Consider the following 72,089-nt stretch of genomic DNA (forward strand, 5'->3'; position numbering starts at 1 on the left):
CAGGCAGGGTGAATCTCCAGAAAGGATGCACATCACGACACTGTGATCTCTATATCCTTGTCTGACCATAACTAACAAAGTTGAACTGATGCGCTGCATTATTATATTACACTCTCACCGTTTCAAAATACGTGTGCTTGAGCTTTGTACTAGAGCTGATATAAAGTTGAGACACTTATTTTAGGACGGAGAGAATACTTACTAAATATACGTATGTGTAAATCAATTTGTGATTGAATAGTTAAAAGGATACTAGTATCCGATGCCCATCAGGGTTCAAGTCATGATGCTCATATTTATTTTGGATTTATTTTAAAATTTTTGAAGATGCGCGGTCAGTCAAAGAAGACGTATAAAAATATGTGCATGTAACACGACGCGTAACACGAATGATGCATGCGACTGAAGATAGAAGCGATTGGTCGATCAGTGCGTGTCATTAGATGAGCAGCCGGTGTGTGTTGGGATTTCAGTCTTGTGTCTAAGCGAAGAATCATGCTATACGGACGACAAACAATGCACGATTCCTGGAACGTCGATAACTGCCATACGTGTGGCAGGAAGGGAGACGCATCACACGTTCCTAATATAAATAGATTATCATGTCATCGCATGCATGCATGTGAGAATTTTTTTGAATTTTCAATTTTTAAAATGTTTTATCTCTTAAACGAAAAATCCGATTGAAGATCCGTTTTCACCATTAAATCCCTCGCGACGAGATCTTCGAAACTAGATCTCATATCAATATATTTCGACGAATTTTTTTTGGTTAAAAGTTGTCATGTCTATTGCACATGAATTGTCATGGTGTTTACACTGAAGTTGACATGATATGTTTCAGTTATTTTCTTTTACATTTAAAAGAAAATTTTTGACATATTATAAACGAGGAATTAAGAAACTAGACTTGCCATGCACCATAAACTAAAATTGCCATGATATATGCACTTAAAATTGTCACGGTTCATACAAAAAAATATTTTCATGATTAAAATACTGGAATTGCCATCATCAAAAAACTAAAATTGCCATGATCTACAAACTAAAATTGCCACATGGCAACTTTAGTTTAAACACTATGACAACTACAGTGTAAACATCATGGCAACTTCTGGGCAAAAAAAAATTTCGTCGAAACATATCAACATGGGGTCTAGTTTTGAAGATCTCGTCATGACGGATTTAATGATGAAAACGGATTTTTAATTCGCTTTTTTAATTAAGAGATAAAACATTTTTAAGCCAAAAACCAAAAAAAATTCCGCTGATGTCATCTATTCATACGTGGCAAAATGAGTGGTGATGGAGGCGTGTGGGCGATGTGCAAACGCCCACACGTGTGGGCGTTAGTTTTTCTGAAAACTTGGGCATACTATGGAGTAGAAAAATGCGTGGTCAACCAAAAAGTAAGTGAAATGGGTACTCTAACGCTTATCTAGATAAGACCGTGTTGTATCTATAGAAGTGCATGCTCTAACTAATGCAACCAAAGGATCGATCTATGAGAGAGGGTTGGACATTATACTTCAACAGTGTCCATTATTCATTTCCTCCATCTTATCCTTATCAGCTTGTTTTTATTTCTTGTACTTTTTCTGAATTGATTCAGTCTTTTGTCTGTGGGTTGGGTTGGGCTTTTACATTTCTTTTTACTGTCATGTTTGCAGTTACGTTGAGGGTGGGCAGTTTCAGTCGAGAGCAACATTTGCAGTTGCATGTGTAATGGCGGATATGCAACTACCCATCCCTCGACAAAATGCCACTCCGCAAACTTCTGCACCCAAACAACCCTTGTTGCACTCACATTGAGAACCTACAATTGCAGTCGAGGCAAACACATGCAGTTGTATGTCTAGTGGCAAACACGCAATTGTGTCATCCCACCTCCCCAACCCATATCGAAGACATGCAGTTGTAGACATGTTAAAGACATGTAGTTGCAGTTGCAGTCATGTTAAAGACATGTACTTGCAGTTGCACTACTATTATCCTGGACAATCTTGAGAGTGTAGACCGAGACTACATATATTTCCACTAGATGGATTTAACAGGACGACGATTGTAGTCTTAGGGAAACTCCATGGCGGATCAGCTATTGCTATTCACTTGTAAATGTGGTCCGGGCACTTTTAGTTATTCAACGATGATCACCAAAAATGCCTAAACCAGTCCGGACAACCGAACTCGCACAAACCTGCACTAAATTGGGGGTGGTCTAGGGCAGTCCGCACGTCTGCCACGTTGAACTCCGACACCAGAGACCAACCAAAAAACCCTCTCTGGCCTCCTAAAACCCTCCGGCGCATTCAAAGCGAATGTGACCGATGCCTACCCACATTAAAATCGTCCGACGACTCGTCCGCCTACCTGGCATTCACAACGGACAGAGCCGAGAAGCCTAATCTAGCTGCCCACATTCAACCATCGCCGCTCCAGGTACCTCGACTATTTCAAGTTGTTCGTACACGCCCCAAAACCCTACCCCTCCGAACGATCACCCCTTCTCCCATCATCTGAGCTGTCGCCCAACCACCTTGTAGTTCGCATCCTTGTCTGTCGGCTGTCGCCACGATGGCTGGCACCACTCGTTCATGATGGAGGAGCTGTCGCAGGTGTGCTACGCCAAAATCGCGGTGGAGCTCCATACCAAAGAGGCATCCGTTATCAGGTCCGCCACATCCGCGCCGGCCGTCAACGATGAGGAGGCCAGACCATTTGGTATGGGTTCCTCGACCTCACCTCCGATAAGATCGATTAGGGTAGTTGTTTCTTAGTTGCTTGAGGGATTTTTTTGCCATGTAAAAAGTGATCCGAGAACTAAGCGTTCTAGTCTTCTAGTAGACGACGATCAACAAGACCATATTACAAGGAAGGAAGGAAGGGGGGGGGGGGGGGGGGGGGTAGGAAGGCAACATGCATCCACTATGAAGCCTGAAGACGTCTCTTTCGTCAGCCTGGCCAAATTCGATGCGAATCTAGCTGTGGACGTCGCGTGTTCCCGGTCGCTGGCAGCTCAGGTCAGGTGAATCTCCGTGAAAGATGCCTATGGCGACACTGGGATCCCCTTCCTTCCTTGCTTGTCTAGCCACAAGTAACCACGTTGAATTGACTCGCTGCACATTGTATGTGTGCACCACGTCCACGTAACACATGCGTGCATGCGCCCTAACCCCTAAGACAAGATGGCCACGGCGACCCGTTCCGTCGATCGGTCGTCTGCGATATCCCGTGAGGATCCCGGGAGATCTGTGGCAGATCACGCAGGATCTCTCCCTCACTCGTGTTCCTCTTCTTCGATAGACTCGTCGGTCGCCATCTCCAGTGATCCGTTCATAGATGAGCAGTGCAGTGCAGGCATGCTGGGATTTCAGTCTTGTCCGAGCGAAAGGTGGGAAAATTGGAGTACTTCTGATGCGGACATCTGGCGCAGAATAATGCGTGGTCGTCTACAAAGTACCCCCTCGGTGTAAAAAAACGTCTTACATCATAAGACAGAAAGAATACTAAGTAAAATATGCTATTTCCTTCGATCCATATTAATTGTCACTTAAACGGATGTATCTAGCACTAAGATATGTCTAATTGCATTCTAATATGGATTGAAGGGAGTAGTACGTTGCTAACATTTATTACAGATATGAAACACTTGCCTCACGCTCTCAATACAATCAAATTGCTTCTTTTTTTTCAAACCGCACTTTGAAATTGCTTTTTTCAAAGTATTTTCCCAACCTTTTTGTACAACAGCACTGGCATGATTTTGTAAACTACAAACACCAAGTAAAAAAATAGAGCAATCGTCCATAAAAACAAAATTCTAGAGCAACCGAAACAAGCAACACCAGATTGCAGCGTGACATTGTATCTGGCTACACTGCATTGCATTAACGTTAAGGTTCTGAGAAGATTACACAGAGGATACGCAACGAACAGGGAGATGACATGCCATCTCTGAATACAAGTGGGATTCTTGGTGGCAATACAACGCGCACTTCGAGCGCACACACACACACCACAAGCTTGAGGCAGGTACGAATAAATACAGCCTGCAGTCAACCCATCGGTTTGAAACGTCCACACCTGTTATTACGAGCCACAACAGACGCCTACTTTATACAACACGGAGTCGATCAAAGTCACAGCAGCCCGTCTCGTCGCTGCTACCTACGGCGCTTCTTCGTGAGGTTCCGAGCGACCGTCAACGGGACCAGCACCTTGTCGCCCTCGGCCTCGAGAGCGTAGAAACGGCACAGCGCACCGCCCGCCACGTTCCACACGAAACCGCATCTCCCAGCCTTCTTGAACCTCGCTGCTTTCTCGTAGACGATCTGGTAGATCGTGCAGGCCTCGTCGAACACTTCGTCGAGGTTCCTCTGGGTTTGCTCGAATTCAGCGGCATCGTAGAGCATCTGCAAGGCAAAACGAGCCGTTTCAGAGTGCTTTTGTAGGAGCCTCGGTTATATGCTGCTGTCGTTCAGGGGAAGACTGGGGGAACTTACGTATTTGTACTTTTGGTAGAGTTCTTTGAACTTCAGGTCTGTTTCTTCCTTGTCCTGATTGTCAATCAGTGGCCCACTCTCGCTCAAGTACTCCTGATAACGGCCTGCCCAGAGGTTCAGGTACTTGTATCCTGAAGATGCTGCTCTCTCCGTGAAACACGGGTCCAACAATATCTCTGATTATAACAAGACCAAAACACAAACAAGAGATTATACCTAAAATGTCATCTGACCGAACAGCTAACAACAAAATCAGGAGCTGCATGCCATCGGAACAAAAAGGATAGACGCTGGTCTTGCCATATTGCAGTCACTATATTTCTTCTTGAGAAAACATCCATTTTACTGCCCTGAACAGGATGGATGGTTCACATAACCCCCTGTGACCATTCTTTCTGCTCTCTTAACCCCCTGATCTATCCAATACCGTTCAGAAATCGTGTTAGGTGGGTTTGCTCAGGTGTTTGCTGATGTGAACAAGGTCAAAGTGGTATTTGACCAGTGGGGCCCTCTCGTCAGCGGCAGCCCCTCTCTCCTCCTGTATGCCGAGAGCGCAGCCGGAGCTCAGTTCATGCCAACAGCGCTGCAATTCTTCGACCGTGCGTCCAACACCTCCTCCTCGCCTTGAAAGCCTTGTCCTGGAGCTTCCCCTCGCTCGGCTATACGTTCCTGCCTCTATGTCTTCTTCCTCATAGGAGCTCGTGTGTGTCGAGTTCGACGGCAGCAGCGCGCGGCGGAGCTTGGCCACGCTATCTGGCCTCCTCCGTGCTGCTCCAGCTACAGCGCTGTTTTCACATCGCAGCCACCCGCTCTCCCCATCTGACAGCATCTGGGATGCCACCTCGGTAATGAAGATCTCATATCATGACCCCCCCCCCCCCCCCCCCCCCCCCCCCACACACACACACAAAAAAAAAAAGCTCTAGCGATTGAAGTTACATACTGTAGTAATGTAAAAAAAACTGGCTAAATAAAAATAGAAGTGAAAACGCAACAAGAAAGAGCTAAATGAAGTAGCAACTTACCGACTGGTTCAACTTTCTCAGATTGCTTTTTTTCTGCTTCGTCATAAATTTTTCCTAGTATGGATGTTGAATGGTAGCTTTCCTTTCGATCCATGTAGTGCGGATACTTTTTTGGTGTCAGCTCAGCAGGGACATTGATCTGTTGAGGGAAGGAGGATGATTAGAAAAAGGCTTAAAACTGTTTAGTATAAATGCTTTGCATGTGGTCAACTTTTGCCTTACAAGTACACCTTCTATTCTTAAATGTAAGACGTTTTGGCAGTTTAAATTAAACTGCCAAAATGTCTTATCTTTAGGAACGGAGCTAGTATCAAACAAGTAACCAACACAAGGTACTGATCAACCTCTTTCTTTTTAGCGAAAACTGTAGGGGAGGGCCTGACAGTAAATATATTAATAGGAAAATATGTACATGAGAGGGAAATATATACAGGAGAGAGCAGGGGAGGAGAGAGAAAACTAAGAGAGAGCAGGGAGGGGAAATATATACAGGTTATGCAGCTGTGTTTAATTTAAGAACCAAATTAACATGTAACTATTCTGACAAAACATTCTAGCAATTTACTCTAACTATGTAAAATTTCAAAATCATTCTGTGTCAGCACTAACAAAAATGTGAAAAATCTGACAGATGGTAAAGCAAAATGAAAGAAGAAAATAAAAGGATAACTGCCACCATTCATCAGACAACCTATTCCTTTTCTTACTTCTAGTGCATATTGAATTTGAAGTCCGATTTAAGAAAATACTCCCTCCGTCCCATAATATAAGAGCCTTTTTACACTAGTGTAGTGTCAAAAACACTCTTATATTATGAGACGGAGGGAGTACTTAACCATGCTGGATACTACAATACACCTAATTAATTAGGCAAGGTGGTCTATCTTTTATAAGAGAACAGTTCATTCAGTTCGCTTCTATTAGATGTTAGCCAAACGGATGATATCTGGACATCTAGCAGTTAAATTCTAAATATGATAATAAACAATAATATGGAAAGGTGATGCACATGGAGCTATATAGTATAGTGCATAAAAGCATTTGAAACTACAGAATGCGTAAACTCAAGAATGGAATTAACCTTGGTCCCGGCCTTTGGAGCGTCCAGGGCCAAATAATAAAGATCAACCAACTTCTTTATCTTTTTTTCTAGTACATTACTTTCATCTTCATCAACACCATCTGTTAACAGTCGGTCCATATATACTAACCAACTATCAGCTGCTGTGCCAAGCGCATTACTGAAAGTAGGAAAATTCCAAACAAGAGTTAGATCATACAATATTACAAAAGGTTGTATATTGATAGTTTAGCAGATAGCCGCTGACAGCAGGAATCCAAGAACTACATGGATCCATGCTTTATTTTTCTAGTTGAAAACATTAACAGGTAAAAGCCGGAAACAAATAAAACCATGTGAAAACTCAACAAGCAGTAATAAATAGGGCATACAACACGGTCTGGTGAGCTCAAGTGAACAGTAAAACCAGGAAAAAAACAAAAAAAAAAACTGAAATTGTTTTGCGGCAAACATTGACAAAAGTTTTCAGTGCTCACCAAATTTCATCATGGAATGACATTCGTGGAAGTCATGGCAAAAAAAACCAATGCTCCAAAAGTGTTATTTTCAAAAGCATTTTGGGGCACTGTTTTTTTTGCCACAACTCCTACGAATGTCATTTCATGATGAAATTTTGCAGGCGCAGAAAACATTATCAAAGTTTGCCACAAAAAAATTAGAACTTTTCCAATATTTTTGGATTTTGCTATTTATCGCGAGCTCAAATGACGCGCCACATCGGAACCCGGGTTGGTGGAAAATGGCAAGGGCCGGGCCGTCACCCCCCAGGTGGCGCGCCGTATCTTGATCCGGATACGGTGGCATGTGAGCGAGGATCAGGCCGTCGCATCCTTAGAGGCGTGCTACATCGGTGCCCAGATGTAGTGGAAAATGAGCAAGGGTCTTCACATTTGACTCGATGAGTGCGAAGGGTAAGGAAGCTAGCCGAGCCTAGGAGGATCACTTAGGTAGCTGGAACGTAGGGTCTCTGACAGGGAAGCTTCGGGAGCTAGTTGATGCAGCGGGGAGGAGAGGGGTTGATATCCTTTGCGTCCAAGAAACCAAATGGAGAGGACAGAAGGCGAAGGAGGTGGAGGATACCGGCTTCAAGTTGTGGTACACGGGGACGGCTGCAAACAGAAATGATGTAGGCATCTTGATCAACAAGAGCCTCAAGTATGGAGTGGTAGACGTCAAGAGACGTGGGGACCGGATTATCCTGGTCAAGCTGGTAGTTGAGGACTTGGTTCTCAATGTTATCAGCGCGTATGCCCCGCAAGTAGGCCACAATGAGAACACCAAGAGGGAGTTCTGGGAAGGCCTGGAAGACATGGTTAGGAGTGTACCGATTGGTGAGAAGCTCTTCATAGGAGGAGACCTCAATGGCCACGTGGGTACATCTAACACAGGTTTTGAAGGGGCGCATGGGGGCTTTGGTTATGGCATCAGGAATCAAGAAGGAGAAGATGTCTTAAGCTTTGCTCTAGCCTACAACATGATTGTAGCTAACACCCTCTTTAGAAAGAGAGAATCACATCTGGTGAGTTTTAGTAGTGCCAACACTCTAGCCAGATTGATTTCATCCTCTCGAGAAGAGAAGATAGGCGTGCGTGCCTAGACAGTAAGGTGATACCTGGAGAGAGTGTTGTACCCCGGCGTAAGCTAGTGGTTGCTGACTTCCACTTTCGGCTTTGTGTCCAGCGGGATAAGCGTGCCAAAGTCACTAGAACGAAGTGCTGGAAGCTCAAGGGGGAGGTAGCACAGGCGTTCAAGGAGAGGGTCATTAAGGAGGGCCCTTGGGAGGAAGGAGGGGATGCGGACAATCTGTGGATGAAGATGGCGACTTGCACTCGTAAGGTGGCCTCGGAGGAGTTTGGAGTGTCCAGGGGAAGGAGAAGCGAAGATAAGGATACCTGGTGGTGGAATGATGATGTCCAGAAGGCGATTAAAGAGAAGAAAGATTGCTTCAGACGCCTATACCTGGATAGGAGTGCAGACAACATAGAGAAGTACAAGATGGCGAAGAAGGCCGCAAAGCGAGCTGTTGGTGAAGCAAGGGGTCGGGCATATGAGGACCTCTACCAACGGTTAGGCACGAAGGAAGGCGAAAGGGACATCTATAAGATGGCCAAGATCCGAGAGAGGAAGACGAGGGATATTGGCCAAGTCAAATGCATCAAGGACGGAGCAGGCCAACTCTTGGTGAAGGACGAGGAGATTAAGCATAGATGGCAGGAGTACTTCGACAAGCTGTTCAATGGGAAGAATGAGAGTTCTACCATTGAACTGGACGACTCCTTTGATGAGACCAGCATGCATTTTGTGCGGCGAATCCAGGAGTCTGAGGTCAAGGAGGCTTTAAAAAGGATGAAAGGAGGCAAGGTGTGGAAAGGTCTCGGGGACATAGCGATAGTATGGCTAACCAAGCTTTTCAACCTCATTTTTGGGGCAAACAAAATGCCAGAAGAATGGAGACGGAGTATATTAGTACCAATCTTCAAGAACAAGGGGGATGTTCAGAGTTGTACTAATTACCATGGAATTAAGCTGATGAGCCATACAATGAAGCTATGGGAGAGTCATTGAGCACCGCTTAAGAAGAATGACAAGCGTGACCAAAAATCAGTTTGGTTTCATGCCTGGGAGGTCGACCATGGAAGCCATTTTCTTGGTACGACAACTTATGGAGAGATATAGGGAGCAAAAGAAGGACTTGCATATGGTGTTCATTGACTTGGAGAAGGCCTATGATAAGATACCGCGGAATGTCATGTGGTGGGCCTTGGAGAAACACAAAGTCCCAGCAAAGTACATTACCCTCATCAAGGACATGTACGATAACGTTGTGACAAGTGTTCAAACAAGTGATGTCGACACTGATGACTTCCCGATTAAGATAGGGCTACATCAGGGGTCAGCTTTGAGCCCTTATCTTTTTGCATTGGTGATGGATGAGGTCACAAGGGATATACAAGGAGATATCCCATGGTGTATGCTCTTTGCGGATGATGTGGTGCTAGTTGACGATAGTCGGACGGGGGTAAATACGAAGTTAGAGTTATGGAGACAAACCTTGGAATTGAAAGGGTTTAGGCTTAGTAGAACTAAAATCGAGTACATGATGTGCGGTTTCAGTACTACTAGGTGTGAGGAGGAGGAGGTTAGCCTTGATGGCCAGGTGGTACCTCAGAAGGACACCTTTCGGTATTTGAGGTCAATACTGCAGGAGGATGGGGGTATTGATGAAGATGTGAACCATCAAATCAAAGCCGGATGGATGAAGTGGCGCCAAGCTTCTGGCATTCTCTGTGACAAGAGAGTGCCACAAAAGCTAAAAGGCAAGTTCTACAGGATGGCGGTTCGACCCGCAATGTTGTATGGCGCTGAGTGTTGGCCGACTAAAAGACGACATATTCAACAGTTACGTGTGGCGGAGATGTGTATGTTGAGATGGATGTGTGGCCAGACGAGGAAGGATCGAGCCCGGAATGATGATATACGAGATAGAGTTGGGGTAGCACGAATTTAAGAGAAGCTTGTCCAACATCGTCTGAGATGGTTTGGGCATATTCAGCGCAGGCCTCCAGAAGCTCCAGTGCATAGCGGACGGCTAAAGCGTGCTGAGAATGTCAAGAGAGGGCGGGGTAGACCGAATTTGACATGGGAGGAGTCCGTTAAGAGAGACCTGAAGGATTGGAGTATCACCAAAGAGCTAGCTATGGACAGGGGTTCGTGGAAGCTTGCTATCCATGTGCCAGAGCCATGAGTTAGTTGCGAGATCTTATGGGTTTCACCTCTAGCCTACCCCAACTTGTTTGGGACTAAAGGCTTTGTTGTTGTTGTTGTATCGCGATCTCAAATGAGCAATAGAAGATGACTTTCGATGCAACACTGAATATCCCATTTTAATAAAATGCAAATCCTATTTATCTTCTACAATGGAGTATTGTGAAACAGTAACATGAGAGATAAGGGAATTTTCACTCAAGATTTACGCTAACCAAATGAGTAAAAGGAAACAATAAACCCAACAGATAGGGTCTGCTCCAGTTGAGACTGATAACATGTATGAAGCATTTCCCGGGTGGAATGAAGAAAGACAGCTACATGTGAATTAATTCGTTTGAATGATGGCTATATTACATTTTTTACCTATCAAAATGCACAAGCCACGCGTAACACATATGCCAATCCCCGGTCTCATGCACAAGCAGCGTAACAAGAAATTTGTCCTCTAAATAAGATTCTTGCTGCAAAACTCATCATCAGAAGAAAATTGTATCCTAGTGACACATACATTCTGAAGTGCTGTTTTAAAGACGGACACTTGTGAATTTGTAATGATTATCAGCATAAATCAGAAAAATAATAAATCAACTTGATATGAATACCTGCGTGCAAATCTTGCTTTTAAGAATTCATGAAACAAACTCCTCTCGAGTAGGGGTTCGTCTAAATCCAGAAGACACTTTTTCTCGGCCTGTACTGGTTTATTTACTTGGCCCCATTCCCATGGTTTAGAAGGCTTGAACTGCTTTAATAACTGAAAATGGCATATTTACAATCAAAGCAGGACAATACATTGAGAGGTTAAAAGGCATAATGTGTTATTGCTACAATACCAAAACCATTTTCTAATGCTTCATCACTACTGCAATGATACACATGACTTGATGAATCTATAGTAGCCAGTGTGGTAATAAAGCATGTATTAGAAAACCTATATATAGTTCAGAAACTGCCAAAGGCTCAACTAGGATAAGCGATTAGTAGTAATGCTAGGACATGAATGACTGAAGTCAAAAATGAAGAAGCTAACATAGTTAATATTTTAAGGGTAATGAGCAATGTGGCATTTTTCCTTGCAAAAAGAAGGGCCACTTTGGTTATTGAGGTCTGAAACGGGCCATGGAAGATAATGTTTTCCAATGAAGATTCAAAATAAAATGTCAATTAGCAATGAACTGACCTGTTCATTTATTGAGACCCAATACATGTCCCCATCAAAATCACTATTGGCCATCTCATCGGCCAAAGATCGTGGGCCAGAGGTAGGGAAAAGTATAGCATATCTTGAATATCCTACTGCGTCTTGTATATCCTTGATATATCTTGATGTCAAGACATGTATATCACCAAAGTGTAACCCAGGATGTTTATAGACAAGCACATTTCCACAATATGGTCCATTCTCACTGTTTAATAAAAGCATATAAAGTAAGTAAAAACCAGAAAAAGGAGAGAGGAAAAGAACTGTTTTTTATTTGAGAGAACACAAAATTCTTGAATCTTGATGCAGAAAAAAAGGAACTGCTTTCACACATCAGCAGTACTCCAATAAATAATGGCTGCACAACGATCGATGTTTTAAGGACCCTAAGGCCACCTACAGAATGGAAGTTTGTAATGTTTTCCACGATATCAAAACCTTTTAGGAATCCAAAATATCTACAGACTTTTCTAATTACAAATAGTCATACAAATTAAATCTCAATCCCCCTTTAGACTATATATAACATCAGGTCAGTCTATATCTGACCAACCGAAAGGAATAATGACATTAAAATACTCCCTCAAAACAACAGGTTGAAGCCCCAAATACCCACATATGGTTATGATCTTATAATCAGTTCTATCAAAGAATTAAGTCATAATGAAAGCATATTATGATTATTATCAGTGGTTAACAGCTCTTCTTTTCAACCAGAAGCACAGTTAGGTCAACTAACACACACACTTCTAGAACTGTAATTAAAAATACTTTATAGTCCGCACACAAGAATACGCATATCCTTGTGACTTGTGAGTACAATATACACGCTAACAAACTAGCAGAGGTGTGAGAGCCTCACGTCGTGTGGGCACACTTCTACTAAAAAAAGGCATGTGCAGTCCCAAGAGTTTCCCTATCCGAGGTTTCTTCATAAACATTAAATATCAATAAAATAGCTGTGTCTTCAGAAACTCATGGTGTGACCAGTAAAATCATGGATCAAGGGAATATACACATAACAGAATTCAAAAGGCATGCAGATCCAAAAGAGTATGTCTGCCACTTACAGGATCACACAAACTTCATTGGCTTTGAGTTTCCCTGTAGGATCTGTTGTACCCATCAAATAAAAGCAATCACTGATTGGTAGCTTTCCTTGCTTGATTCCCTTTCTTTCTTGTTGAGCCATGATAGCCAGCCTGGATTGCAAATATGCATCTTCTAGTGGAATTCCAGACAGAATCATTCGTGCTGATATCGAATCCTCCATGTCCGCATAGACAAATGCAACTGCAAGGACCAGATCAAAAAGAGGTTTGTATCAAATGCAAGCAGGTGAATGTAAATGGCAGACTATCATAGTCTAACAGTAAGATAAGAGCAGAAAGAAGCACATATGTGGCAATTCATAAAACGTAGTGCATGGAAAATATGCCACTAACTGTTTAGTGCGTCTTCATAATCACAATGAGCGGTCTTAGCCCCTTCAATTGCATTTTCTAGAAGCTCCATAAAGAACTCTTCTTTAACTCCTCCATAGCGAAGTAGTGCAATCAAGAGCTTCGATGTTAATGTCCTTTTCGGTTTAGCGCTGAGGAAACAAAAAAAATATATTACACCTCTTGTGAACCAAGCACAATCAACATGTCCTAATTCACATGGCTTAATCTGTTGCAGAAAGGTAGGCACTCCTGCTCACACTTTAATATGCTCTTACCTCCCCACTTAACCAATACCCACCGAAGTCTTACACCATGAGTTGCCAAATGCTACCACATCAAATTTCATGCACAAATGAACTCATCAAAAAGTTTAAACTATCGAGCAAAAGCAAGTAATCTTAGTCATAGCTAAAAGAACTAAACAGCATGTTTAACCGTCAAAGGAAAAACCGGTTGCTTTCTTTTTCCTGATATTAACATGTACTCCCTCCATTCCAGATTGTAGTGCGCATAGTTTCTAGACCAGGTACCAATGTATGTGCTGGCGCTAAATTTTGGACGAGAAAGTCCCCAGCCCACGTGCAAGAAGTAGTAGTATGCTGTACTCCGGCCTTCTCTGTTTCACATGACGCAAGCGTCCACGACCAGCAAGCAAATCCGGCCAGGGAAGCGGAGGTGCAGCCAAGAACGCGGCAGCGCCACCATGGACGTGCTGGACGTGGAGACGCCGGCCATGGCTGATGCGGAGCCATCGGCCATGGGCGTGGAAGGCGCCTCTGCCACCTGTGAGCCGCTGCCGCTACTGCATATGAAGTTGGCGCCGGCGTGCTGCCGCTACTGCATATGAAGTTGGCGCCGGCGTGCTGCCGCTCCATGTCCAAGGATCGCCCAGCCTCGTTGGCATCGACCTTGAACCCAGCGGGGAGCTGCTCACCGGTGTTGGAGGAGAAGACCGAGAAAGAGGCAGCCGGTGCTTGAGGAAGTCGATTGGCACCCATGCAAGGTGGATGGGCGAATGGCGGAGTGCTCGGAGTGGCTCACTCACAGGCGGGCGATGGTGCGCTCTGACCGACGTCCATGGGTCATGGGTGTCCATACATCACGCTTTTGACCACCTCGTCATCGCTATCTCCTGGATCTCGTCGGCACAGAGGAGAGGAGGTTGATCCAGAGCTCACTGGAGCACCGCTGTCCGCCCAGAGGTTGTGGGGAGGAAGAGGGCGGCGAGGGAGATGCGTCGTTCCAGCCGCGGTGGTCCTCAATCATCGTGGTACTGCTGCGGGAGGAAGGGGATAAGGCAAGGCTATTTTCGTCCAAAATCGGTTGCGGCTGCTATTACGCACTACAGTATGGAATATGCCAAAAACTTATGTGCACTATACTCTGGAACAGAGGGAGTATATTTTTTATTTGTATAGGTGTGAAAAATGAAGAACAAGTGTGGTGGTTTGAAAGGTTTGTGGGACAGAGCTTCTAAGGAACCAAAACTAAGTTCGATATCAACACCCCACTCCGGGTAAACTCAATCTGCTGTTTACCGGACTTGCCAGTGGGTTTCATGAACGTTCCAAACCAAGCAAAAAAGGAAGGATTTTAGTAGTGAAATTATAAAATAAATTCAGAATAACAAGTCAACCAAGAACATTCTATTTTTGGAATATGTGCTTTCCTTTGAAAAGGATCGAGTACAGTGCAAACTCTTAGAATGTTTTCTTTTTTGCCGAAAATGAGAAACTCCGGAGGTTCAGATTTTTTTATTCCTCTAAAAATTAAAAAGACTTTTCCCTGTTGCCACCACATACAATTTTTGGCAGTTATTTTGTAGGACTGATACAAAGGAGAAACTAAACCTAGGAGGGATTTGTTTCAACTGGAATTTGAGAAATGACTTGGGACAAGAGAAATGAAGCATAGCCACACAAAATCACAGTGAACTGCAACAAAATAAGTTCACATGAGACATGACTATTGTGCATAATCTGTAATGCCACCGATAAGGATTGAAGGTATACAGGGCCATAGCTGGGCACGAGACATTCATGGGACCGTTGGCATTAACGAAATTGGCCAATACGTGCAAGTCTGGCAGGCGATCGAACACTTCTTGCTCCCGGATGCCCCTGACCAGCTTGTTTGGAAGTGGACGGCCTCTGGCACCCGCCACATTCCAGGGATCCACAACTTGCTTCTTTTGGAAGAGTTGGGCGCCGCCACGTGTGGAACTTTTCCACTGGCTGGCCAACCTTGATAGGTGCTGGACTGCTGATCGCTATGCCTGCTGTGCGACCAGGCTCCTGAGATAATGCGTCACTTACTCCTGGCGTGCCCTTTCGCCAAACAGACTTGGCATGAGGTCCTAGCTTGGCTCAGGATGACCAACGCAGGCCCAAACCAGGAAGATACCCTCATGGACTGGTGGCTCCACGCCTACACAGATGCGCAAGGGTTTCGCCTCCATTGCCCTCCTGGCGTCATGGATGATCTGGAAGCAGCAGCAGCACAACAAGTGCATATTCGACGGTGCCCAGCCTCTCGTCCATGCCCTGGTCTCTAAGATCAAGGATGAAGTAGGGCAATGGGCACAAGCTGGTGTCCGTGGCCTGCGGGTCATCTTGCCAACCACCTGGGATGTACGCTAATTTTTCCTGTTCTTACCTGAACTTGGAGGGTTGTAACAAAATTCTATCTTTTCAATGCAACGAAACGCAAAGGTCTTTTGCGTTTTCTCGAGAAAAAGGATTAAATAAATACTTCTAGGAGGCTTTAAAGTTCCAACAACATGCACAGACATAGCAATCCATAGTATTCAGACGTGTAACTAAGTATGTACTTAATACCTAAATATAACAGTGCAGCTCGAAAATTAAAAAAAAAACAGTGCAGCTCAAAGGTTCGTGGCATACCTCGTTGTCACTATTTCCAAAGAGTTGACGGACTGGACACAATATGATTTTGGATCAGCTTTCATTTTTATCAGTTCCCAAGAGTTAATGGACTGTACACCACACAATTTTGGATCAGATTTTATTTTTATCATTGATGGCCGTATAAGAATAGTTCCAGGAGGAAGCTGCAACAGAAAATAAAGTTTTTCTTTAGAAAGTGTCCAAAGTTTGGACAAGATAAGATAATAAGAGCACGTGCTATGTAAACTTCAAAAGTGTATAGCAAATGAGTATATTGGAGAAAGACAAATTAAGAATGACCAACACGTGCTATGTAACTTATGTAACTACGCCACTGAGAAAATCAACATGAACCAAAGAAATTGTGCTGATATCAGTAAACTGATATAAAAGGTGGTAATAGCTTCTCCAATCTGTCTATCCTACATGAAGAAAACAGCTAACTGCTGCATTTCTTGAAATTATACTCAGAGCTCACAAAAGTGTACAACTAAACTGTGTTAGATGTGCATAGTCCCCTTTTCTGTATATCCCCATCGTATAAGGGGCTTCCTGCACTTTACCATGCATGTACATGTATTGGCCTTTGGCCCCCTGTGAAAGTTAGTTGCTCATTCTCCAACATGGTATCAGTGGCCAAGTTAGCCTCTCTCCCGCACGATGCAACTCCGTGCGTGCTCCACCCCAGCCGCCGCCGCCACCGCTAGGCCCCGTCCCTAGTCTGCATTGTCTCCGGCCGCCCCCTGCCCGGATCTGCCCGCCGCCGGCCGTCTCTTGTTCGGCCTCACCCTGATCCGCCGCCCGGCCGCCACCCATGCTCTGCCTGGATCCGCCCCCGACGCCCTCCTCTCTACTTCGGCCGTCGCCGCCCCTGTTCGGCTGCCCCCACCCCTCATCCGGCTGCCCCCTCCTCGTCCGGCCGCCGCCGTCCCTGTCTGGCCGCCGCCACCCCTGTCCGGCCGGATCCACGGCTCCCCGCTCGCGTTTTGGCCTCGGGCATGCCTCTGCCCGATCCAGATGCAGCCTCCTGTGACAATTGACTTCAAAAAATATAAAAACAGAGAGCTCATCACGTCTTCTTCGGGCTATGTGGTTGTTCCTCGGTGCTCGGTGATCTTCGATGGCACCAACTATGTTGAGTTTGTGGGTTTCATGCGTATGCATATGCGCGGTCTTTCCCTGTGGGGCGTTCTCTCTGGCGAGGTCCCCTGTCCGCCATGCCCTATTGCCCCCGTGGCTCCTACCCCGCCGGTGCCGCCTGTTCTTGCTGCTGATGCTTCTCAGGCTGATCGGGATGCAGCCAAGGCTCTCGATGATGCTGCGGTTGATGCTTATCATCAGCAGGTATCAGCTTATTCAGATGCTCTTTTTGTCTACCAAGATGATCTGTCTGCTTATACTCAGTGGTGCAATGATGATGCTCGAGTTGCTGCTGATCGCACTGCGAGTGTCCTCCCTCAGTTTGCTTTGGAGTTTATGGGCCTCGGCACCGTTGCAGCGATGTGGTCTTATCTCTGTCAGCGCTATCAGCCCTCTTGTGATGCTCTCTACTTATCTGTGGTGCGTCAGGAGCATGCTCTTCAGCAGGGTGACTCTTTTGTTGATGAGTTCTACACACAGAGCTCTGACATCTGGCGCCAGCTTGACTCTCTCCGGACAGTTGTTTGTGGTGCTTGCCGTTGCTGCCAAACTATGCGGTCCGACTTGGAGTTTCAGCGCGTTCATGAGTCCTTATCTCGCCTCCGTTCCGAGTTTGAGCCTCGACGTGCTCACTTGCTTGCTCATGGTCGTGTTCCTATCTTGGAGGTGCTTGCTGAGCTTCGTGCTGAGGAGACCCATCTTCGTTTTGCTGGGTTGCTTGTGGTTCCCTCTGTGCTGGCTGCTCGAGCTCCTTTGTCGTCTGCTCGCCTCACTGCTCCACCGCTCCTGCCCATACCTTCAGGGGGGTGCCCTCCTTATGCAGAGAAGGACCGGTCATGCCGTGACACCTTCTGTGGCTACTGCTCCAGGCCAGGTCACCCAAAGTCTGATTGTCGCCAAAAGCAGCGAGACCAGAGGCGCTCTTCTTCCAGTGGGACTCATGCGTCTTCCTCGACTCCGTCACTCACTGACTAGGACATTGTGCGGCTCAAGCACATACTGGCTTCCTCCGGTTCTTCATCGACGGGTTCCACTGCCGCTGTGACAGCTTCCACCGCTCCATCACCGCCGGCACCTACACAGTCAGGTACATCTTCGTGGGTTCTGGATTCTACAGCTTCTTTTCATATGTCTTTTGATTCTTCCGCGGTGTCTTCTCTTCGACCTCTTGATTCTCCTATTAATGTTCTCACTGCCAATGGCACACCCCTTCCTGTTGCTAGTCGTGGCACTCTTTCTACTCCGTCTTTTTTTGTTCCTAGTGTTTCTCATGTTCCCCGTCTTACCATGAATCTCTTTTCCGCTGCCCAACTTATTGATTCTAGTTGTCGTGTCATTCTTGATGTCGACTCTTGCTCTGTTCAGGATCGTCGCACCAACGCTCTGGTTGGTGCTAGCCCTCGGCGCCGTGAGTCAGAGGGCCTTTGGGAGGTTGACTGGCTTCGTGTTCCTTCCGCTACCACCACTTCTGCCAATTCTCATGCTCTTGCTGCCTCCTCTTCCGCGTCCTTCCAGCAGTGGCATCATCGACTTGGTCACATTTGTGGCTCCCGCTTGTCATCGTTAGTGCGTTAGGGCGTCTTAGGGTCTATCTCTGGAGATGTTTCTTTACATTGTGATGGTTGTAGACTTGGCAAACAGGCCCAGTTACCTTAGTCTACCAGTGAGTTGGTATCTCGGCGTCCTTTTGACTTAGTTCATTTTGATGTTTGGGGTCATGCTCCCTTTGATTCGAAAGGTGGTCATCGCTACTATGTTCTGTTTATTGATGATTTCTCTCGCTACACTTGGCTCTACTTTATGAAACCTCGTAGCAAGGTTCTCTCTATATACAAGCGATTTTCTGCCATGGTTCAAACCCAGTTTTCCACGCCTATTCGTACTTTTCATGTTGACTCCACTGGAGAGTATATCTCCTAGATGTTGCGTGGTTTTCTTGCGAAACCAGGTACTCTTGCCCAGTTCTCATGTTCTGGTGCCCATGCTCAGAATGGCGTTGCGGAACGTAAGCATCATCATCTGCTTGAGACGGCTCGTGTGCTGACGATCGCCGCCTCTCTTCCACCCCACTTTTGGGCTGAGGCCGTTTTCGCATCCACCTATCTCATCAACATTCAGCCATCGGCTGCCTTGCAGGGTGGTATTCCTATGGAGCGTCTCACTGGTCATTCTCCTGACTACTCAGCTCTCCGTATGTTTGGATGTGTGTGTGCTATGTTCTTCTTGCCCCACGAGAACTCACCAAATTGACTGCTCGGTCGATTGAGTGTGTTTTTCTTGGCTACAGTGATGAGCACAAGGGCTATAGATGTTGGGATCCTGTTGGTCGTCGGCTGCGCATTTCGCGTGATGTGACTTTCGATGAGTCTCGTTCTTACTACCCATGTCCTTTCTCCTCGAGCTTTTCTGTGGACGATATTTCTTTCCTTCTCCTTCCCGATACACCTTCCTATGTGCCTCATGTCTCCCCCCTTCCTCTAGCATGTCTCTCTTCCTCATACACCATCGACACCACCTTCCCCTCCATCCTCCTCCCCACCCTCATCATCCACCTCCACCATCCTCTCCAGTATGTCGGCCTCTCTCTCCTTTTCCTCTCCACTACCCTCGCGCCTTCGTATCGAGGATGATTCTACTGACTCACCTTCCACTTCCAGAGCGCCTCCTTTCACGCCTCCACCGGTTCATAACCTTTGTGCTCGGCCTCGCCCCCCACCTGATCGCTATTCTCCTGACCGGTACGGTCTCTCTGCTGTTGCTGAGCCCCCTTCCTATCGGGTTGCCATGACTCGGCCTGAATGCCAGCTTGCGATGGCCGAGGAGATTGCTGCCCTTGAGCGCACTGGCACGTGGGATCTGGTTTCCCTTCCGATGTTCGTCCCATCACGTGCAAGTGGGTCTATACGATTAAGACTCGCTCCGATGGTTCTCTTGAGTGTCACAAAGCTCGTCTTGTGGCACGTGGCTTTCAGCAGGAGCAGAGACGCGATTATGATGAGACATTCGCTCATGTGGCCCACATGACCACTGTCCGCACTCTCCTTGTTGTGGCTTCTGTTCGTCATTGGTCTGTGTCTCAGCTTGACGTTCAGAACGCCTTTCTAATGGTGAGTTGTGTGAGGAGGTTTATATGCAGCCACCACCAGGGTACTCTGTTCCTGATGGTATGGTCTGTCGACTTCGGCGCTCTCTCTGTGGTCTTAAACAGGCCCCTCGCACCTGGTTCGAGCGGTTCGCCTCTGTCGTGACTGCTGCTGGCTTCTCGCCCAGTGATCATGATCCCGCCTTGTTTGTTCACACATTTCCTCGTGGTCGGACTCTTCTCCTTCTATATGTAGATGACATGATCATCACCGGCGACGACTCTGACTACATTGCCTTTGTTAAGGCCTGCCTTCACGACCAGTCCTAATGTCTGATCTTGGTCCACTTCACTATTTACTTGGGATTGAGGTTTCTTCGACCTTTGATGGCTTCTTCATCTCCCAGGAAAAATATATACAGGGTCTTCTTGCTCGAGCCGCTCTTGGCGATGAGCGCACTGTTGTGACTCCTATGGAGCTCAACATTCAGCTTCGTGCTTCTGATGGTGATCCTCTTCCTGATCCCACTCGCTATCGCCACCTTGTTAGGAGCCTTGTCTATCTAGTTGTCACTCATCCTGACATATCCTATCCTGTCCACATTCCCAGTCAGTTCGTTTCAGCCCCCACCTCTGTCCACTAGTCACCTCCTCCATGTTCTACGATATCTTCGTGGCACGATCTCTCACCGCCTTTTCTTTCCCCACTCCAGCTCCAGGCCTACTCTAATGCTACGTGGGCTGGTGATCCTTCTGATCGACGCTCGTTGTCTGCTTATTGTGTCTTTCTTGGCAGCTCTCTCACTGCCTGGAAGACAAAGAAACAGACTGCAGTTTCTCGCTCGAGCACAGAGGCTGAGTTGCGAGCGATGGCTATGTTGATGGCTGAGGTACCTAGTTGCGATGGTTACTTGAGGACTTTGGTGTGTCTGCTACTACACCGACTCCCTTATTGTCAGACAGTACAGGTGCTATCAGTATTGCGCGTGACCCGGTGAAGCATGAGCTCACCAAGCACATCGGTGTGGATGCCTCCTTTGTGCGTGCTGCTGTGCAGGATCAGATTCTCGCTCTTCACTATGTGCCCTCTGAGTTACAGTTGGCGGACTTCTTCACAAAGGCACAAACTCGAGGGCAGCATGGGTTCTTTCTCTCCAAACTCAGTGTTGTTGATCCACCATGAGTTTGGGGGGGGGGGGGTAGATGTGTATACCATACATGTACATGTATTGGCCTTTGGCCCCCTGTGAAAGTTAGTTGCTCATTCTCCAACAAACTGAATTTCAGACCCATAACAAAACTAAGACCATCCTGCTATAACGATCAAAAGAAGATGCACACTTGCCCCCGCCCAAATTTGCTAAAAAGAAGGCAACCAATAATAAGACTAGTAGTTTGAATTTGAAGTGGTACAATGTCTGAAACTCTTAGTCCATACCCTTCTGTCAATTAATGCAGTTCCCTTAACAGCTGATCCTTTATAGAACATCCGGAACTGAATAAGAAGAGGCTAGAGAAGAACAGACAAGAAACAACAAATATATTAGTTAAATCATAACACATTCATAATGCAGTATATCAGAACATGGTTAACACAATACAGGTTTACTGGCAATAGGCCGTTGTTTCTTCGCATGGGGAGACGTCATAAGTGTATCATCACAAGCCTGAACATCCTGAACAAGGCATAATGAAGCAATAAGAGGTTTGCTAGAAGTGTTAGAATAAAATACTGCCAATAGCAATCCTTGCTGAAGTCTGAAGAGCGTGAATTCCACGAGGGGGGACATTTATAGAGGAAATGCAGCAGTAATTGTTTTGTACATGAATGACAGATATAGAAATTACTAGTAGCAGTTGATCTAATGGAATTCTTTGAAAAATAAGGAATGATCAGTGAAATTACTAGTAGCAATTGATCTAATGGAATTCTTGGAAAAAAAATTAAGTGAATATGGTAACAGTAACCATATGCATAAACCTTTACAATATTCGTGTTTTCAAATGCAATCTAATTTCAAAGGAACCCAAAAGGAATAGTGCAGTGATATGAGCAATCTGAAAGCAGAAAAGTTGCATGCTGAAATGTCCCTTCTATTTAACCCCCTGAATCTTGGGGAGATTAATGGTTTAATACCCCAGACTGCAATCTAACCAATGCCCTGAAGATAAAAAAATGTCTATTTATTATTTAACCACCTGAGCCAGTTTAAATGTAGTTCTGCCATCATGGTGTATTATTTAGCAACAGTAAGGAATCTTGTTTATCCAAGTTTTTTGGTATGCATACACCACACAGTGATCTAGTAAACCATAATTCAAGTTTGCTTCATCATTCACAAAACAATAAACATCAGAGGAGCCAAAAATATTCTACATAAGAAAAATATATTATAACTAAGGTTCATAAATTCTACTCCCTCCAATCCATATTAGTAGTCGCTCAAATGGATGTATCTAGCACTGAAATATGTCTAGATACATCCATTTGAGCGACAAGTAATATGGATCAAAGGGAGTACTATAAAGGTGTAAGGCATAAAGGGAAAGTGCACAAACTTGTGACTTCAAAAGTTTTCCCTTGTACATAATTGTTGGGCATTTCTCAGCCAAATCTTCAGATATTAGGCCAGTTCCATCAGTATGGATCAGGAGTTCCCCATCTCGTTGAACAATTCCCCCATTTTCATCCTGAAATATCACATTGAGATAAGTTTACATTTCAGAAGCAAGATCAAATACAGTGGAACGAGAGACTTACGCTGCAAGGTTTATCATCAAGCTGTATAACATGAACCGCTGATAAATTAACCTCCATTGTGATAGTTTTCGATAGTATCAAAGCAAACCTGCAACATCCAATGGAAGAACGCAAGTTTTAAACAGAGAGACTACAGCAACAGCCATGGGGACAGCAAATTATCATAAAAAATCAGGGTTTTGTCTGTTTAGAGGGTTTTAAATAGTTCAACAGCAGCAGCATGGGGACAAGGGAACAGAAAACCTAGGTACTGGGATTTCCCATATACAAGCTTATCTTCCAATTAAATGGAACTTTAGCCTTCTGAAATATGCCTCTTTTTGCTTGTTTCTAAGAATACTCCCACATGGTAGCAACAATGTATCATTCATTTAACAACAAAACAACATCAATAGACTGCTACTACTCAATAACGTTAGAAGAACAAACCTGGCCATGTATTTTGCCAAGGTGGGAGCGGTATGTATGTGCATGAATAGTTTGCGAGCCTGATTGATTGTCTTGCCAGAGAGTATGTAAGGTTCATCCATATTCCATCCAGACTCTGTGCGAACAAAGTAGCATTTCACGCCTGAAGCGCAGTTCTTGTTTTCCCAATTTATTTTCTCTTCTTTCTTTTTCTCATCTTTTCCTCCATCCTTGTAAACTAAATAAACAGACATCAGTCAAGAAAGATCATGCAACCAACCTCAAGTTAGCTGCTAGAAACCTAAGGGAAGCACTTTACAATACCAAAAGATTTTGCTAACAAAAAAAATAGCACTGGTGTCTCATTTGGCAGGTGAAAACAAGTCTTACTTTTCAACCATATATTGCGCTGTGTTTTCCAGTATGCACGTGCTCACAACATAAGTGAGCCAATTTTCCAAACATGGAAGATACCATATTCCCAGTGCAAGTAACAGAGGCAACGAGCAAAAGTAGAAATCATAAGAATATACTCCCTCCGTTCCAAAATAGATGACTCAACTTTATACTAATTTTGGAACGGAGGGAGTACTTGACTGTCCCGCACATTAAACACGTAGATGAGTGTATTTGCAAGTCTAAGTTGTCTTTTCATGAGAAAGGTACGTACTTACCCTTCCATTTCCATGCCACTGCCCGATAAATTAGGGTTATATGTGTCACCAATAAATTAGGGTAACAATTGTCACCAATATACCCCTTGCCCCAAATATGGTGTACTTTGATTCATTAAGATAAGGCTTCGAACAACAATTACTCCATAAACATAGAATTTATGGTATAAAATTGATCTCATTAGAATTCGCATGCAGAAGTACTTATGATTGTGACTTTGCATCACACATATCACGTACGAATGGAGTAATTATTGGTCAAGACCTTGTCTTAACAAATCATGATAGGCCTTATATTTTGGGACTGGGGGATTAACTATTTTGGATCAAGGTATCAGTTGCAAATTTCCAATTGTATACTAGTTATTGCCCTCAATTCTTAACATGTGTTAAGAGAGAGGTCCTAAAACCTAACCCTATGTCACCAATATACTACCTCCATGACACACATCTCACAAGAGAAATACCAAGGACTCTTCACTACTATTGTTTGCCAATCTAATAGCATGTGTTCCCACCTAGCACATCATTGTCAGACACTACTTTCAACTCACGGAAATGACATCCCCTTTCCACTGGACCTCTGATTTAACCTCCCATGCTTCTCTTGTCCATTCACAGCATAACATAGGGCAGTTATAACAAGATCAGCATGTCATTCTCCAGCTCTATGCCATACATATTAAGTTCCATGCACCAACCAGTAGAATCATAAGTTCGAATGGATGGAGAAGGTTAGGTAATTTACATATACTTCGACACCCCCTCTTAGGTGTGGCGTGATAAGGCCTAAAAAAGGACAGAAAGAGGGCAAGCAATATTTTTTTATTTAGATGTGAAAGTCGAGACTTGAACCCAAGACTTTTGGCTCTAATAGCATATTAAGTTTCAAGCACCAGCCAGTTGAACCAAAAGTCCAAACTGATGGAGAAGGTTGGGTAATTCACATATACTTCAACCATACAATCCTAGATCTGATGGTTCGCCAACCTCCTCTAACCATCATGAGGCCACAACTGTACCAACCTTTCCTCAAAAGGTAAAAAAGAAAAGCAAGGCCACCATTGTCCATGATTTACTGTTGCTGCCATCATCGCAATATTTGAACCAACATTGACAATACTTATGGTAGGCATGGTCTCCACTTTGCTGCATAGAGCCATGCCAATCTCAACATTAGACTCCTATGCTCTAGACACCTTCTTCTATGTTTGGCTTCTTTGGCCGCTGCTTCTTGTGACACCATTGTTTAGGGGCAAAGGTAAGGGACTGTCCCCCATGATCCAAGAAGTGAACATATGGACAATCTAGCAGTTTAAATTCCAAGACAAGTTGTTTGTATTGCTACAGTTTGGCACCTCTTACTATACCTGGCCAAACATCGGGCCGGGCCGGGCCTAGCCAAGCCCGAGGCAAAAAACCCAGGCCCAGGCCCGGCCCGGCCATCGGGCCTGGTTTTTAGGCCCGAGCTTGGCCCGAACACGTAAAAGCCCGGCAGGCCTCGGGCCTCAGGCCGGGCCCTTCAGGAAATCACAAAAATGACAAGCCCAGGCCCGGCCCGGCCATCAGGCTCAAAATCTAGGCCCGAGCCCGGCCCAGGAGCAGCGTCGGGCCGGGCCGGCCGGGCCAGGCTTCCCATGGCCAGGTATACCTCTTACCAACATTCCACGAGGCTAAGTTTACCCCCCCCCCTCCCCCAACACCCACCCAAGTGACCGGGAACACCACTGTGAACAGAATCACCCAAGTGACTGCGGGTGGGGCATTGGCGCATCATGGTAAAAAATATCCATTATTAATGATTATAGCTGAATTTATTGTGACTACACTCTCTTGGTGGTGGATTACAGTACTACCACAATACCCGTGCATAGCTACAAAACTATAGGATATGAGGAGTTAGGTCACTGGCTTAGGAAGCCGGGCCAGGCTTCCCATGGCCAGGTATACCTCTTACCAACATTCCACGAGGCTAAGTTTACCCCCCCCCCCTCCCCCAACACCCACCCAAGTGACCGGGAACACCACTGTGAACAGAATCACCCAAGTGACTGCGGGTGGGGCATTGGCGCATCATGGTAACAAATATCCATTATTAATGATTATAGCTGAATTTATTGTGACTACACTCTCTTGGTGGTGGATTACAGTACTACCACAATACCCGTGCATAGCTACAAAACTATAGGATATGAGGAGTTAGGTCACTGGCTTAGGAAATCATCCAAATACGTTCGTGTCATGCGCCCTTTGCATGCGGTTCACTATTAAAAAGAACAAACATACAAACAACAAAAGATCATGAGGCATTGGAGAGTCTTAAGTGACCATAGTCCTTTACAGACACAACATTCCGAATGTTTAAACATATGAGAATTGACCAGGGCCGTACCCCGGAAATTGAGGCCCCGGAGCGAAATCACAATTTAGGCCCCATGTATAAGAAAGTCAAGTAGGTAATTAAAACATTATTTTTGTTAGTCACTGCGGTAGTACAGATTTCTGAAGGAACTATACATACTTAAAAAGGAAAATCTTACAATTTTGAGCTACAAGTCCATCTTTTACTCTTTTAGCCAAGGCGTGCCATCCTATGAGCATTTTTTGATACAAAATCTTGGATTAGTATTCTCAACCTAATGTTGTCAACATTATCATGAACATCAGCCTCTATATTCTGATTTTTCGGAGGCGCTCTGATTGCTCACCTCCAGGGACTGCCGCGACCAAGCAGCAAGATTCCAACCTCTTGATTTCCTAAGGGGACGATGGATGGATTGATGGATCAATGGAACAAGCAGTAGAAAACACCCCAATTTATAGGTTGCTGCAGACACGAGCCTGCAGTTCATTGTCTACTTGCCATAATCTCAGGATTTAGTATTTGCACAAAAATTGGGGGCCCTAGATTTTGAGGGGCCCTGTGCAGCGGCTCCACTTGCACCTGTGCATGTACGGGCATGGAATTGACATTGGTAAGTTGACTGCACAAGGTCGTGGATCGGGTAGGACAGGAGGACAAGGTCTATGGTCGTTTTGGAATTATAATTTGTTCACTCTCTTGTTCTATGATCTAAAACTGAAATAACTTGGTTGAGAAGAAAAAAAATGACAAACAAGAGCATTATATTGAGTTGGAGTCGCATTTCTGCATTTGTTATTTGTGCCTTCTATAAGTGTTGGTCTCGCATGAAAGTAGTAGTGTATTTGTTTATTTGCGTTAGGTCCCACATATGAGTACATTTGTTTATTTATATTCTTGGAAGGTTGCTGTTCCCAATGTGGGTAGAGGAGCATTTGTTTATTGGTGAAGGTTGTTGGTCGCACATGTGAACTCACCAACTCCAACCTTTATAAGTAGGAAAGATTAGGCAGTGGTAATACTGGAAAACCATATTACTTAATACTCTCGTAGTGTAAAAAAACGCCTTATATTTTGATACAGAGGGAGTAGTAATTAAGGGTGGGTTGGGTGCTTGTGGTTCTATAAATCAAGTTTGGCATTAATTGGACAAATCAAAATGGAATACAATGATATGCATATTATTCAATTCTAATCAGCCAAACACAAACACATCTTTTCCTGGATCTACTCATCTAAATGTCATATAACTAAATGAAATCCTGCTCTATCTCATTCTCATACACCTCCAAATAATCCGTATGTACCAGCCTATGTAGGGATCAGCTTATTAACACCTAGTGGCACACCACAGAAGGCAGAAATTGTATGTACAGTATGCACACTCCTCGGTATGGCAATCTTGTTAACAAAGAAAAACTGAGAATATTATAAGAGGAGAACTTACCAAAAAACCGGTAGCGGCGTAAACCCAGAATAATACCATCTTCAGCAACCTTATGGTAAGGTAGAAAATCAGTCACAGATTCTGAAGATTGCCCCATAAACTTTACCAAGAGGACGTTATCATCACCAACAATTTTTTGCAAATGAGTCCGCGTATTTTGTATATATGGTCCCTATCTCCAGTCAAATGAAGTTAAAATATAAGATTGGTCTGAGCTTTAAATAGAAATTCCTTGTTGTACGCAACATTTGTCGATTTTGGTCCCTAAACGAATTACTTTTGTTGACATTTTCCTAAATATTTGTAGTTCTACTACCATAGTATGCATGACTTACCAACTTATGCAATCACAATCACATGATTATCATAAACTGCATATTTACACTTTGTTAGAGCTTGCACAGTATGCGTGTCTGGAATACACCTATATGTGAATCTAGAGGAACAAACACACCCAAAATGAATCAACAGAAACAATAAAAGAAACATGGCTGGTAGGTGTGCATACATCGAATAGCAGGTCATCAACATAATATCACAGTGAAACAATAAATATAAGAAGATGATGCAGAAATATTAGAAGTGTTACAAACCTTGAAAAGTTTCACTACAGAATCCCCTGTTATCTCTACAATACAATGGTAGACTCTTGGTGCACCTGGGTCGGAATCAAGGTTCTACAAGCATCAAGTTGAGAAAAGGGGAACAATTCTATCAGCCTCAAGGTATCATTTATTATAGAGGGAAAATCAAATATATATGCCAGCACATTATTCTCATTGAGAGAGATTATTCTTGCTGCTTAATGTGTCTATAATAATTCTTATAAGGAGTGTGAGAACTGCGAGTGGAGACATGGAATTGATAGCACACAAGGTTCAAAATAACAAAATTATGAACAAATTAATTCATCTAGTTGTATCGCTAAAGGATTTCAGAACTATGATGGATCAGTACGACTGTACAAAATTAGCAGCCAAAAAAAAATAAAGGGGAAATGACATGTGATGTCCCATCTAGCCAGCAAACCAGCTGCAGCAATTTCAAGCTCTTTTTTTGCATGTAATTAATTCTACTTGTTTTCCTAGTTTGAAATCAATTAATTAAAGCGTTAGTTAGGCACAAGTTGTGATATACATGTTCGGCACAATAGGCATGACATTACGATATACGTTCATGTGCAAACTAAAAGCCAAAACACTTGAAACTTTCTGCACATCTGCAAATTATATATAGCTCTGGTTCCATTGGATGAATATATCATGTGCTACTATGATAGAAGAGCATCATACTTGACCATTGTTAAGAGACCTATCATGAAATAAGATAAAACAAGAGATTGATAAAAAAAACCTTCACTCTATCTGAAAATTTTATATACTTGCAACCAAATGCTCTCCAGATTTCTGGCTCAAACTGAACCATGGAAAGGTACTTCAAGGATCTAATATAGTCCACAGATAGTTCATCTTCTATCCTCTTCCTGTAAATCAAATAGAAGATATAACAGGAACTTCATCACATGTACAAGACAGTTTTGCCTTAAAGGTTAAATTTACTGGGAACAAGAGGCACATGTACTTTAGGAAATAGTGATGTCTGGATAAGCCATCCATGGAAGTGAACAAATTAAACGTTTTGATTCTATTTACTAACAAGTATAACAAAACCATGTACTCCAAAAACTGTAACTCAAAGAGGAACTCACTGACGAAGGTATGCACAAATCATAAATCTCTTCATGAACTCCAATTCCTCCAGTGCTTGCATTTGAGGACTTGCTTTCTCCCTCAATGCATTTTCTGTGGCATGATAGGTTGCACAACTTGGCGCCATTGCCCATGCTGGGCTATGTGGGCTTCCTGACGGAAGAACCATTCGCTGAACAGGTCTTGAAAGATCCCGCACAGGGCTTGGTGTGGAAACACTCCTTGGAGGTGTATGAATGGCATTTGGTATGGGGCTTTCAATCCTCATATCATTATGCAGCCCAATGGACACACAATGGCCAGGGCTACCTCCCTGCATCATAACATCAGGAGTAGGAACATAGTCCAGGTTCAGGAGCGGGATCCAAGCGCGCGGGTTCTCGCCTGCCATCCATGGCAGGGTTGGAACCGGCATCATAGCAGGTGTCATTGAGGATGGGTTCTCGGCTGCCATCCTGGGCTGGGTTGTTGCCGGCATCATAGCAGGAGTCATTGCTCGGATACGATCATTAATCTGAATGTCATCCTGGATTTGCAAGGAGGCCCGGCCAGATGGAGTATTAGCTGCCATCGCGGTCACGTTTTGTTCTATACAAACAATTTCTCTGACAGGACCCATGTTATCTTGCAAATTGATAGGCCGCGGTTGACTGGGACTCCCAGCACGGTTTGAGAGACGAAAAGCTATCTCTTCAGTGTAAGGGCTTTGAACCTCAACTTGATCATCGCTATGGTACTGTGGCCCAGATACAGAGTCATCTGTTTAACCAAAGATTTCATGGTTAGTTCAAGGAACATTACAGTATATACAACATAAAAGCAAAGAATCATCAATCTAGCAAGGAGAACGAGAAGCAGACACAATTGAATGAATGCAGAAAAATATTCCACATGAACAATATGCATAGCAAATCAGGCATGGTTGCAAAGGCAGGAAGTGTGGAAACAAGAAAATACTGATACTTATCCGTATTGGATACCGTATCAGATACCGATTCTTTCCAGATACGTCCCTGATACCTTTCAGGCTCTAGTGGTGCTGGTGGTGGGCTCCTTTCCCCGGTGCTCCTGCTCCCCTTTCCCCGCTCCCCTTTCTCTCTAAGTGAACTCTAAGCGAACTTTTATGTTTGGTAAATTGCTGCTACCCTGTGGTTGCTGGTTCTTGCTTTTGTTGAAATCATGGATAAGAAGATAGAAATGGACTGCACTTACGAAATACTCCCTCCGTCCCAAAATAAGTGTCGCTGATTTAGTACAAAGTTTGTACAAAAGGTCCACCAACTTACAAAAAGAAAGGGCAGTGACTCTACTGTGCTGCGGTGTTGAGGTGTAGTTTCCTCAAGAATACAATCAGCGACAGAATCCGGTAACCCCAGAAAACAGCATTGAGGAAGAAGCAATTTTGTTGCTGCTCGTACTTATAAGAAAGCTAGCCCTCAGAGAAATAAAGTGGGATCCTGACTTTGTGAATCATTTGATTTGATGTATGCACTGTCAGTATCTGGGTAGTTGAAGTCTTGGCCAACCATCTAGAAACATTGTTGCCTGGAACCTATAGCAGATCAGAAATGTGGTATATTCTCGCACTTTGCTCCAGTGCAACTGGCATGGACAATAGTGCCTTGAATATTATAAGGAATAGCTTTCATGTATTAGAAAGGAAGGGAAAACATCATGTTCCATCTCTTCTTTTAGTGGCCAAAGAAACTATGCTGTAAGAATGCATGCTTCTGAAGGAATAAAATTGGCAAATAAAGCCATGAAGTCTTTCAGAAGTCATGAGAAACATTTTATCAGCGTGTAAACCATTTTATTGGTGGACCTTTTGCTAGGCCCTCCACTTCTCACACAGAGAAGTTGAGATTACAGGAGGAAGCACTGAGGCTTTTGCAGGAGGCTGCTGCGATGGCCAAGTGTGGACCTGACAAACTGTATAGCCTTGCTTCGGAAAATGCAATGCAGCTGTTGAAAATGCAACAGAATGTCTTGAAAAATGGTGACTGGAAGTTCAGTTAGCACCTGGAAGTTGTTAATTCTGGTGTTATCTGCACAACAAAATTTACAAGAAGCTGAAGCAGTAGCAGATATCAAAGCAGAAGTAGAGAGGTTTCTGGTGCTTCTTGCTCTGCTCTGTCTGGTAATTTCTCCTCTGTGGAATGCCCTTTAGCTCTGTGCTGCTATATTGCTCTTTGCGCTCTGCTATGCTAGTTCACCGTTGTATACAACCAAGGAGAATTGGTTTGCACCAGAGACTAGTAGGAAATCCTTGCAAAACAGAGCTTTCTTAATTGATTAATTGGCCATGTCATGTCGCTGCACCTGACTGGGATCAGCATACTTGGCCATGTCATGTCGCTGATTTAGTACAAAGTTTGTACACTTATTTTGGACGGAGGGGGTTCAAAAATAGTCAAACATATTCCCATATTGATACCATATTCTACGTATATTGCCCCGATACTGAATTACTGATACACGTATCCGTATCAGTGCAATTTATTGTGGAAACATCATTATACTGAACACGTGCCAAGAATGCTCTGCTCTGTCTTTCAAACGATAGCATGCCTAATAAGAAAAATCCAAAAGCACTGCTTGGCGAATGGCAAAGAAGAATATGATGACGAAATCTGAAGCAGAGCTCCACGAAATCAACAAAAGAAAAGAACATGGCCATTTGTGATCCCTACTGCCGAGCATGAAAGCAGATCCACCCGAGCAACAGAAAGAAAGCACCACTTAACTCCACTTATTTTACATTGAAACGTGGGAGGGTTTCCAAAAATAGAGCAGGAACCGAGGATCCAGCCGTTGAATTTGAATAAAAAGGGTCACTTTCGCCACAAAATGCAGTATTGCGGCAGCCGCATTCCCGCACGATGCACACCCATCCCCTAACTGCACTCCACATCCAACCAAGCAGACCATAACAAATAAAAGAGGGGGAAGGTGGCTCACCTCCCTGCGAAGGGCCGGAGCTGCAGCAGGCGGCGCTCTTGGCGGGAGGGATGCCCCGCGCGTTGCGCTGCATCGCCTCGAAGTCCTTGTCGGCCCTGTCCGCCAGGTACCTGATGAAGCCGGAGAGCGTCTTGACGGGCGTCCGGGACTCGGCGATCGCGCGCAGCACCCGCGCCGCCGCCGCCTCGCCGAGCCCCGCGAGCCGCTGCCGCGCGTCCGGGTCGGCGCACTGCCCCAGGCGCGCCTCGAGCCGCGCGAGCTCCGCGCCCGCGGCCGCCGGGAGCGGCGGGGCCGCGCACGTCCGCTGGGCCGTCGGGCTCTGGTAGCTCAGCATCTCGGCTAGGGTTCAGGATGCAGGGTCTCCGGCCGCGGCCCGCGACGGCGGCGGCGGCGCCGTTCCTTCGCGGCTAAGCAAATGCTGGCCCGCGACGGCGGTGGAGAGGCCGAGAGGGACGAAGAGGGGAATCAAACTGTGCCAAGGGAGGGGAAAGCTGCCGCCTGGGCTGATCACGGGCGCTGGAGCGACGCTGCAGGGGAGGGGGAGGCGGCGGGTGCGGGGCCCGCGTGACGTTGGTGTGGTGTGGTGTGGACTTGAATGGCGACCTGTGTTGTGGGACGAGGGAACCGCGCCGGCCCTGGGGTTGCTCGGAAGGACTGGCACGTGGCGGGATAGGGAGAATCTTCGGAGAGGATGGACGGTGGGGCCGGGTGTCAGGGAGCCGCGGGGCATGCGGGGTTCGTCGTGTTGTACACGTTACCTTCCAATCCCATAGTCTTGCTGACGAAAAGATTCCGAGGGAAACCCTGAAGGAATCGATCCTGTCCTCCCTACTGACAAGTGGCAAGTCCATTCACGTCGTCGTCAGGCTCGCTTATTTGAAATTCAAATGTTCACAAATGTTTCCCTCCCGGCCTAGAGGCGCCCAACCAATTACTACTGCTCCAGTCGTAGCTTATTTTCCCAAAGCCATCTTCCGCTCGTGAGCTCAAATTAGCTCCCCCCGCAAAAAAAAAGGAAGCTCAAATTAGCTTGTGATGAACAATAAAATCCAACAAAATTAAAATATACTCCCTTAGTGTGTGTGTGTGTGTGTGTGTGTGTGTGTGTGTGTAGTAAGCTTTGAGAAATGTTTTGAGTACTTGCAAAGTTTCATTATGGAATGACATTCATGGAAGTCATGGCAAAAAAAACATCACTCCTAAATGCTTGCAAAAATACCGCTTTTGAAGCATTGATTTTTTTTGCCACGACTTCCGCAAATGTCATTCCATAATGAAATTTTGTGAGCACTCAATACATTTTTCAAGTTATCCACAATTTTTTTATATTTTTTTTAATTTATTTTCATTTTTTCCAGATTTTATCACTCACACAAACTCATTTGAGCCCCAGCTCAGAAACATTGTGTCCCTTGTTTTTAGATTACTGGGTTCTGATCGGGAAGTGCATTTGGTGGCCGAGCTCCATGGAATGCTTTAATTTTTTTCATCAAAAATACATTTTTATCCAAAAATATACTACCTCCTTTTTGATTTATAGGGCTCAATTCAAAAATCTCACCAACCAAGGTAGATGGTGAGTGGTGAAACAATTTTGTAATTTGCAAACTACTCGATTAATGCGCTTATTTTCTTCAAAAAATTGTGTTTACCAATGCATTAATTGCAATACATAAAGTACATGCATTTGTCAATTTTCTCTTAATACTTGCATGCAGTGATTTATTGCACCTTGAAATCTAAAAATGTGATGGGGAACAACCAAATTGAAACTTATAAAATGGAAAAACTAAAATTTTGAGATAAGCCCTATAAACCGGAAAGGAGCGAGTATATAGGCATAAGCATATATGGGTACTATGAGCATGCTTGGATCCAAGGGACTATTTTTAGTCTGACTAAAAATAGTCTCTTTTAGAGGCTAAAGTTCCAAGCACCCCTAACTAAAGAGAGGCTAGGACTTGTCTTGAGGCTAAAATTTTTTAGTCATAGGAAACCTACTAAAATATGTATTAGCCCTCTCTCTCCTCATTTAATTCCTCTCCTTTAACACATGCGAGTTCTGGATTGGAGGGTTTGGAGGATAATAAATGCTCAATAACTTGATTTTAGTGTATTTAGTATTTGGATCCAAATATGGGAGAGGCTAGCAAATTTTAGTCCCACTATTTTTAGTCATGGGACTAAAATGTATCCAAGCACCCTCTATATACGTGCACTGTACCCATCCATGTATCAGTTCACTCTTCAGCTAACATCTCACGCCTTGCTATTAGTTTTGATTTGTGTTGCTTTTGATCCATGCGTGAGATGTTGATCGGTCAGTTGATGAGTGAACAGATATAGGGATGTCTCTTGCAAAGGTCATTCACCACCTACTCTAGCGTTGACAAGTCACGCATTGCATGTGTGTCATTTGTCGCAATCTGAAAGTTTTTTTTCAAAATATTTATATCTCTTGAACCGTGTGTCTAAATCACAAACTCATAGTTTGATTCCTCATGTCAAGATTTTCGAAACTAGATCTAATGTTAATAGGTTTCAACAAACTTTTTTTAACGAAAAAAGAGGAAAATCTAAATGAAAAATGAAAAATGAAAAATGAAAAAGACCAAAAAAACCGGAGAAAAAAATGTAAAACTTTACATGAATCACAATTGCGCCTTTTATTTTTGGGAAGCGCAGTTTTGCTTCCCGCGAAAACACATGTTGTGTTTTTCCCTTTTCAGGAAGCATAGTTCTAGTTATACTTTATTTGGGAAAGCACAATTGTGTTTTTTCGTTTTTGGAAAATACAATTGCGCTTGTCATGCAAGCATAGGTTGTGCTTTTTTTATGAGTGTGCTTTCCGAAAAGGGAAATATGGGTTGTGCTTTTCCTTCCGTTAGAGATCACAGAAGCATATGTTGTTCTTCTGGTAAAAAAGCACGACTTCCCGAAACAAAAATTCAAAAAAGGCTTAGTAAAAACAAAAGAAATACAAAAGAAAACTGAAAATACGTGTTATATAAACTGAAAATCCTGGGATGCAACGTGCGAGACACGTGACGACGGCTGGACACACCATTTGACGCACTTCGAGTGCCCAAAAGTGACATCTAGAAGGAGTACCGTTAGATAGTTGATACGGTACCTCAAAAAAAATATTCACTCGTAGTGTTTCCTCTATCTCTATGCTTCAACTTTGACCGTAAATTTAACTATCAAAACCGATTGTGGCGGGAGCAAAAGTTATATCAGTGAATTCGTAATCGAAAGAAGTTTTTAATTATGTAACTTTTTCTCCCGCCGCAGTCGGTCTCGTTTGTTAAATTTATGGTCAAAGTTCGACCTCAGGAAGCGCAGGTGCACTATATTTTGAAATGGAGGGAGTAGTTTTTTTAGAAAAAAAAAAGATAGTTGATACGGTGATGCTGGGCCTTGACGATTGCCGCTAGCCTATGCGCCGAAGTCCGGGAGACAGCCGATGTGTGATTCCCCCCTCAAAAAAAGCCGATGTGTGATTCATGCTGAGCGAACTGCCCCATGCCCGCATCGGAGCGTGTAAAACTGGTGCAATCGCCGCATGGGCGCTAGGTCGTCCCTCGTCCGTCGGCCATCGCAGATCGCCGCCCGATCTATCGCCTGTACGCGTCCTACGCGCTCCGCACTTGGCGGCGCGCTCGTCGCATCCACCATCTAGCCGGTGCGCCGTGCGCCCCATGGTCTTATCCTGTTTCTGTTTCGTGAGTGTTCTCTGCTTCCATACCTTAATTGGATATATGGGATGAATGGTCGATCCTTCATGATTAGGCTAGTTGCTCATGAATATACATGTTTAGTCCGACGGAAATCTCAAGCTTAAGCCTCACTCCCTTGCTGACGAACACAAATATCGGCCTTAGCTATCGGTTGATCAACTTCCATAACTGTTATGCATGTATATGCTTCAATCAAATTATGCCGTACTGCCATGATGTCCATACTTGCAATCCAGAATGTCATGTGTGAAACACACCTATGTGTTATGCTCATGTTATCTGAAGCATTTTCACCAAAACACACACTTAAACATAAGGTCTCATTTTGTCATCATGATCTTTGACATCAGCGTTGACCATTGCTGTATATAACGATTACAATATACTATCAGGCTTCATTTTGTCAAATGACTTTAAATTCAATCGGACGGTACAATTTGTGGGAGCAAGGACATAGTGAAACTGAAGCAATAGTAGGTCAAAGTTCGCAATATTTGAATATGAAACTGTGGACCTATTTTGCAGAGGGAGCGCTAGCTAGAAATATGCTAATGCCATCTTCTTTATAGCAAACCGTCGGTTCTTTTTGCTGAATGATACAAGTGCCACACTAAGTGTAGCTTTGAGGTTTCTTTGAAAAAGTTCAGTGTTCCAGCCTCATATTTGCTAGCGCAAATTCTCTAAATAAAAAAACATAAAACTAAACAAGATATGATAGCAACATGGATTGTAATTCCAGGTTACACTTATTTTCAGGCAAATAAGCACTGAAACTGGAACCCCACGCATGCTCTTCACCAATGGAAATAATGCACAAGGCAACTGAATCTGCTTATGATGAAGATGATGGCAAAGGTAAGGATGTATCAAGCACGGAAGAAAAAGATCCGTGGAATCCTCCATATCCTCCTCGTGCTTCTGGTCCTGCTAAAGACATGTCTGAGCAATGCTGATGAAGCAGTGGAGGATAAGAGCCAGAACTATGAGGAAGATTTCCCACCAATCCAACAGCATAACAATGCAAAAAATTGGGGGCCTGTCCAAGCTACCAGAATGAGTGCTAGGGTTGCTGGGGACACCAGAACCATTCTTCAGAAGGCTCAACGGTTCAAATGCACCCAAGATGCAAGAACCAACAGAGAAGGTATGAAGAACAAACCCTTCTCCCTTTTCAATAATCTCAATTTCCTTTCTGTTGCTAATAAAGTAGGCATAGATGTTATTTTAGAGGAAGGAGTAGATGTTGATCCTACCAGCAATGTAGCTGATCATTGTAGAGAGGGGGGTGTGATCCCTGACAGAACTGAAGGTTCTGCTTCAAATTTCATCACCCCAAAGAAAATGCCTGTGGATGATAGTGTTGAATCTAGCAATAGTGAACTGTGGTATTTGGTCTGTAAGAATAGAAGGGGTAAGCACCCCAGAACTAGACTTATAACATGAACGATCTGTTCTGGAATGTGAGAAGGATTGCTGCCCCTGGTAGGAAAACTTTGATCCTGGAAACTATGGCTAAAACCCATGCTTCCATTGTGGGCTTCCAGGAAACTAAAAAAGAGGAGTTTTCTGACTCCTTTCTAAAATCCCTAGTAGGTAATAGAAATTTTTCCTGGCATCACTTACCAGCCCAAGGCTCTGCTGGAGGCATCCTGATGGGAGTAGACCTGGACATTTTAGATGTTGTCTCCTGGTCCAATTTAGAGTCTTCTGTTAGTTGTGTTATGAAGTTGAAAAATACTGATAACCCCTATAGAGTCATTACTGTCTATGGTTCTCCTTATGAAGAGGGAAAAGAAAGTTTTATCTCTGAACTACATTCCTTGTTCCTAGAAGACCCCCTCCTGTAACGCCCCGGATATAACTTTCCCAATTTGTACTCCAACTCTTGTCGTTTCTGGCGTTAAGTTATATTTATTTTCTCGGGTTCGGGTCTTTGTCTCCGTGTGTTGTTGTCGTCGTCATGCATCTCATATCATGTCATCATGTGCATTGCATTTGCATACGTGTTCATCTCATGCATTCGAGCTTTTTCCCCGTTGTCCGTTTTGCATTCCGGCGCTTCGTTCTCCTCCGGTGGTCAATTCTACCTTTCTTTCGTGTGTGGGGATTAAACATTTCCGGATTGGACCGAGACTTGTCAAGCGGCCTTGGTTTACTACCGGTAGACCGCCTGTCAAGTTTCGTATCATTTGGACTTCGTTTGATACTCCAACGGTTAACCGAGGGACCGAAAAGGCCTCGTGTGTGTTGCAGCCCAACACCCCTCCAATTTGGCCCAAAACCCACCAAACTCTGCTCCATCATCTAGAGCGTTCGATCACGATCGCGTGGCCGAAAACCGCACCTCATTTGGACTCTCCTAGCTCCCTCTATGCCTATAAATAGACCCCCCCCCCTCCGAAATTCGCGGTTCCACTCTCCCCCTAACCCTAGATCCACCCTCCTCGCGCCGCCGGACAACGTCCGCGCCGAGTCGGACGTGTCCGACCTGCGCGCCGCCGCCCGCAGCCAACCACTCGCTGCCACGTGGCCCGGGACCGCATCGCCGCCGCCTCCCACCGACGCGGGCCCGCAGGCCCAGCGCCGGCCCCCGCGGCCCAACTCCTCCCCGCCGCCTCGCGCCGCTCGCCGTCCCGCGCCTGTAGCTCCGACGCCCGACGCGCTCGCCGGCTGCCGCCTCGCCGCCCGGCTCCGGTGACCTCGCCGGCTACCTCCACCGCCCGCTCCGACAGCCGCCTCCGCCGGTGGCCGCCGCCCGGCGACGCCCACCGTCCTCCGCCGCCTCTGCCACGGCGACCTCGCCGGCGACCGGCCTCCTCCTCCGCCGAAACTTCATCACCGGCGACCTCAAGCTCCGGTGCCATCGAACCTCGGGAGTCGCGCGCGTGAACAGTGCACGTCGGATCTCAGATCTGAGATATTTTCGGATCCGGTTGACTTTTTCCCCCGAACCCTAATTTTTCATGCCTACTTTGACCTGTGATATCTCCGCATCCGTAGCTCCGATTTGGACGTATAGCATATCAAAATGTTCGTCTCAGAGAGTACATAATTTCACTCCATTGCATCATTTTCATTTGAGTTCATCTTGATGCTCGAAATGCTGTTAGAAGAGGGCTTCATGAGTTAATTGTCAGATCTGCTAGTTCATCTTAGACATTTGTCATTTTTGCCATGATTATTGTGTGCATGCTATGCCCATGTGTCCTACATATGTTTTGTTAAGGGTTTTGTCATCTTTCCAGAGGTGCAACCCATGTATTTTTGTGATGTGTGTGGTGCCTAGTGCAAGCTTGCAAAGTGAGGCACCCGGTAACTCTGTTTTCAGGGACTTAGGAATTTCACTAAGTCCTGGGATTGTTTAGTTCATGATGCCATATGTTCTTGCTGTTTCCTAGTGATCCGTGCCTCTTTTGAGGATGATCAGTAAAGGAGTTTTGTTAATATTGTAGTGCTCTATCCATCCATGCCTTTGTTTGCAATTTTGGAGCACCCTAGCTTGAGTCAATCGAGCTCTTCTTTTGCTTCGTTGTGAATCTGGGCAGATTGTCAACTCGTTTGCAATTTTGCTGGTGTTGTTGTAGTTGATCCGTGCATGCTATGCCATTGTTCTTGCCATGTCTAGCTTGCATTTTGTGCCTTATTATTGGATGTATGCTTGTCTTGCAATGACTTGCACCGTAGTGAGTGCATCGAGCTCGTAAACATGCCTTCGTGAGTTATATTTCAGCATGTGTCAGTTTTCACTAAGTCTGAAAACTGATTATGTTTTTGCTATGTTCGTGGGCTTGTTAGTATATTTTGTGATCCCTTTTGGCTCAAGGTCACTAAGGGACTTTTGTTAAGCTTGTTGAGTAGCTCCATGCCATGTCTTTCTTTGCCATGTTCAGGTCCTGTAGCATGTTGTTTTGTTGATCCGAAGAGGGCTATATGATCTGAAATTTCAGACAAGTGTTAATTTCACTAAGTCTGAGATCTGTTTACCATTTGCGTTTTTGCCATGCTTGTTTGAACCTGTTATTGGATGAATTGGCCATAGCTCAGTGCTAGACTTTTGTTAAGCATATTGAATGCTTCCCTGCCATGTATTTTGATGCCATGTTTGAGTGCTGTAGCATGTTCATTTCATTGCATTTAGAGGCCTACTTGTTGTAAATCGCAGACCGGTGTCATATTTGAATCGCTTGCCATTTCCAAACCGTAACTCCGATTTCGGCGATCTTTATATCGTTTTCAAGAGATTTCATCTCATATTTCCAATGGCACACTTGGTTTTCCAAGTTGAGGCCAGGTTCATGCATTTCCTGTCATATCTTGCATTTTGCATCCCGCATCGCATCCCGCATAGCATACCATCATTGCATCTTATTGTTTGAGCTTGCACGTGGTTGATTGTATCCTTGTTGCTTGTTTATCTTGTTTGGGTAGAGCCGGGAGACGACTTCGCTAACGAGGAGCCCGTTGAGTTTGCTTTTGAGGATCCAGTCAACTCTGACAACTTTGCAGGCAAGATGATCATACCCTCGAAATCACTACTATCTTTGCTATGCTAGTTTGCTCACTCTTTGCTATGCCAATGCTACGATGCCTACCTTTTGCTTGTCAGCCACCCAATTGCCATGTCAAACCTTTAACCCACCATGTCCTAGCAAACCATTGATTGGCTATGTTACCGCTTTGCTCAGCCCTTCTTATAGCGTTGCTAGTTGTAGGTGAAGATTGGAGCCGTTCCTTGTTGGAACATTTATTTACTTGTTGGGATATCATTATATTGTTATGTTATCTTAATGCATCTATATACTTGGTAAAGGGTGGAAGGCTCGGCCTCTCGCCTAGTGTTTTGTTCCACTCTTGCCGCCCTAGTTTCCGTCATATCGGTGTTATGTTCCCGGATTTTGCGTTCCTTACGCGGTTGGGTTATAATGGGAACCCCTTGATAGTTCGTCTTGATTAAAGCTTTTCCAGCAATGCCCAACCTTGGTTTTACCATTTGCCACCTAGCCTCGTTTTCCCTTGGGTTTCCGGAGCCCGAGGGTCATCTTATTTTAGCCCCCCGGGCCAGTGCTCCTCTGAGTGTTGGTCCGAACTAGAGTCCTGTGCAGCGCCCCCTCGGGGGAACTCGAGGTTTGGTTTTAGTTGTATGGAGAGCTCATCTGAGTGTGCCCTGAGAACGAGATATGTGCAGCTCCTATCGGGATTTGTCGGCACATTCGGGCGGTGTTGCTGGTCTTGTTTTAACCTGTCGAAATGTCTTGTTGTACCGGGATACCGAGTCTGATCGGAATGTCTCGGGTGGAGGTCTATTCCTTCGTTGACCGTGAGAGCTTGTCATGGTCTAAGTTGGGACTCGCCTGCAGGGATTTAACTTTCGAAAGCCGTGCCCACGGTTATGGGCAGATGGGAATTTGTTAATGTCCGGTTGTAGACAACTTGAACCTTAATTTAATTAAAATGAATCAACTGAGTGTGTTACCGTGATGGTCGCTTCTCGGCGGAGTCCGGGAAGTGGACACGGTGTTGGAGTAATGTTTGCGTAGGTTGCTCTCTCTAGATTCTCTCTCGCGCTTCGCCTCCTCTTCTCGCTCTCTTTTGCGAATAAGTTAGCCACCATATATGCTAGTCGCTTGCTGCAGCTCTACATATATTTGCCTTACCCCTTCCTATAAGCTTAAATAGTCTTGATCGCGAGGGTGCGAGATTGCTGAGTCCCTGTGGCTCACAGTTTACTATTACACCAGATGCAGGTCCAGGTGATTCCGCTCCAGGTGACGCGTACGAGCTCAAGTGGGAGTTCGACGAGGACTCTCAGCGTTACTATGTGTCCTTTCCTGATGATCAGTAGTGGTGCCCAGTTGGGGGTGATCGGGACCGTGTCGCATGTTGGGTTTTCTTCTATTTTGGCGCCGTAGCCGGGCCATGAGTGTTTGGATGATGTATGTTATTTATGTACTTTGATTGACGTGGCGAGTGTAAGCCAGATATGTATCTCCCCTTTTGTTATCTTTATTACATGGGATGTTGTGATGATTGCCTAACTTGCGACATTGCTTTCAATGCGGTTATGTCTCTAAGTCGTGCCTCGACACGTGGGAGCTATAGCCGCATCGAGGGCGTTACACCTCCCCATCCTTATAGGGGGAGATTTTAACTTGGTGAGATATGCCAAGGATAGAAGTAATGGTAATATTAACCATAGATGGAGTGATAATTTTAATGCCTGGATTGAAATCTAGAACCTGCTTGAGATCAAGCTGTCCAGCAGAAGATTCACCTAGGCTAATAATCAGGTGGACCTGATCATGTCCACAATAGATAGGTTTTTCTGTAATACTGAGCTGGACATGATCTTCCCCATGGCATCCTATAGGGCTTTGCCTAGGTGTGGGAGTGACCATGTTTCTTTAATTTGGGAGTCTAGTCTAAACCAAACCCCTAAAGGCAGTAGTTATAAAATGGAGAAATGGTGGCTCCTAAGAGAAGACTTCTCCAATCTAGTTACCAGAATTTGGAATGAGACCACAAATGCCTCCTCCCATATTGAGAGCTGGCAGAATAAAATTAGGAAACTCAGGAAAATCACTAAGGGGTGGAGTTCCAATGAGGAAGCACAACTTAGAAGATACAAAAAAAATCCTCCTATAGGAATTTGATAGGCTTGATATTAAGTCTGAAACCACAAACCTCTCTGAAGCTGAATTTTCTAGAATTAGATTCATCCACTCTGAGCTCCAGAAAATCTGGCTCCAGGAAGAGGTTAATGCAAAGCAGAGATCTAGGGATAGAGAGATTAAAGAAGGTGACAGGAACACTGCATATTATAATGCAGTGGCCAACCAGAGAAGGAGGAAAACAGTCATCCACTCTCTGGATGGCCCTGAAGGCCCTGTCACTGATAATGCTGAGATGCTTAGAATTGCTAGTGACTATTATAAAGAATTGTTCAAAAAAGAAGATAGAAATGGCTTCAAGATGAACCAAAACTTTTTCTCTAAGGGAGAAAAAGTAACTCCCGAGGAGAATAACACATCAGAAGCTCCTTTCTCAGAAGAAGAGGTCAAACAGGCTGTTTTTGACTCATATTCTGATGGAGCCCCAGGGCCTGATGGGATTCCCTTCTTTTTCTACCAACACTTTTGGGAGCTGGTGAAGAAAGATCTGATGGATATGTTTTTAGACTTCCACAAAGGAAAGTTTGACATACACAGACTTAACTTTGCTATGTTGACCCTAATCCCCAAAGAAACAGATGCTTCCTCCATGAGGAAATTTAGGCCCATCAGCCTTTTGAACTGTAGCTTCAAGATTTTTACTAAAGTACTCACCAATAGACTCTCGAAAATCCTGCAAAGGCTGGTAGCTAGTAACCAATCTGCCTTCCTAAAAGGCAGGTATATCTTAGAAAAGTGTGGTCACAGCACATGAGGTGCTGCACTCAATTCACTCTAGTAAGAGACAAGGTCTGGTGCTAAAACTAGACTATGAAAAAGCCTTTGACAAAGTTAACCTAGAATTCCTAGAGGAACTTCTTAAGTTTAGAGGGTTTGGGGGGAGATGGACCCAATGGATTAAGCAGGTTACCTATGGGGGATCCATTGGTGTCAAGGTGAATAACAGTGAGGGTGACTTCTTCCTCACAGGGAAAGGGCTCAGGCAGGGAGACCCCATTTCCCCACTGTTATTTAACCTAGTAGTGGATGCTCTCACCAGAATGCTGATGAAAGCAGCTAATCAGGATATGATCACAGGGCTTTGCCCTGAAGCCTGCCCTGGGGGGATCATTTGCCTACAATATGCAGATGATACCATCCTCTTCCTAGACAAAACCCTACAACATGCCTCAAACCTTAAGATGGTTTTGAACTGCTTTGAACAGGTTTCTGGGATGAGAATCAACTACAGAAAAAGTGAGTTGATCCCTATTAACATGGAAATAGAGGAAACAACTTGCTTCATTCAAGCTCTAGGATGTGCTGAAGGGACTTCCCCTATTAAGTACCTGGGGATACCCCTTCACTATGACAAGCTTAGAAAGGAGGATATACAAACCCTTATAGATAAGATCATGAAAAGGATTGCTGGATGGAGAGGGAAGCTGCTCTCCTACAAAGGCAGGCTTGTGCTAATTCAAGCATGTCTGGCTAGCATCCCAATTTATCTTCTATCTTTTTTCAAATTCCCTAAGTGGGCCATAGGCATGATCATTCCCAGATGGCTAACTGCCTGTGGAATGATTTTGAAGGGCATAGAAAACTTCACCTTGCTAGTTGGAAGATGATATGTATAAAGAAAGAATTTGGAGGTCTTGGAATTCCAAACCTTCAAGAGGTGAACACCTGCCTTTTAGGATCTTGGGTCAAAAGATTCTATGAGGAAGGAGAGAAACCTTGGAGATCCATTATAAAACAAAAATATTTGTCTAGGAAGCCTAATCTATTTGTTGTAACCCCACTCCTAACTCTTCTAGGTTTTGGAAAGGATTCCAATCCATCATCCAAAACCTGAAGTTTGGATTTAGATGGAAAGTAGGCAATGGTGAGAGGATTAGATTCTGGGAAGATACTTGGTTTGGGACTTCCCCCCTAGCCACCCAATTTTGGCCTATTTACTTAGTCTATAATGAGCAAACTAAAACTGTCAAAGAGGTCTGGGATGGGGAAACTCTCAGGCTGACTTTCAGAAGGAACTTCAATGACAAACTCATGCCGCAATGGCACCATCTAGTTGAATGTGCCAGGAGCATTGCTCTCTGTGAGGACATAGATTCGCTGATATGGCAGCTTGAAAGCAAAGGGGTTACTCCTCAAGCTCCCTGTATCATGTGATCAATTTTCGTGGGGTGCTACCAGTTTTCATCCCTGCGGTGTGGAAACTTTATGTGCCCCCGAAGATCCATGTTTTCTTTTGGCTTTTCTCTTATAACAAACTGATGACCAGAGACAACCCGAGGAAAAAGCACATCCTTAAACCCCTTGATTGTGTCTTCTGCTCTGATCGAGAAACTAACACTCACTTGTTTTTTGAATGCATCGTAGCAAAAAACATTTGGTCGTTTGTGGCTGACCACTTTCAGGTCCGAATAGGAACAGGATATGAATCTGTAGCCAGATTATGGGTATCTAACAAGAAGAATTCTGCTCTAAACATAGTTTCTTCAGCTGTCCTCTGGTGTTTGTGGAAGTATAGGAACTCTATCATCTTTAACAACACCATTTGGACCTCGATTTTGTAGGTTTGGAGGCTGATCCTCAGAACCCTGAAGTTCTGGGCGATCTTGGCACCAGAAAATGGCAAGGCTCGTCTGTAGATTTTCCTGACAGCACTAACAACTTTCTTGCTACAGCCGCTGAGAATAACGAGTGGCTGATGTTGGGAGGTTGTGTGAAAGATGGGGTTCTGAATCAGTGGGGCAGACTGAAGATCTATGAAGATGACTGGCGTTTCCATTCCCCAAAGAAGCAGGGGGACCTGAAGAGCAAAAACATGCTGAGTAGCCCAGTCTCGACTCTTGTCTGCTGGTCTCCTCAAGCAGCTTCAGCGCCACCTTTCTAGTTCAGAAAGGCTGCGGAGATGGAAGTAGACTCAAACCTGGAGATTTCAGTCTGATTTGTGTTGCTCTAGTTTCGGGCCTGCGTGCCGACCGATCTTTTCAAAGATCTGTATTTCGGTTTCCCTTTTCTCGTAGTGCCGTTTAAGGCTGAACTGCTCCTCTAAGTGAGCTGTTGTATAACTGGAGAACACGTTTTTGGTTTCATGCTGAGTAATGGAACGGGGGAGGAGATCCTCCCTATTCATCTAAAAAAAGACATGTCTGAGCATATCAAATTGATCAAGCAGGTGGAGGGACTAAACCACCCTTATGATAGTTCTCTCCTCTCTTGTTCTTTTTCTTACTCATGCCTCTTCATGCTGGCACATTCTCTGTCTCAGTGGATGAATCAGAAACATGCTTTTCTTGATGCCTCCAGAACAACCCATTCGATCATCCCAGACCGTACTCCTGAGGTATTTGCTGTCTTTGTTACTATAATTGGATTGCCAAATCATTATAGTATTTAACCTGCAGTACTTGTGAATATTTAACTTGGTCTATCCAGTGTTTGTGTTTTGTTGAGCACATGTGCTTATTTCTATACCGGGGTGCCTAATTAAGCACCTACCCTCTATCAATACTAAAAAAGGGTTTCCCCCTGCTTTATATTATAAAGCGAACATCACCGAGTACAATCATGGTTTTCACTTTCACTGAGATTCCGGTGAAATTCACTGAATTTCAGTAGACACTGAAATATTACATTTCAGCCAAAATATTTCAGCAGTTTCAGTACAACACAAGAATTCAAATATTTTTCAAAATATTTTTTCAAATTTTCAAATTTCTAATTGAATTTGAGTGAATATTTCAGTCATTTGGCTGAAATGGAAACTGAAATTACTGGAATTCACTGAATTTCGGTGATTTCGGTTGGTGCTGAAATTTTTCTGAAACTGAAATTGAAAACCATGAGTACAATTGAGATACCGAACAACGCACACACCCAAGGCAAGATACAATGGTGCCAGGCACCGACACACCACCCCACCGACTACCAATAGAGAGGTGAACGAGACCAAAACAAAGCCTGGCCTCCAAAGCGGTTCCTCCAAGAAGGATACGACCATGGAAAGCAGCCACCGCCCGATCAACGAAGATCAGGTTTTCACCCGGAGAAAGAAGACAAGAGTGGAAACGCCGCGACGGAGCCTCCAGGAAGGGTACGGCGGCAACGGCCACCGTCACCGTTGGCCAGTCAAAGGACTGGACAAGTGGTGTACCCCGGCACTCACGCTCCACCGTTGAACCTGAACTCCGCCAACCACCCGCAACCATGCCACCCATGCGGCCATGTTTGCCTGCCTGCACCTGAGACGCACGCTCCGCCCATGAATGTCGCGCCTCCCGCCGCCAGAGCCGCCGTCCTGCAACCAGACAACCCCAAGACCTACACATAGGCCCTAGCTTTGGATCAACCGATGGCCCTCGACCGATGGAACCACCCGCAGACGCTCCGCTGGTAAACCTGCGCCAACCCGCCCGCGGCCGAGGAAAGGGGGAGAAAGGGGAGCGGACGAATACGGACCGGCAAATCGTGCCGACGACGGGTGACGCGACCGCATCGAGGCCACCCATCCCTCCAACCAAGCTCCCCACTGAACACGAGGAAAGGGGAAGAAGGAGGAGCGGACGCATCCGGACCGGCAAACCGTGTCGGCGACAGGTGGCACGACCGCATCGAGGCCACCTATCCCTCCTACCAAGCTCCCCCGCGAGCACCCCCATGTCGCCCCACCATGGTAGCTGACACACATCTTCGCGAGGCCATCGGCAACCGCGTGCCCGCCGACGAGGGAGACCAAATCAACCCGCAGCTGCAGCCATGAAAGCTCACCGGAGATGCCTCCTCGCGCCGTCCGCCGACGTCCGAGTGCCAGACCAGGAAGAATCTGACGCGAACTCGACCAACACGCCTGGCCAGCCACCACCACTGCGCCGCCACCCCCACCAGCCCGAAGCCAGGGTAGGGGCGGCCGCCCGCAGATCCTTGTCGCCCGCGACCCACACCATCGCAGCGCCCAGCCAGGAGCCAGCCCAGGCCACCGGAGCCCACCACCGATGCCCTGCCTTGACGCAACCATCGTCACGCCAGATCCACCCGTCGCTAGGACCACCCACACCAGCCGCTCGCCGCCCCCGCCGCTCCATGCACCGGCGCGCCCTCCGACGCCCAGCCCGTCGCGCCACCGCCATGCACAGCGCCATCACCACGCCTCCGTGCCGTAGTGTCGCCTCGCCTTGGGATAGTGAGGCACCCCGATCCAGCCGCGTCGGCCCGTGCCAAGGCCGCTGGGATGGGGAATGAGGAGGCCTCGCCGCCGCCGCCGCCGGCTAGGCTTCGCCCGGCCGCGCCCTTTGGCGGCGGCAAGGGGGGAGGAGGAGACAGGGAAAGAGTTGGCGGCGGCGCGGTAGGGTTTCCTCCCGTCGCCTCGCAGGGGGCGAGTGGGAAGGAGGAGTCGCCACCCTCTATCGATAAGCAAACGTGCTTAAGCAAAACCGGCTTATTTTTCTAAGCAGCTTGTACCATAGATGGCCATGTATTGCAGCATGTCTTCTGTTTTTCCTATTTTGCTTTGTTGATTGGAAATTGATTGCCTCTTCACCCTTTTCATTTCTGTATGGATAAATCTAGTCAGTGAATGATGCCTTTGTCAATAAATTACCCCGCTTGGTGCCCATCCTGGAAAAGGATAGTGTCAGGATTTTCCTGAACTTATTCAAGCATGAGACACGGGGCCTGGCTTGGGGTTTCGTCATAACCCCAGATACCTTCAATGAGATGATTGTGCAAAATGATCGGCGATGCACGAAAGTTGCCTTGGAGGGCAAGGCTCCTGAGCTTAATGGGCACTGTGCCAATCCCAACTACGTGAACTCATCTGGGTACTTTCCCCTCCATCTAGCTGCATGAGTTGAGAGGTAGTATGCCATATGACCTGTATTTTGTACTTCATGCTAACAAGCCTGCCTGATATAAATACAAACTCTTGTTGTGAGCGATGAAACGATCTCATTCATCGCCTCCAATCTAGGACATCTTTCGTCCCTTCTTGACCTCCATAGTGTAGGGCCCCCAGGAGTGTTGAAGATAACAGTGTCTCCGATTAGCTCATTGAATTCGAATCTCACGTTGCATGGGACAATCTGTGTAAGAAAAAACAAAAAACACACACAATGCATTAATGGATATAGCAACAAAAACAAAAGGATTAACATATAGAAGGTTCATATAATTAGTTACCACAACAGGAACAAAACTCGGTTGAAAGTAGATGCCGAACAGTATGCTAGTTGCAAGGCTGATGGCGCATCTTGACTTGCACACTCAACATGGCGTTGTTGTGCCATTCTACACAAAAGATATTGAACACTAAGTATAACGGAAAATCTTACCTTCAGCCGGCTGATGCACGCGCGAGCGTCCGCCCCTCACGTAGCCGTCAGATCAATCCTAATCAAGCGGCCACGCTGGACACAAGTCAGTCCCACGCGGCCAGTCTCTTTTTGCAATAAGGGTCTTGTTTCAGTAGATTTCTGCAACACATGACTAGTTTCAGAAAGAAAGAAAAAATGATTCAGCGCTGATGTTTTTTTTTCTGCAACTAGCGGCTTGTTTCAAAAGATTTCTGCAACATATCTTTTGTTTCAGAAAGAAAAGAAATGTTTTGGTTGTGAAGGGTTTTTTCTGCAACAAGGGTCTTGTTTTAGAAACATAGCCCGAGTTGCAGCGCCGCAGGAGCGCCCGACATTAGAGAGTGAGTGGTCAGACATTGCAACATGAGGCATGTTTCAGAAACATAGCTCCGGTTGCAGAAAACGCCGAAGAAGCGTCGGGCATGAGAGGTTGCCACCGTCGTGCTCGATTGGAGATAGCAGTTGCTCGCTGGGCTGAGACGATGGAGGAGCGGCAACTCCGACGAGCACGACAAGGACTAGTTCCCCCGGTGCGCCGGCGGCAGCGATTTTGTAGTGGTGTAGGGCGGCAAAAAAGGGAGTATGTTTTCGAAACTGAGCGGTTGTTGTAGGAAGTAAGGAGGTGGTCACGCGTGTGGTGTTAGATCTGGCGGCTGTCATAGGCTGATCCAACGGAGCTCCATGCGGCGGATGTTTCTAATACATCCGTCGGCGGACGCGTAGCGGCTCCCTAAGTATAATCGAATTCTACACTACTAAATCAACACTAAGTACAATTGGTTTCTACACTAATAAATCAATTTGTACTAAACATAATCAGATACTACAATGCTAAATCAACACCAAGTATAACCAATTTCTACACTAAATACACTGATAAAAACAGATTATACACAATAGCAATCCGATTCTACACCACTAAAATTTCTACACAAAGCAATCCACGGAACTAACTTTGGACTCTACATCGCTAAAAATGTTGACTCAATACTACTTAGATTGTACACAATCTACTAATTATACATGAATCCTATGAATTCTGTAGCGTCTGTGGACGGAGGAGGTTCGAGTGGAGAGGAAGGAGGTAAGCGCTGCGAGGGGAAGGAGAGGATCAAATCTTGCTGCTGGCGGTGTGGCGAGGGGCGGCGAGGTCCGTAGGCACTGGCGGCGCGAGGAGGGTCGAGCGTGTGTGGGTGAAATGAAGGGCGACGACTACTGACGTGGGCCAGTGCTGGCATGAGCCTAAAACGCGATGCCATAGATAACTACATCCCAAATAAAAAAAGACTAAGATTAATAAAAGACTATAAGTAATAAAAAACTTAATATAATAAAAGACTCAAAAATAATTTGAAAATGAAAACGATAACTAGTAGTAAAGAAATAAAAGACCCAAAATGATAAAGATACTACTAATAATAAAGGCTAAAATATAATATAAAATGTTCACTAAATACTTAAAACAGTTGATAAAACGAAAAATTGTTTCTGGTGTAACATAAGTTAGCACACCAATAATAGCTAATTAACTACAGCATGCATAGAAACCCGACACCACCACTATCTTTCAATGGGTGATTACAGTTGGGCCAACATATTTGTGACGTGTTAACAAAATCCAACGCCAAGCAGCACTAACCATAAAAGCTGACGTATTAAATAAACCAACGCCATCACTATTTAGAAAAAATAGTGTTGGCATTGGTTGAAAATGGCACGCCACCAACAAAAATTGTGGCTAGCCATTTTCTCACTAGTGCTATGTGGCGGGCGCAGCCGGGCGTCCCATATCTGTCCCATATAGTGTCAGTTAGTCTGGGCGTTTGGGTGAGATATGGTGTGTTTGGTTTGGTGACATTTTCTTGTCCGGGAACTGATCGGGCAGCCCACCTAGAGGGCGGTTATGGAAGGTCCGATTGGAGATGATCTAACTGGTTCACGGTTGGCTGGTCGGTGACGCGAGTGTTATATCTCACATTAAACGAAAGTAAGGACCTCTCACGTTGAGTGCTACAGTATCATGTCGGCCCATTAGTGTATAGTTTCGGGAAAAAATAGAGTTAAAGATGGGTGAGCGCTATCTCGCATTAAACGAAAGGAAGGACCACCACTATCTTTCAATGGGTGATTACAGCTGGGCCAACATATTTGTGACGTGTTAACAAAATCCAACGCCAACCACCACTAACCATAAAATTTGACGTACCAAATAAACCAACGCCACCACTATTTAGAAAAAAATAGTGTTGGCATTGGTTGAAAATGGCACGCCACCAATAAAAGTTGTGGCTAGCCATTTTCTCACTAGTGTTATGTGGCAGGCGCAGCCGGGCGTCCCTATATCCGTCCCATATATGGGCCGGATATGGGGAGTGTCAGTTAATATGGGCGTTTGGGCGAGATATGGTGCATTTGGTTTGATGACATTTTCTTGTCCGGGAATTGATCGGGCAGCCCACCTAGAGGGCGGCTATGAAGGGTTCGGTTGGAGATGATCTAACTAGTTCACGGTTGGCTGATCGGTGACACGAGTGTTATATCTCACATTAAAAGAAAGTAAGGACCTCTCACGTTGAGTGCTACGGTATCAGGCCGGCCCATTAATGTATATTTTTGGAAAAAAATAGAGTTAAAAATGGGTGAGCTCTATCTCGCATTAAACGAAAGGAAGGACCTCTCACGTTGAGTGCTACTGTATCAGGCCGACCCACTAGTGCATATTTTTGGAAAAAATCTTTACTTAATATTAAAGGATGAAACCTTTCATAGTTTTTTGTACGTCACCTCTTAATATCCGTTAGTTTTATAAGATTGACGGCTAAGATTTAATAGTAGATCTACAACCCGCCGGCTTGCATCCTTGCCACAGAGAGTTCCAATCGGGGAAAGAAAAGAGGCTTGCCGACTCAGGTGTTGAGGCGGACACATTGTTCCTTCTATCTTTTTTACCCACGATTGCAACACCTAGAAAAAACTCACCTAGGCGTCCTCCACGTGTGCCCTAACTAAACCATACAAGCCGCCGCCGGTCGCCGATCCTCTCTCTTCCTCCCCCTTCCTACGCGTTTTCCCCTCTGGATCTGGGTCGTGGCGGTCGCCGGTCGCCGGATCTGTTGAAGGTGGGGATGCCGGAGTTTGCGTGCTCGGACCGGGAGAAATCTTTGGCCGATGGCTCCGGCCACGACGGCGGCGACGCCTGCTGGCGCCGTTCCCCTTCTCGGAGGCGCCGTCGAGGTTTGTTCCCATCTCCCTCCCCTCTCATACCCGGGTGAAAACCTCAGCCAACTCTGGTCTGGGGGACAGCGGTGCGGCTTGCGTCATCACCTTCCTGAAGGTGTCGTCTTGGGCGAGTTGGGGGTGTGCGTTGGCACTTGGATGCGGTTCTCCGGCGCGCAGCGACATCGTAGTTGCCGATTTCATTGGGATTCGCAAGATTAGCTCCCTGTGGCTGTCTGTGTTCACTTATGGTTGCCATGGTTGGGGGAGGGGATAGGGTTCCTTTCCCCTATGTGCAACTACATGGCGTGGGTGCCTCGGACATGGATTATAATTTTTTGAGCTCTATTCTCGCATATGCTCCAGTTGTTTATCAACTCTGCGTTTGTTTCTTTGATGCCCTCGTCCTTAAACAGCTTCATTTCTTCGTGTATGGACCATTGAGCTGCGGTGAGGTCCTTCTCTTGGTGATCTTGCACAGTGGGTTGGTCACGCTAAGTATCTCTCCCAAGGTGCCACAGCATCTCTACCATTCTTTGCTCTACGGTGAGCTGCTTCAATTTGCGACGGTTTGGCACCCTTCGATCCAGGGCGAGGGGCAAGGGTCCCCTTCGGAATTGAAGAAGGAGGGTTTGATCATGGTGGTCTCCTTTCAGAGTATATGAGGGCATGTTCATCTTCGCTGGGCGCGATTTCTGATAACCCAAAAGTATAGGGGATCGCAACAGTTTTCGAGGGTAGAGTATTCAACCCAAATTTATTGATTCGACACAAGGGGAGCCAAAGAATATTCTCAAGTATTAGCAGCTGAGTTGTCAATTCAACCACACCTGGAAACTTAATATCTACAGCAAAGTGTTTAGTAGCAAAGTAATATGATAGTAGTGATAACGGTAACAAAAGGTAATAGTAGTAAAGGTAATGTTTTTGGTATTTTGTAGTGATGATAGCAATAGCAACGGAAAAGTAAATAAGCGGAGAACAATATATGGAAAGCTCGTAGGCAATGGATCGGTGATGGAGAATTATGCCGGATGCGGTTCATCATGTAACAGTCATAACCTAGGGTGAAACAGAACTAGCTCCAGTTCGTCAATGTAATGTAGGCATGTATTCCGAATATAGCCATACGTGCTTACGGAAAAGAACTTGCATAACATCTTTTATCCTACCCTCCCGTGGCAGCGGGGTCCTTACGGAAACTAAGGGATATTAAGGCCTCCTTTTAATAGAGTACCGGAACAAAGCATTAACACATATTGAATACATGAATTCCTCAAACTATGGTCATCACCGATAAGTATCCCGATTATTGTCACTTCGGGGTTAACGGATCATAACACATAATAGGTGACTATAGACTTGCAAGATAGGATCAAGAACTCTCATATATTGATGAAAACATAATATGTTCAGATCTGAAATCATGGCACTCGGGCCCTAGTGACAAGCATTAAGCATAGCAAAGTCATAGCAACATCAATCTCAGAACATAGTGGACACTAGGGATCAAACCCTAACAAAACTAACTCGATTACATGATAGATCCCATCCAACCCATCACCGTCCAGCAAGCCTACGATGGAATTACTCACGCACCGCAGTGAGCATCATGAAATTGGTGATGGAGGATGGTTGATGATGACGATGGCGATGGATTCCCCTCTCTGGAGCCCCGAACAGACTCCAGATCATCCATCCCGAGAGGTTTTAGGGCTTGGCGGCGGCTCCGTATCATAAAACGCGATGAATTCTTCTCTCTGATTTTTTTTCTCCTCGAAACACAATATATAGAGTTGGAGTTGTTGTAGGAGAGGCAACAGGGGCCCACGAGGTAGGGGCGCGCCCTAGGGGGGCAGGCGCGCCTGCTACCTCTTTTAGCATCGCATTGGTTTTCCCCGAAGAGGAAGGGATGATGCAGCAAAGTAGCGTAAGTATTTCTCTCAGTTTTTGAGAACCAAGATATCAATCCAGTAGGAGGCTACACGCGAGTCCCTCGTACCTGCACAAAACAAATAAATCCTCGCAACCAACGCAAATAGGGGTTGTCAATCCCTATGGGGCCACTTACGAGAGTGAGATCTGATAGATATGATAAGATAATATTTTTGGTATTTTTATGATAAAGATGCAAAGTAAAATATAGGCAAAGTAAATAGCAAAGTAAATAACTAAGTAGTAGGAGATTAATATGATAAAGATAGACTCGGGGCCCATAGGTTTCACTAGTGGCTTCTCTCAAGAGCATAAGTATTCTATGGTGGGTGAACAAATTACTGTTGAGCAATTGACAAAATTGAGCATAGTTATGAGAATATCTAGGTATGATCATCTATATAGGCATCATGTCCGAGACAAGTAGACCGACTCCTGCCTGCATCTACTACTATTACTCCACTCATCGACCGCTATCCAGCATGCATCTAGAGTATTAAGTTAAAAACAGAGTAAGGCCTTAAGCAAGATGACATGATGTAGAGGGATAGACTCATGCAATATGAAGAAAACCCCATCTTGTTATCCTCGATGGCAACAATACAATACGTGCCTTGCTGCCCTTACTGTCACCGGGAAAGGACACCGCAAGATTGAACCCAAAGCTAAGCACTTCTCCCATTGCAAGAAAGATCAATCTAGTAGGCCAAACCAAACTGATAATTCGAATAGACTTGCAAAGATAACCAATCATACATAAAAGAATTCAGAGAAGATTCAAATATTATTCATAGACAGACTTGATCATAAACCCACAATTCATCGGTCTCAACAAACACACCGCAAAAAGAAGATTACATCGAATAGATCTCCACAAGAGAGGGGGAGAACATTGTATTGAGATCCAAAAAGAGAGAGAAGCCATCTAGCTACTAACTATGGACCCGTAGGTCTGAAGTAAACTACTCACACTTCATCCGAGAGGCTATGGTGTTGATGTAGAAGCCCTCCGTGATCGATGCCCCCTCCGGCGGAGCTCCGGAACAGGCCCCAAGGTGGGATCTCGTGGATACAGAAAGTTACGACGGTGGAATTAGGGTTTTGGCTCCTGTTCTGATCGTTTGGGGGTACGTGGATATATATAGGAGGAAGAAGTACGTTGGTGGAGCAACAGGGGGCCCACGAGGGTGGAGGGCATGCCCCCCTACCTCGTGGCCTCCTGTTAGTTGGCTTGACGTAGGGTCTGTTGGGGAACGTTGCAGAAAACAAAAAAAATCCTACGTTTCACCAAGATCAATCTATGGAGTCAACTAGCAATGAGAGGAGAGTGCATCTACATACCCTTGTAGATCGCGAGCGGAAGCGTTCAAGAGAACGGGGATGATGGAGTCGTACTCGCCGTGATCCAAATCACCGATGACCAAGTGCCGAACGGACGGCACCTCCGCGTTCAACACACGTACAGAGCGGCTGACGTCTCCTCCTTCCTAGTCCAGCAAGGGGGGAGGAGAGGTTGATGAAGATCCAGCAGCATGACGGCGTGGTGGTGGATGCAGCAATGATCGCAGCAGGGCTTCGCCGAGCTTCTGCGAGAGGGAGAGGTGTAGCAGGGGAGAGGGAGGCGCCAAGACTTCAGGTGCGGCTGCCCTCCCTCCCCCCCTTTATATAGGCCCCCTGGGGGGGTGTCGGCCCTGGAGATTGGTTCTCCCAAGGGGGGGCGGCGGCCAAGGGGGGTGGAGTGCCCCCCAAGGCAAGTGGAGGCGCCCCCCCACCCTAGGGTTTCCAACACTAGGCGCGAAGGGGGCCCAAGGGGGGGGGCGCACCAGCCCACTATGGGCTGGTTCCCCTCCCCACTTCAGCCCACGGGGCCCTCCGGGATGGGTGGCCCCACCCGGTGGACCCCCGGGACCCATGCGGTGGTCCCGGTACAATACCGGTGACCCCGAATCTTTCCCGATGGCCGAAACTACACTTCCTATATATAATTCTTCACCTCCGGACCATTCCGGAACTCCTCGTGACGTCCAGGATCTCATCCGGGACTCCGAACAACTTTCGGATTACTGCATACTCATATCTCTACAACCCTAGCGTCACCGAACCTTAAGTGTGTAGACCCTACGGGTTCGGGAGACACGTAGACATGACCGAGACGGCTCTCCGGCCAATAACCAACAGCAGGATATGGATACCCATGTTGGCTCCCACATGCTCCTCGATGATCTCATCGGATGAACCACGATGTCGAGGATTCAAGCAACCCCGTATACAATTCCCTTTGTCAATCGGTACGTTACTTGCCCGAGACTCGATCGTCGGTATCCCAATACCTTGTTCAGTCTTGTTACCTGCAAGTCACTTTACTCGTACCGTAATGCATGATCCCGTGATCAGCCACTTGATCACATTGAGCTCATTATGATGATGCATTACTGAGTGGGCCCAGAGATACCTCTCCGTCATACGGAGTGACAAATCCCAGTCTCGATTCGTGCCAACCCAACAGACACTTTCGGAAACACCTGTAATGTACCTTTATAGTCACCTAGTTACGTTGTGATGTTTGGTACACCCAAAGCACTCCTACGGTATCCGGGAGTTGCACAATCTCATGGTCTAAGGAAATGATACTTGACATTCAGAAAAGCTACAGCAAACGAACTACACGATCTTTGAGCTAAGCTTAGGATTGGGTCTTGTCCATCACATCATTCTCCTAATGATGTGATCCCGTTATCAATGACATCCCCATGTCCATAGCCAGGAAACCATGACTATCTGTTGATCAACGAGCTAGTCAACTAGAGGCTCACTAGGGACACATTGTGGTCTATGTATTCACACATGTATTACGATTTCTGGATAATACAATTATAGCATGAATAATAGACAATTATCATGAACAAGGAAATATAACAATCATTTTATTATTGCCTCTAGGGCATATTTCCAACAGGGTCCAAGTCTCCTGAGTTGTATTCGGTGAGAAAATCACGTTCCCGAAGGTTTCATTCCGTTTGGACTCCATTTGATATTCCTTTTCTTTGAAACCCTAAAACAGGCAAAAAACAACAATTCTGGGCTGGGCCTCTGGTTAATAGGTTAGTCCCAAAAATAATATAAAAGTGGATAATAAAGCCCAATAATGTCCAAAACAGTAGATAATATAGCATGGAGCAATCAAAAATTATAGATATGTTGGAGACATATCAAGCATCCCCAAGCTTAATTCTTGCTCGTCCTCGAGTAGGTAAATGATAAAAAACAGAATTTTTGATGCGGAGTGCTACTTGGCATAATTTTAATGTAATTCTTCTTAATTGTGGTATGAATATTCAGATCCGAAAGATTCAAGACAAAAGTTTATATTGACATAGAAAATAATAATACTTCAAGCATACTAACAAAGCAATTATGTCTTCTCAAAATAACATGGCTAAAGAAAGTTATCCCTACAAAATCATATAGTCTGGCTATGCTCTATCTTCACCACACAAAATATTTAAATCATGCACAACCCCGATGACAAGCCAAGCAATTGTTTCATACTTTTGACATTCTCAAAACCTTTTCAATCTTCACGCAATACATGAGCGTGAGCCATGGATATAGCACTATAGGTGGAATAGAGTGGTGGTTGTGGAGAAGACAAAAAGGGGAAGATAGTCTCACATCAACTAGGCATATCAACGGGCTATGGAGATGCCCATCAATAGATATCAATGTGAGTGAGTAGGGATTGCCATGCAACGGATGCACTAGAGCTATAAGTATATGAAAGCTCAACAAAAAGAACTAAGTGGGTGTGCATCCAACTTGCTTGCTCACGAAGACCTAGGTCATTTTGAGGAAGCCCTTCATTGGAATATACAAGCCAAGTTCTATAATGAAAAAATTCCCACTAGTATATGAAAGTGATAACATGAGAGACTCTCTACTATGAAGATCATGGTGCTACTTTGAAGCACAAGTGTGGTAAAAGGATAGTAACATTGTCCCTTCTCTCTTTTTCTCTCATTTTTTTCTTTGGGCCTTTTCTTTTTTCTTCCCTTTTTTTGGCCTCTTTTATTTCTTTCTTTTTATTTTTCCTCCGGAGTCTCATCCCGACTTGTGGGGGAATCATAGTCTCCATCATCCTTTCCTCACTGGGACAATGCTCTAATAATTATGATCATCACACTTTTATTTTTCTTACAACTCGATACTTAGAACAAGATATGACTCTATATGAATGCCTCCGGCGGTGTACCGGGATATGCAATGATTCATGAGGACAAGTATGAAAGAATTATGAACGGTGTCTTTGCCACAAATACTATGTCAACTACATGATCATGCTAAGCAATATGACAATGATGGAGTGTGTCATGAACGGAACTGTGGAAAGTTGCATGGCAATATATCTCGGAATGGCTATGGAAATGCCATAATAGGTAGGTATGGTGGCTGTTTTGAGTAAGGTATATGGTGGGTGTATGATACCGGCGAAAGGTGCGCGGTATTAGAGAGGCTAGCAAAGGTGTAAGGGTGAGAGTGCGTATAATCCATGGACTCAACATTAGTCATAAAGAACTCATATACTTATTGCAAAAATCTACAAGTTATCAAAGCAAAGTATTACGCGCATGCTCCTAGGGGGATAGATTGGTAGGAAAAGACCATCGCTCGTCCCCGACCGCCACTCATAAGGAAGACAATCAATAAATAAATCATGCTCCGACTTCATCACATAACAGTTCACCATACGTGCATGCTACGGGAATCACAAGCTTCAACACAAGTATTTCTCAAATTCACAACTACTCAACTAGCATGACTTTAATATCACCATCTCCATATCTCAAAACAATTATCAAGTATCAAACTTATCATAGTATTCAACACACTCATAAGAGAATTTTTTTTATTATTAATCTTGCATACCAAGCATATTAGGATTTTAAGCAAATTACCATGCTATTAAGACTCTCAAAATAATCTAAGTGAAGCATGAGAGATCAATAGTTTCTATAAAACAAATCCACCACCGTGCTCTAAAAGATATAAGTGAAGCACTAGAGCAAAATTATATAACTCAAAAGATATAAGCGAAGCACATAGAGTATTCTAACAAATTCCAAATCATGTATGCCTCTCTCAAAAGATGTGTACATCAAGGATGATTTTGGTAAACTAATAATCAAAGACTCAAATCATACAAGATGCTCCAAGTAAAACACATATCATGTGGTAAATAAAAATATAGCTCCAAGTAAAGTTACCGATAGAAGTAGACGAAAGAGGGGATGCCTTCCGGGGCATCCCCAAACTTTGGCTTTTAGGTGTCCTTAGATTATCTTGGGGGTACCATGGGCATCCCCAAGCTTAGGATCTTGCCACTCCTTGTTCCATAATCCATCAAATCTTTACCCAAAACTTGAAAACTTCACAACACAAAACTTAAAGTAGAAAATCTCGTGAGCTCCGTTAACGAAAGAAAACAAAAGACCACTTCAAGATGCTGTAATGAACTCATTCTTTATTTATATGGGCTTTATACCTACTGTATTCCAACTAATCTATGGTTTATAAACTAATTTACTAGCCATAGATTCATCAAAATAAGCAAACAACACACGCAAAATAGAATCTGTCAAAAACAGAACAGTCTGTAGTAATCTGTAGCTAGCGCAAGATATGGAACCCCAAAAATTCTAAAATAAATTGCTGGAAGTGAGGAATTTATCTATTAATCATATGCAAAAGGAATTAACTAAATATCACTTTCCAAATAAAAATGACAGCAGTTCTCGTGAGCGCTAAAGTTTCTGTTTTTACAGCAAGTTCAACAAGACTTTCCCCAAGTCTTCCCAACGGTTCTACTTGGCACAAACACTAATTAAACACAAAAAACACAACCAAAACAGAGGCTAAATAATATATTTATTACTAATCAGGAGCAAAAATCAAGGAATAAAAATAAATTTGGTTGTCTCCCAACAAGCGCTATCGTTTAACGCCCCTAGCTAGGCATAACAAGCAAGAATATATCTAGGTATTGCCATCTTTGGTAGGCAATACATAAGTGGCTCTCATAATAGATTCATAAGGTAATTTAATTTTATTTCTAGGAAAGTGTTCCATGCCTTTCCTTAACGGAAATTGGAATCTAATATTTCCTTCCTTCATATCAATAATTGCACCAATCGTTCTAAGGAAAGGTCTACCAAGAATAATAGGACATGAAGGATTGCAATCTATGTCAAGAACAATAAAATCTACGGGCACATAATTCCTATTTGCAACAATAAAAACATCATTAATTCTTCCCATAGGTTTCTTAATAGTGGAATCCGCAAGGTGCAAGTTTAGAGAGCAATCATCAAAATCACGGAAAACTAACAAATCACACAAAGTCTTTGGAATCGTGGAAACACTAGCACCCAAATCACATAAAGCATAGCATTCATGATATTTAATTTTAATTTTAATAGTTGGTTCCCACTCATCATAAAGTTTTCTAGGGATAGAAACTTCCAATTCAAGTTTTTCTTCATAAGATTGCATCAAGGCATCAACGATATGTTTAGTAAACGCTTTATTTTGACTATAAGCATGAGGAGAATTTAGCACGGATTGCAACAAGGAAATACAATCAATAAAAGAGCAATTTTCATAGTTAAATTCCTTAAAATCCATAATAGTGGGTTTAGCAACATCTAGGGTTTTAATTTCTTCAATCCCACTTTTATCAAATTTAGCATCAAGATCAAAAGATTCAGAATTCTTGGAACGCCTTCTAGGTAAAGGTGGATCATATTCAGTCCCATCATTATCAAGATTCATATTGCAAAACAAAGATTTAATAGGGGACACATCAATAACTTTTAGATCTTCATCATTATTTTCATAGCAACTCGGTTTAGCGGCCATCTTATTAACTAAGGTAGCCTGCTTATCCGAAATTTCAGCAGTTAATTTCTCAAGATGAGCAAGTTGGGATCTTAAACCATCGAATTCTTTAGACATATCATCAAGCTCTTTATTCATAAAACTCATAAAACTTTTCTGTTCTTTAAGCTTGTTTCTGAAGAAACTATTATGTTCAAATTGCAAAACCATGAAACTCCTAACATTGCCGTTTTAAGGTGAAGGTCACCAAATTTACTATTATCTTGAGCCATCGTGACAAACAAGAAAACTAACACACAAGCAAACAAAAAGCAAGCGGACAAAAAGGGGCAAATAGAGAAAGAGGGGGAGGATAGAGAGAGAGAGGGCGAATAAAACGGCAAAGGTGAATTGGGGGGAGAGGAAAACAAGAGGCAAATGGCAAATAATGTAATGCGGGAGATAAGGGTATGTGATGGGTACTTGGTATGTTGACTTTTCGTAGACCTCCCCGGCAACGGTGCCAGAAATCCTTCTTGCTACCTCTTTTAGCATTGCGTTGGTTTTCCCCGAAGAGGAAGGGATGATGTAGCAAAGTAGCGTAAGTATTTCCCTCAGTTTTTGAGAACCAAGGTATCAATCCAGTAGGAGGCTACGCGCGAGTCCCTCGTACCTGCACAAAACAAATAAATCCTCGCAACCAACACAAATAGGGGTTGTCAATCCCTATAGGGCCACTTACGAGAGTGAGATCTGATAGATATGATAAGATAATATTTTTTGGTATTTTTATGATAAAGATGCAAAGTAAAATAAAGGCAAAGTAAATAGCAAAGTAAATAACTAAGTAGTAGGAGATTAATATGATAAAGATAGACCCGGGGCCCATAGGTTTCACTAGTGGCTTCTCTCAAGAGCATAAGTATTCTACGGTGGGTGAACAAATTACTGTTGAGCAATTGACAAAATTGAGCATAGTTATGAGAATATCTAGGTATGATCATCTATATAGGCATCACGTCCAAGACAAGTAGATCGACTCCTGCCTGCATCTACTACTATTACTCCACTCATCGACCGCTATCCAACATGCATCTAGAGTATTAAGTTAAAAGCGGAGTAACACCTTAAGCAAGATGACATGATGTAGAGGAATAGACTCATGCAATATGAAGAAAACCCCATCTTGTTATCCTCGATGGCAACAATACAATATGTGCCTTGCTGCCCTTACTGTCACCGGGAAAGGACACCGCAAGATTGAACCCAAAGCTAAGCACTTCTCCCATTGCAAGAAAGATCAATCTAGTAGGCCAAACCAAACTGATAATTCAAATAGACTTGCAAAGATAACCAATCATACATAAAAGAATTCAGAGAAGATTCAAAAGACTTGATCATAAACCCACAATTCATCGGTCTCAACAAACACACCGCAAAAAGAAGATTACATCGAATAGATCTCCACAAGAGAGGGGGAGAACATTGTATTGAGATCCAAAAAGAGAGAAGAAGCCATCTAGCTACTACTATGGACCCGTAGGTCTGAGTGAACTACTCACACTTCATGAGAGGCTATGGTGTTGATGTAGAAGCCCTCCGTGATCGATGCCCCCTCCGGCGGAGCTCCGGAACAGGCCCCAAGATGGGATGGGATCTCGTGGATTCTCATGGATACAGGAAGTTACGGTGGTGGAATTAGGGTTTTGGCTCCTGTTCTGATCGTTTGGGGGTACGTGCATATATATAGGAGGAAGAAGTACGTCGGTGGAGCAACAGGGGGGCCACGAGGGTGGAGGGCGCGCCCCCCTACCTCGTGGCCTCCTTGTTAGCTTGGCTTGACGTTCTGAGTTGTATTCGATGAGAAAAGCATGTTCCCGAAGGTTTCATTCCATTTGGACTCCGTTTGATATTCCTTTTCTTCGAAACCCTAAAACAGGAAAAAACAGCAATCCTGGGCTCGGCCTCCGGTTAATAGGTTAGTCCCAAAAATAATGTAAAACTAGATAATAAAGCCCAATAATGTCCAAAACAGTAGATAATATAGCATGGAGCAATCAAAAATTATAGATACGTTGGAGACGTATCAGCGCCCCCCACCCTCGTGGAGAGGTGGTGGGCCCCCTGGCCTTCATCTTTTGCAGGTATTTTTTATATTTTCCAAAAAGTTGCTCCGTGAAGTTTTAGGTCATTCCGAGAACGTTTGTTCCTGCACATAAATAACAAGATGGTAATTCTGCTGAAAACAGCGTCAGTCCGGGTTAGTTCCATTCAAATCATGCAAGTTAGAGTACAAAACAAGGGCAAAAGTGTTTGGAAAAGTAGATACGACGGAGACGTATCAACTCCCCCAAGCTTAAACCTTTGCTTGTCCTCAAGCAATTCAGTTGATAAACTGAAAGTGATAAAGAAAAACTTTTACAAACTCTGTTTGCTCTTGTTGTTGTAAACATGTAAAGCCAGCATTCAAGTTTTCAGCAAAGATTATAACTAACCACATTCACAATAACGCATAGGTCTCAAGTTTACTCATACCAATGGCATAATCAACTAGCGAGCAATAATAATAAATCTCGGATGACAACACTTTCTCAAAACAATCATAATATGATATAACAAGGTGGTATCTCGCTAGCCCTTTTTGAGACCACAAAACATAAATGTAGAGCACCTTTAAAGACCAAGGATTGACTAGACATTGTAATTCATGGTAAAAGAGATCCAGTCAAGTCATACTCAATGTAAACTAATAGTAATGAATGCAAATGACAGCGGTGCTCTCCAACTGGTGCTTTTTAATAAGAGGATGATGACTCAACATAAAAGTAAATAGATAAGCCCTTCGCAGAGGGAAGCAGGGATTTGTAGAGGTGCCAGAGCTCGGTTTTGAAACAGAGGTGAATAATATTTTGAGCGGTATACTTTCATTGTCAACATAACAACCAAGAGATGGCGATATCTTCCATGCTACACACATTATAGGCGGTTCCCAAACAGAATGGTAAAGTTTATACTCCCCCTTCCACCAACAAGCATTGTGGGAGTCCTGGATTAGGGGGTCTCCGGATAGTCGGACTATCTCCATTGGCCGGACTGTTAGACTATGAAGATACAAGATTGAAGACTTCGTCTCGTGTCCGGATGGGACTCTACTTGGCGTGGAAGGCAAGCTAGGCAATACGTATATGGATATCTCCTCCTTTGTAACCGACCTTGTGTAACCCTAACCCTCTCCGGTGTCTATATAAACCGAAGGGTTTTAGTCCGTAGGACAACAATCACAACATACAATCATACCGTAGGCTAGCTTCTAGGGTTTAGCCTCTCTGATCTCGTGGTAGATCTACTCTTGTAACACCCATATCATCAATATCAATCAAGCAGGACGTAGGGTTTTACCTCCATCAAGAGGGACCGAACCTGGGTAAAACTTCGTGTCCCTTGTCTCCTGTTACCATCTGGCCTAGACGCACAGTTCGGGACCCCCTACCCGAGATCCGCCGGTTTTGACACCGACATTGGTGCTTTCATTGAGAGTTCCTCTGTGTCATCGCGTTAGGCTTGATGGCTCCTACTATCATCGATAGCGATGCGGTCCAGGGTGAGACTTTTCTCCCCGGACAGATCTTCGTATTCGGCGGCTTTGCACTGCGGGCCAACTCACTTGGCCATCTGGAGCAGATTGAAAGCTACGCCCCTGGCCATCAGGTCAGATTTGGAAGTTTGAATTACACGACCAATATTCATGGGGACTTGATCTTCGACGGATTCGAGCCACAGCCGGGCGCGCCGCACTGTCGCGATGGGTATGACCTAGCTCTGCCACCGGACGGTACCCCAGAGGCAGCACCCGCATCAGCTCCGACCCTTAGCCCGAAGCCAACTGCGCCAATCAAGGACGGGTGGCTAGACACCGCCTCAGGGGCTGCAGTTTCGATGGCGATCGAGCCGAACACCAGCATAATCCTCTGCACAGACTGTGAGTCCAAGGTGCCGGACTCTCTTCCGGACCCCGAACCATCCGCACCCCTGCCAACCGAATCCGATTGGGCGCCGATCATGGAATTCACCGCCGCAGATATCTTTCAGCACTCGCCCTTCGGCGACATTCTGAATTCACTAAGGTCTCTCTCTTTGTCAGGAGAGCCCTGGCTGGATTATGGCCAACAGGATTGGGATGCGGACGATGAAGAAATTCAACGCCCACCCACCACCCACTTTGTAACCACTGTCGATGATTTAACCGACATGCTCGACTTCGACTCCGAAGACATCAACGGTATAGACGACGATGTAGGAGACAAACATGAACCAGCACCTATAGGGCACTGGAAAGCCACCTCGTCGTATGACATATACATGGTGGATACACCCAATGAAGGCAACGGCGATGAGATAGCGGAGGATGACCCCTCCAAGAAGCAACCCAAGCGCCGACGTCAGCGGCGCCGCTCTAAGTCCCGCCAAAGCAAAAGTGGTGATACCGGCACATGAGATAATAACACTCTGGATAGCGCCGAAGACAACAACAACCCCCTCCAGCAAGATTTAGAGCAGGAGGATGAAGGAGCCAGCTCTCCTGAGAGAGCGGCCGGCGGAGAGGAGGAGGATGACAATTACATGCCCCCCTCCGAAGATGAGGCAAGCCTCGGCGACGATGAATTCACCGTACCAGAGGATCCCATCGAACAAGAGCGCTTCAAGCACAGGCTTCTGGCCACGGCAAATAGCCTGAAGAAAAAGCAGCAGCAGCTTCAAGCTGATCAAGATCTGCTAGCTGACAAATGGACTGAAGTCCTCGCGGCCGAGCAATATAAACTCGAGCGTCCCTCCAAGAGTTATCCAAGGCGCAGGTTACTTCCCCGACTGGAGGAAGAAGCGGATGAAACGGCTGATCGGCCACCTCGTGGCCGCGATAGAGAGGCATTCCAGCCAAAAGCTCAGCCTCCACCGCAACGACATTCAAATAAAAAGGCATGGGGAGATACGCCAGACCTGCGAGACATATTGGAGGACAAAGCAAAGCATTCAAGATCGATCTACGGATCACGAGGGCGCACCACTCTATGAGACGATAAATATCACGCCGGATACAGTAAAAGCAAATCCGGCCGGGCTGAACACAGCGGGCAGGACCCATTCGAGCTGCGTCGCGATATAGCCCAATACAGAGGCGCCGCACACCCCTTATGCTTCACAGACGAAGTAATGGAACATCAATTCCCAGAAGGTTTCAAACCTGTAAACATTGAATCATACGACGGCACTACAAACCCCGCGGTATGGATTGAGGACTTCCTCCTCCACATCCACATGGCCCGCGGTGATGACTTACATGCCATCAAGTACCTCCCACTAAAACTCAAAGGACCAGCGCGGCATTGGCTTAATAGCTTGCCAGCGGACTCCATTAGCTGTTGGGAAGATCTGGAAGCCACATTCCTCGACAACTTTCAGGGCACTTATGTGCGACCACCAGACGCCGATGACTTGAGCCACATAATTCAGCAGCCAGAAGAGTCGGCCAGGCAATTCTAGACTCGGTTCCTTACAAAGAAAAATCAAATCATCGACTGTCCGGATGCGGAGGCCTTAGCGGCTTTCAAGCACAACATCCAAGACGAGTGGCTAGCCCGGCACCTTGGTCAGGAAAAGCTGAAATCTATGGCAGCCCTCACGACGCTCATGACCCGCTTTTGTGCGGGAGAAGGCAGCTGGTTGGCTCGCAGTAATAACATATCAAAGAACCATGGTACCTCAAATACCAAGGACGACAATAGCAGGTCACGTCGCAACAAGCATAAGCGCTGCATTAACGGTGAAAGTACTGAGGATACGACAGTCAATGCCGGATTCAAAGGCTCTAAACCCTGTCAGCGGAAAAAGCCATTCAAATAAAGTACGCCGGGTCCGTCCAGCTTGGACCGTATACTCGATCGCTCGTGTCAAATACACGGCACCCCAGACAAGCCAGCTAATCACACCAATAGGGATTGTTGGGTGTTCAAGCAGGTCGGCAAGTTAATTGCCGAAAACAAGGACAAGGGGCCACATAGCGATGACGAGGAAGAACCCCGGCAGCTGCACACTAGAGGACAGAAGAGGTTTCCCCCGCAAGTGCGGACGGTGAACATGATATACGCAACCCACATCCCCAAGAGGGAGCGGAAGCGTGCGCTCAGGGACGTATATGCGTTGGAGCCAGTCGCCCCAAAGTTCAACCCTTGGTCCTCCTGTCTGATCACCTTCGATCGCAAGGACCACCCCACTAGTATCCGTCATGGCGGATTCGCCGCACTGGTCCTAGACCCAATCATTGACGGATTTCACCTCACTCGAGTCCTTATGGACGGCGGCAGCAGCCTGAACCTGCTTTTATTAGGACATAGTGCGCAAAATGGGTATAGACCCCTCAAGGATCAAACCCACAAAAACGACCTTTAAAGGCGTCATTCCAGGCGTAGAGGCCCACTGCACAGGCTCAATTACACTGGAAGTGGTCTTCGGATCCCCGGATAACTTCCGAAGCAAAGAGTTAATCTTTGATATAGTCCCGTTCCGCAGTGGTTATCACGCGCTGCTCGGACGAACCACATTTGCTAGATTCAATGCGGTACCACATTATGCATACCTCAAGCTCAAGATGCCAGGACCTCGCGGAGTTATTACAGTCAATGGAAACATAGAGCGCTCTCTTCAAACAGAGGAGCACACCGCGGCCCTCGCAGCAGAAGCGCAAAGTAGCCTCTCAAGGCAATCTACCAGTTCGGCGTTTCAAAGCCCGGAGACCTTCAAGCGCGCTCGGGGCAATCGGCAAACAGACCGCCTGGCGCGATCTGAGCTCATGTAGCAATACGGCGGCCACCCCAATCCCAGCCTAACAGCGTTGTTCGTGCCACGCGTACATAATTACGCATTAAAATACCATGGGCACAGGTGGTGAGGGGGGGCACAACTACGGCACGCCCCAAAACGTGGCCTAAACCGCACCAGGGGCTTCCCGTTTGGTTATTTTTCTTTTTTTTCAGGACTTCAATCTCTGGAAACACTGTTCGGCAGCTCTATTGCCGAACACATGATACAGCAACCAAGGAGGCCGACAACTACGAAATTCCCAGGTGGATTACAGATTTCATATAATTCCTCAGCTCGCCCTTGGAAGGGACATAGTCCTGCTCTTTTGCTTATTACACTACCTGTATCACTCTGCTTTAATGCAATTTTTTAATATACAATACATGACATTACGACTATTATCGCATTTTTGTTATATATATACATATCCATGTGTTCATTAATAACGCCTAGCAACCGTACACTCTGGTACGGCCAATGCACCAGGGGCTTACGTACCCACAATATGGTGTGAAAAGTCTGAACACTTTCATAAGTGCGGCACCCCGAACTTATAGCATTATATGCATGAGCTCCGAATCATGTCTTTGGTCAAATGTTGGGTTTGCCCGGCTCCTATGTTTTGGTACCTTACGTTCCGCTCTATCGACTAAGGTAGCGCTAGGAGAACTACTGTGATTGTGCCCCAGTTCTACCGGGCCGAGCACCTCAGTAGAGAAAGCTAAAACTGACTATCATGATAAGGGGAGAGATTGGTCGCTGTTTGGCGAGGTTTTTCGAGTCCCTAAAGACTTATGCCGCTTAGGGCGAGGGGCCGGCTCCGTCCGGCTTACAAGCGTGTATCGCGCCCCGAATTCGGCCTTCCGAATACCAGGGGCTTCGCCGAAATTTAAAATTATAGAATTCTATGGCTAAGTGAGAGTGATAAAGCATTATTAGTCCGGTTGCCTTGTTCATTGTGCTGAGCACCTCCCACGAAGGACCCAAACATGGGAACAAGAGTGCTCAGGTTTATCCCGAACACCCCGACACTCGTGGCATGGGGGCAGAAGCCGAGGACTAGCCATCTCTCAGGTTGGATAAACAGCCAAACAGAAGGTAATATTTTAAATTCACACAAGCGTTGTATAGTGAATACGATACAAGTTTTCATACATACAGGACAAAATGAGAAAGTCTCATTCAAATATTACATTTTGCGAACACTCATCCGCGATAAGACGGGCGCCCGGCAGAACACCCTCGTAGTACATCTCGGGGTGGCGGTGCTCCTTGCCCTCCGGCGGCCCCTCCTTGATCAGCTTCACGACGTCTAGCTTGACCCACTGCGTTTTTACACGGGCGAAGGCCCGACGTGCACCTTCAATGCAGACGGATCGCTTGACGACCTCCAGCCGTGGGCAGGCATCCACAAGCCGCCTCACCAGGCCGAAGAAGCTATTCGGAAGGGCGTCGCCAGGCCACAACCGTACTATGAAGCCCTTCATGGCCTGATCGGCCGCCTTATGTAGCTCGGCCATCTGCTTCAGCTGGTCGCTCATTGGCACCGGATGTTCGGCCTCAACGTACTGAGACCAGAACAGCTTCTCCGTCGAGCTTCCGTCCTCGGCCTGGTAGAATAGTGCGGCATCGGACACACTGCGGGGCAAATCTGTGAATGCTCCTGAAGAGCTCCGGATTCGGATAAGTAATCGGTAATTCACCTTTACATGCTTGCTTTGCATATAGAAAGCCTTACCCGCCGCTATCTTCTTCATTGCGTCGATCTCCTGAAGGGCCTTCTGGGCCTCGGCCTTGGCACTCTTCGCGCTCTCACGGGCAGCGGCAAGCTCCGACTCTCTCGTCTTCAAGTCAAGCTCCAACACCTCGTGCTTTGTCACGAGAGCCTGGAGCTCTTGCTGCACCTCGCCCACCCGAGCCTCGTGCCTCTCTCGCTCGGTGCACTCCTGGGCCGCCTTTTCTTTGGCCTGGGATAGCGCTTGCTTCAGGGTCGTCACCTCGGTCGTGGCCCCTGGCAAACATACAATGATCCTGTCATTTAGCAATCACATCCTTTTTCTCATCTACAGACGGGGTATTACTTACCCTTGTTCTCCTCGAGCTGCCTCTTAGCAAGGCCGAGCTCTTTCTGGGACCCCTCGAGGGCCTCCTTCAGTACGGCGACCTCCGCAGTTAGTGCGGCGGACGCCAGCAGCGAAGCCTGCATATGCATATTGACATACTTATATTAGACTCCTGCGATATTATTTGATCCTCTCTTTGGCTTTTCTTTGTGAACACCGAACAAAGCATCAGGGGCTACTGTCTATGCGGTAATACTTCTACTACATTTTAAAACACTTACCTCGAAGCCTGTTAGAAGGCTAGTACAGGCTTCAGTCAATCCACTCTTGGCGGACTGAACCTTCTGGATCACCGCACTCATGATAGTGCGGTGCTCCTCCTCGATGAAAGCACTGCGAAGCGCTTCCAACATAGTGTCCGGCGCCTCTGGATGGACAGAGGTCACCGGCACAGGCGTCTCACCCTCCTTAGAAGGGGACCGCCTGCCCGAGCTCGGAACCGTTGGAGGGTCCGGCGTGGTGTTCGGCCGAGGGCCGAACTCGGAGCTCTCGGGGACCCTGTCCCCTCGGCTCCCGGAGCCCGGAAGGTCACCTTGAGGCGCCTCTGGGATTGTCCCCCCTCGATCCGGTGCCTCTTGAGACAGCACCTCGGCGTCGTCGGCTGGATGAGAGGAGGTGGCGGTCGGGACTGGATCGCTATCCATGTCCGACGAGCCCAGGGAGCCATCCGAGGATACCTCGATATTAGCTCGGGGCGGCCTGCACAATTTGTTGGGGAACGTAGTAATTTCAAAAAAATTCCTACGCACACACAAGATCATGGTGATGCATAGCAGCAAGATGGGAGAGTGTTGTCTACGTACCCTTGTAGACCGGCAACGAAAGCGTTGACACAACGTAGAGGAAGTAGTCATACATCTTCCCGATCCGACTGATCCAAGTACCGAACGTACGGCACCTCCGAGTTCTGCACACGTTCAACTCGGTGACGTCCCTCGAGCTCCGATCCAGCAAAGTGTTGAGGGAGAGTTTCGTCAGCATGACAGTTTGATGACGGTGATGATGTTCTACCGACGCAGGGCTTCGCCTAAGCACCGCTACGATATGACCGAGGTGGAATATGGTGGAAGGGGGCACCGCACACGGCTAAGGAACGATCACGAAGATCAACTTGTGTGTCTATGGGGTGCCCCCCACCCCCGTATATAAAGGAGTTAAGGAGGGGGAGAGGGCCGGCCCCTATGGCGCGCCCTGGAGGAGTCCTACTCCCACCGGGAGTAGGATTCCTCACTTCCCTAGTTGGAGTAGGAGAGGAAGGGAAGGAGGAGTAGGAGAGAAGGAAAGGGGGGCCGCACCCCCTAAACCTTCTCCAATTCGGCCTCCTGCCCAAAGGGGGCGCACCAGCCCCTTGTGGGCTGGTGTGCTTCCTTCTTATGGCCCATAAGGCCCATAACTTCTCCCGGGGGGTTCCGGTAACCTCCCGGTACTCTGAAAAAATGCCTGAACCACTCGGAACCCTTCCGATGTCCAAACATAGTCATCCAATATATCAATCTTTACATCTCGACCATTTCAAGACTCCTCGTCATGTCCCCGATCTCATCCAGGACTCCGAACAACCTTCGGTACATCGAAACACAAAAACTCTTATTACGATCGTCACCGAACTTTAAGCGTGCGGACCCTACGGGTTCGAGAACTATGTAGACATGACCGAGACACGTCTTCGGTCAATAACCAATAGTGGAACCTAGATGCTCATATTGGCTCCCACATATTCTACGAAGATCTTTATCGGTCAAACCGCATAACAACATACGTTGTTCCCTCTGTCATCGGTATGTTACTTGCCCGAGATTCGATCATCGGTATCTCAATACCTAGTTCAATCTCGTTACCACCAAGTCTCTTTACTTGTTCCATAACACATCATCC

The 72,089-nt window shown here is 45.5% G+C and overlaps 1 protein-coding gene across 3 annotated transcripts; it reads right to left on the reverse strand.

The window, feature by feature from the left end:
* Positions 1 to 3,849: 3,849 nt before the first annotated feature.
* LOC125543113 (probable RNA-dependent RNA polymerase 3) lies at positions 3,850 to 33,007 on the reverse strand. Of its 3 annotated transcripts, none has more exons than XM_048706362.1 (19): positions 32,470 to 32,974; positions 29,511 to 30,270; positions 29,156 to 29,285; positions 28,396 to 28,479; positions 27,803 to 27,974; positions 23,341 to 23,557; positions 22,912 to 22,999; positions 22,710 to 22,841; positions 21,752 to 21,826; positions 21,589 to 21,660; positions 15,926 to 16,092; positions 13,023 to 13,171; positions 12,648 to 12,870; positions 11,557 to 11,782; positions 10,979 to 11,130; positions 6,609 to 6,768; positions 5,528 to 5,666; positions 4,503 to 4,678; positions 3,850 to 4,412 (listed from the first exon to the last, which is right to left on the reverse strand). In XM_048706362.1, the coding sequence occupies exons 1-19, from the start codon at positions 32,801 to 32,803 to the stop codon at positions 4,164 to 4,166; spliced, it is 3,705 nt and encodes a 1,234-aa protein (XP_048562319.1). In that variant the 5' UTR covers positions 32,804 to 32,974; the 3' UTR covers positions 3,850 to 4,163. The 3 variants fall into 3 exon arrangements, 2 of the variants coding, with proteins under 2 accessions (XP_048562319.1, XP_048562320.1); XM_048706363.1 differs by having other exon boundaries at positions 27,803 to 27,851; positions 32,470 to 32,973; XR_007298297.1 differs by lacking the exons at positions 3,850 to 4,412; positions 4,503 to 4,678 and adding an exon at positions 10,740 to 10,837 and having other exon boundaries at positions 5,562 to 5,666; positions 32,470 to 33,007.
* Positions 33,008 to 72,089: the final 39,082 nt, after the last annotated feature.

This window comes from Triticum urartu, chromosome 3, assembly GCF_003073215.2.
Source record: "Triticum urartu cultivar G1812 chromosome 3, Tu2.1, whole genome shotgun sequence".
Lineage (NCBI taxonomy): Eukaryota > Viridiplantae > Streptophyta > Magnoliopsida > Poales > Poaceae > Triticum > Triticum urartu.

Excerpts from the sequence above, each read along its gene's own strand:
- LOC125543113 (XM_048706362.1), bottom strand. The coding sequence starts at position 32,803 with ATGCTGAGCTACCAGAGCCCGACGGCCCAGCGGACGTGCGCGGCCCCG. Across the intron at positions 22,842-22,911 it reads TTGATGATAAACCTTGCAGC|GATGAAAATGGGGGAATTGT; the intron begins GTAAGTCTCTCG and ends GTGATATTTCAG. Across the intron at positions 12,871-13,022 it reads TTATGAAGACGCACTAAACA|TTGCATTTGTCTATGCGGAC; the intron begins GTTAGTGGCATA and ends TGGTCCTTGCAG.